Source organism: Blastomyces gilchristii (genome assembly GCF_000003855.2).
Source record: "Blastomyces gilchristii SLH14081 genomic scaffold supercont1.3, whole genome shotgun sequence".
Taxonomy (NCBI): Eukaryota; Fungi; Ascomycota; class Eurotiomycetes; order Onygenales; family Ajellomycetaceae; genus Blastomyces; species Blastomyces gilchristii.
In genome coordinates this window covers 4315073-4378626 of record NW_003101680.1, presented here as the reverse complement: position 1 = coordinate 4378626, position 63554 = coordinate 4315073, and the positions used below count along the sequence as shown (strand labels likewise).

The 63554-nt window shown below is 31.4% G+C and overlaps 6 protein-coding genes across 9 annotated transcripts; 2 read left to right on the top strand and 4 right to left on the bottom strand.

Annotated features, from left to right (window-relative positions):
- Positions 1-16853: 16853 nt before the first annotated feature.
- On the bottom strand, positions 16854-17276 carry BDBG_16573 (uncharacterized protein; the record flags this gene model as incomplete). The annotated part of the gene is made up of 1 exon (XM_031724501.1): positions 16854-17276. One exon carries the CDS (start codon positions 17274-17276, stop codon positions 16854-16856), a length of 423 nt encoding a protein of 140 aa, XP_031577088.1.
- A 16456-nt stretch (positions 17277-33732) lies between these two features.
- On the top strand, positions 33733-36284 carry BDBG_02449. 4 transcript variants are annotated; one of them, XM_031720793.1, is made up of 3 exons: positions 33733-34120; positions 34180-34797; positions 34859-35560. In XM_031720793.1, exons 2-3 carry the CDS (start codon positions 34392-34394, stop codon positions 34960-34962), a joined length of 510 nt encoding a protein of 169 aa, XP_031577085.1. In that variant the 5' UTR covers positions 33733-34120; positions 34180-34391; the 3' UTR covers positions 34963-35560. The 4 variants fall into 4 exon arrangements, with proteins under 4 accessions (XP_031577085.1, XP_002627778.1, XP_031577087.1 ...); XM_002627732.2 differs by having other exon boundaries at positions 34180-34970; positions 35120-35560; XM_031720795.1 differs by having other exon boundaries at positions 34180-35560.
- Positions 35463-36320, bottom strand: BDBG_02448 (uncharacterized protein; the record flags this gene model as incomplete). Its single annotated transcript, XM_031720792.1, has 1 exon — positions 35463-36320. The coding sequence occupies one exon, from the start codon at positions 36318-36320 to the stop codon at positions 35463-35465; it is 858 nt and encodes a 285-aa protein (XP_031577084.1).
- Positions 36321-37017: 697 nt separating this feature from the next.
- BDBG_16572 (uncharacterized protein) lies at positions 37018-37362 on the bottom strand (the record flags this gene model as incomplete). The annotated part of the gene is made up of 1 exon (XM_031724500.1): positions 37018-37362. One exon carries the CDS (start codon positions 37360-37362, stop codon positions 37018-37020), a length of 345 nt encoding a protein of 114 aa, XP_031577083.1.
- A 122-nt stretch (positions 37363-37484) lies between these two features.
- BDBG_16571 (uncharacterized protein) lies at positions 37485-37694 on the bottom strand (the record flags this gene model as incomplete). The annotated part of the gene is made up of 1 exon (XM_031724499.1): positions 37485-37694. The coding sequence occupies one exon, from the start codon at positions 37692-37694 to the stop codon at positions 37485-37487; it is 210 nt and encodes a 69-aa protein (XP_031577082.1).
- A 24507-nt stretch (positions 37695-62201) lies between these two features.
- Positions 62202-62591, top strand: BDBG_16570 (uncharacterized protein; the record flags this gene model as incomplete). The annotated part of the gene is made up of 3 exons (XM_031724498.1): positions 62202-62336; positions 62410-62432; positions 62492-62591. The coding sequence occupies 3 exons, from the start codon at positions 62202-62204 to the stop codon at positions 62589-62591; spliced, it is 258 nt and encodes an 85-aa protein (XP_031577081.1).
- Positions 62592-63554: the final 963 nt, after the last annotated feature.

Sequence of the window (63554 nt, the reverse complement as noted above, 5' to 3'; positions counted from 1 at the left end):
AGCTCAAAGTCAATCTAAAACTGAAGAGAAGAGTCAAGTCAGTAAACTTATAACTATAAACTCAAAAAGAAGAAACTCTCAACTATCTAAATCTTCAAACTTCAATTCTTCAGCTAAATGTAAACAGAATTTGAATTCTCAAACTTCTGTTAAGATTAGAGAATTGAGAAATGACTCTGATAATAAACTAGATATAATGTAAGCAGTTGAGATTTCTACTTTTCAGAATAGATATAATCTTCTATCTGATAATAGTGATTAGATTCTATTCTACTCTCTTTTAGTATAAATATACAATAAAAACAACAAAAAAAGTTTAAAAACTCTTCAAAAATCATATTTATTTAAAATAATGTGAATAGAAACTTAAATTGCATTTATTCTTGTCTTTAAATTGCATTTAAATAAAAAGTTGATTTTATACTTCTTCAGAAGCTGAATTTTGATGCTGAGTAAAAATATATCATTTCTCATTCAAGCTACTACTGCTTTATATCTCAAAAGTCTGAGATAAAGTCAAGAGTAGTAATCTATGAAAGAAAGAGATCAAGATATCAATTTAATCTAAGATTTGATATTATGTCTGACTCTGATATTCTGGTGAGTGATATTATAGATAAAGAGAATAAGTTTGATACTATACAGCTTATAAACATTTATAATGAAAAGTCATTGAAGAAAAATAATAACATCTGAACAATTAATAGAGAGTTTCTAAATATAACTTTATCAAGAAACTCTATAATTATAGAAGATTTCAATACACATTATCTCTGATGAAATTCAGAATGTAAAAGAGCAGTAAGAGCTGATAATCTGATTGAATGAATCTTTAAGCATTCAATAGATTTAGTTAACAAGTCTGATTAATAAACATTCTTTAGAAAAGATATGAAACAGAAATCTATTATAGATCTAATCTTCATATCATAAAATCTAATGAATAACAGACTTGTAAACTGATTTATTGATTCAAATGAGACATCAGAATCAGATCATGAGATTATTCAATTTAATATTGAACTGAGTGAGAAACAAATGAGTGAAAATCCTCTTCTCTCTAATCAGTTTAACTTTGAAAAGGCTGACTGAAAGACAGTTGAAGAAAGCATAAAACTGTTAAAATCTGAAAGACAGAGTGAGCTATATTGAAATCCTGATCAAGATATCTCAAATGAAATGCTTAAGAATAGAGTGAAGCTCATTACATCTATTATTCTAGCAAGTGTTAAAGATAATATTTCAAAGAGAAAGTCTTCTGAGTATTCAAAATCTTAATGAAATGAGAATATTATATCTAAAAGAAAACAATTGACTACTGCTAGAAGAGATTGAAAGAATGATATAATTTCTGATAAAGAGTTCAAAACTGTCAGAAATGAATATTTTTCAGATATTAAAAGAGTTAAAACAGACTGCTGAAATAAGTTTCTTAAAGAAGCATAAGAAAAGGAAGTTTTTAAAGCTTTTAACTATACTAAAATAAGAAGTGTAGCAAAACTTTCAATCTTAGAATATAAGTTTCAGAATGAATCATATACAGTAAACTCTTTTGAGAAAAAATATCAAGCTTTTATAAGAACTCTCTTTCAAAACTTATCAGATTCAGATTCAGAGAAAGAGAATATATCACTTCTTAACTATTTTAATGAAAATAACTGAGAATGGCCTGATCTTACTCAAGATGAATTAGAGTCAGCTATCTTCTCAAGTTCAGTTAAAACTGCTACAGAGCCTGATTTAATTAATCACTTGATCATTCAAAATACATACTTCTACTTAAAGAATGAATATTTTGAGCTCTTTTTCAATCTCTTGAAAAATGAATATCATTCTGAATACTGAAGAGAAGTCACTGAAGTAATTCTTATAAAATCTAATAGAAAAACTTCAATTCTCAAGTTATATAGAGTAATATCTCTATTGAACTGTCTAGAAAAGGTTTTAGAAAAGATAATAGCTATTTAACTATCTTTTATAAGCTCTATCAGTAATTCTCTGTTATTCAGTGAATAAATGAGAGATAGAAAACAGTGTTCTGCAATTGACACTGTTCTCTCAGTTATTCATGATATTCAGATAGTAAAGCATGAAGATCTGGTCTCAACTGCAGTTTTTATTGATATAAAAGAAGCATTTGATTATGTTTCAAAGTCAAAGTTAATTCAGACTTTGAAGATATTAAAACTGTCACTTTTTCTAATAAAATGAGTTAACTGTTTTATATTTAAAAGAATTATATAACTTTTCTTTGATGAAATGAAATAAGACAAGACTGAGATAAAAATAGAAGTACTGTAAGAATCTTCAATCTCACTCATTTTATTTGCAATATACACTGCATATCTATTCAAAAATAGAAATATGAGAATAGTGTGATCTCTGAGTTATGTGAATGATATTAGTCTAGTCTACAGCTTAAAAACTATCAAAGAGAATTTGAAAGTGATTGAAGAAGCTGCAAAGAAAATCTTTGTTAAAGCAGATATCAATTAAATTTAATTTAATATGAATAAAACTGAGTTAATTCATTTCTTTTCTAAATTCAATGAGAAAGAACTATCTCTAACTCTTTTAAATAGAGAGATTAAACTCAGTGTTAATATTAAATGATTAGAAGTATGATTAAACTCTAAGTTGAATTTTAAATATTACATTCAACAAAGAACTGTCAAGGCAGAAAGACTATTGAACAACATAATCAGACTATCAAATACAGAGAGAGGTCTATCCTTCCAGACTATGAGACAGTTATATATAGCCTGTATTACATCAGTAGCTGATTATGAAGTTCAAGTTTGATGAAATAATCAAGAGAATTTCACTGAACTCTTTCAAAGTCTGTAAAACAGAGTCTTGAGAAGAATTCTGAGAGTATTCAAATCATCTTCTATTAAAGCAATGAAAATTGAAGCTTTAATTTCTTCTTCTGCTATTAGATTTGAAAAGACCTGTATAAACTATACTCTGAGAGTTATAAAGATGAGCTTAAATCATATAATCAGAGAAAGAGTCTCTTCTTCATTTTCATCAATTAACTCTGGAAATGAACTAGATTGAAATAGATTTCTTGATTGAAATGAAAATAATTCTTCAAAGAAGATGCCTTCTCAACTGTACAGACTATACTCTCTGATTAAAAATCAATTTTCTTCTTTAAATGTTGAAAGAGTTGATCATGAGAAGTTATCTCTCTGAAGAGAAAAGCTTGAATCTCTTATAGACTTGTAAATAAGTGAACTATCTAAAGAGAAAGAATATGAACAGTATTTGAAGAGAATTTCTACAATCAATATAAAAGACTCTATTCTGATTTATTCAGATGACTTAAAAAATGAGAATTTAAATAGATTAGATGCAGGCATTGCTTATACTGAAGATAATATCAATTTTATCTCAGATTTCTGAAATTTAGGCTGTGAATCTGAAGTCTTTGATGCTGAACTATTTGTAATAGTGAAAGCTTTCAAACTCATTGAAATAAAATCTTATAAAAGAGGAAATAGTTTGAAAGAGATATGAATATTCTCTGATAGTCAAGCTGCTTTAAAAAGACTTAGAAATAGTCAGATTTATAATGATCAAATAAATCTTGAACTGATCTTAAACTCTGTTTTGAAAATTCAAAAGAGAAGAATATCAAAGCTGATAATTCATCTGCACTGAGTTCCTGCTCATATGAATATTCATGACAATGAATTGACTGATTCAGCTGTAAAAAAGAGTGCAGAATTAAGCAGATCTATTCAAAAAATTATGTTCTGATATTTTATAAAGAGAAAAATAAAAGAATCTTATTTAGACAAGTGAAATGAAAGCTGGCAGAAATAAAAGAAGAGTATACATTATTCAAGATTTGAAACAAAACTCAAGTGAAAATCTTGTTCAATTAAATGTAAAAAGAAAATATTCTCATCTATAATACAGCTGAAACTAGAACATGGCTATTTCAAATCTTATATACAAAGATTTGATGATAGATTTAACTCAATAGAATGCTCATTCTGCAATACAAATGAGAATTCTGAGCATATTATAATACACAGTGTATTATACAATAGTCTCAGAGTCAGATTGAAAGAGAAGTATGATTTAAATCAATTAAATATGAGATTCTTATTCTCAACTGAGACAGGAATTAAATACTTAATAGACTTTCTATCAGAAACTCAAGCAGCTATAAGAAAATAGCTAAATTCAGAAATATCTGAATATGAAAAGGAGGAAATCAATCAGATATAGTCTGTTAAAACAGCTATATACTATTTTTTAATAATTTGTTTTGTTACAGTCTCTCTTTACTTTATCTTTTTCTTTCAATTCCTTTCTATCTATCTATTTAATATGTCTATCTTTAAGACTGTGTTCTCTTTTCCTTTGTCATGGAATTGTCAAATGATTTCAAAGTATCAGAAGATGTTAAAACACTGCAATTTGTAAACAGTTTTTGTATTCTGAGCTGGAATTTTCTGATTTTGCATATCTGAAATTGATGAATGTATAATAGTTAACTTTACAGATATAGGAAAAACCCTGAGAACTAAAAGTTCTCAGGTAGATATCATAGTCTCTGACTGCATACATCTATAATTAAAGAATAATAATAGTAATAGTTACTGAGATGTAATGTCTTCTGTCACTGTTCTGTATACTCTTAAGCTTGATAAGACAGTCATTCAATGTCTGAAGCTGTGTGCAGAAGTCTTCATAAGTCTGGTCTTTGTCTGTGCTTATAAGAGTCTGTAAGAGTTTGAAAGTCAATGTCTTCTTAAGCATGCTAATCTTCATTCAATTCTTTCAAGATTGATCACCTGCTTCTAGAATCTTAGTGTTAAAGTCAGAGATGAATGTTGTAAGAGAAGTATTTCTCTGTCAGACACTCTGTAATCAATCTAATACTTTCTGTTGCATGGCAGTATCTCAGAACAGAACATCAAGATGTTTCATAATATTGTTAGATATTTACAATGCTGGTTTACATGCTTTCATTCATGAATGAAACTTCTGTTTCATATGATTCTTCAATCATTCATTGATATATCAATCTTGATTGATTAATGAACTGATGACATCTTCATCTATACTCAGTTTTATGAGTATTTCCATTCTTTATGATGAGTAGAGAGTGAGATTGAAAGTATTGAAATATATGAGAGTATCTAAGTGGTTCTTCAGTGCTTTTATATTCAATTATGTAGATGTTAAAATTGCATGAATTAATCATTGAATCTCTTCATATTGACATTGTTAAGTTGCATATATATCAGCTATTTATTGCTGTTATAATTTTAACATTGCTCAGAGTCACTGTGATATCACTTCTATGCTTGCATTTGAGAGTTCTCTTATATTGTCATTAGACATGTTGTTCATTGAGTGTATAATATCTGTAAAATCTTAAAGAAGTGTAATTGTATGAATATCTCATATATCTAAGTGTCAGAACTCTCAGGTCTTTTACTGATATTCTCTTTGTAATATCTTATTACAGAGCAGAGTGACTGATAAGCACGCTTCTATCTGAGAACTCAGTGTTCACTTAACTGTTTGACTGTTTCTCTATTTCTTACATATTGTTACATGTTCAGATATCTCTCAATGAATAATTATTTCTAATGAGAAGATGATGAACATTTTTCTAGTGTAAGAAGTCTACACTGAATAGATTAATATAATATATAGATCTTATATAACAAAGAGAAAAACATTAAAGAAGGAAAGAAAAGAGAAAGTGTGAGAATCAGAGATCAAAGTGAATATTTATATGTGTATGTAGTGGCTGAGAATCAGCGATCAAGAATGGCTGAGAATCAGAGTGTACGCGTTCGTGGCGGCCGAGGATTGGCAATCAAGAATGGCCGAGAATCGGAGCGTACGCGTTTGAGAATGAAGCAGTTGAAATCTGTGGAGTGTAATGAAATAGTCTATATAATTGATCGGGCGCAGCCCGCCACAAGTTCACTATCATCAGTGAATATGAATCTGTTAATATATAAAGATTCTATACAAATAAAAACAAATATATCAGTATCTGTGTTTATGCAAAATCATGTCAGAAGACATGATTAGAAGTCTGCTGAGAAGAAAAACAGTCAAGAATATATAAGAAGATAAAGAAGATATATTATTCATAATAATACATTCTAATAATTATTAGAAGAAAAACAAGTTCTGATTATATTTTATAGTATATTATACTTACTGCTAACAAACTACTCAGTATGAGTACTATAATAATACTTATTATAAGAACAGAGAGTCACCATCAGAAATGTGTACAATATAATAGATGAATAAATAGAAGATATTGAATAGAAAAAGAAGCAGAAATCTTAAATAAGATAATAGTATTTAACAATGACAATGATGAAGAAGATAATTGAAGAATGAAAAAAGTTAGTAAATAAGTAGTATAATATAGTAAAAGTTTCTTTGTGAGAATATAAAAAGAATACTAGTCAGATTAGAGATAGACTGTATAATTATAAATACTAGCAGTGTACTAATCCGTATAAAGCTAGAGCTTATATTATAATTATATAAATATGACTAAATCTGATGAAGAAGAATGTGATTCAGAAGAATATACAATTACTGAATAATAATACAGCTGCTTTTAAACATGCTTATAAATGTAAAAGAGTTATAGCAGTCACTAATTAATTTAGTATAATATATATAAGAAGTCAGTGTACGTCTGTAATTATACACTAATATAAGAAACCTTTGAATTACAAGTACTTTAAACTCAAGTACTTTTAAAAGTATTATATCTGAAACAGTAAGTTAGAGTTAATAAAATAATTTTCAGATTTATTCAGATATTAATAATTATATAAATTTTTAAATATCTAATATTTAATTACTCTGAAAACTTAACTTTAAAATATTAGATAATTAATAACTATATCTCTCAGATTATGATTAATTTATAAATCTTAATTTATAAATTTAGTAATATAATCAATGAGAGTGATATAACTAGAAATAAAGCTTATAAAAGAAACTTTGTAAGAGGTCTACGCCGAATAGATCAGTATTGTATTGATAGGTCTTATATAACAAAGAGAAAAATGTTAGAGAAGGAAAGAAAGAGAAGGTGTAGAAATCAGCAATTAAGATGAATATTTATACATGTATGTGATAGTGTACACAGTGAAGCTTCAGAGTGGAAGAATCTATATGCATTTATAACAGCTGAGAATTGATGATTGAGAATGACTGAGAATCAGAGCATATATATTCAAGAGTGAAGTGAAAGAATCTATGAAGTGAAGTGAAAGAATCTATGAAGTGTAATAAAATAGTCTATATAATTGATCAGGCGCAGCTCATCACATTAGTCTCTTTCTTTTAGAAGCAGTTCTCATCAGTCAAGAGCCGCTGTTTCAGATAACACAGAACTCAGAGTTCAGATCAGTTGATTATAGCTGACTCATTTCACAAGATATTACTGACTGCAGCTGCAGGGTCTTTTATTGAGAATATTCTCAATCTCTCACTCATAGACTGATTGTGTGACCGTGTCTGGAATCAGAATCATACTTTACAGTTATTATGTTGCTTAAAAGCATTACTTCTGATCATAATTTATATTCATTACATTGATTTCAAATCATGTTATTTCAAATATTAAAGATTTCAGATTCACTTTTCAAATAAAAATCTAGTCTCAGATAAAGAATATGCTTGAATTCTTAGTCACATTTTCATTCTGATCTCATTATTGAAAATGACATCAAATGAAACTATGAAATCATTTCTCACTTACATAATATCATAACATAGTACTCATTCATTGAAAATTCAACAGAGAGTATTATCAAATATCATTACTTTTCTAAACACAGATTATAATTAATATCATTTTAATTAAAAAAAAATATAAAATATAAAAAATAACAAAAAAACAAAAAATAAAATAATAAGAAAAAATCACAATAAAAAAAAAAAAAAAGAGAAAGAAAAAAAGAAGAGAAAGAATAAAAGAGAAAGAAAGAGAAAGAAAAAAAAAAGAAAAGAAAAAGAAAAAAATAAAAAAAATCAAAAATAAAAAAAAATCAAGATCACTGAGTTACAGTATTCTTAAAATACTTACTTTTCAGAGTCTTTATAATATTCATTACTAATTATATATCTCTCACAGTGAGAGTAACACAGCTGTAATGAGTTATTATCTTAATATTATCTAATAAATAATCAGTATATATCTATATAAATGTGAATAATTAGAAAATATACACTTAAAAAGTATGATCAGAGTGAACTCTGCTATCACTTGAATAGCATCAAGAACAGAATGCTGAAATCAATGATTTTTCTCATCAATTTCATAGATAAGACATGTGAAGATGATCTTGAGAAATATAAGATTCTCTGACTTCTGATAAAAACAGATCTCATGAAGAGACTCTATTTTCATCATATCAGAGACTGAGTATTATTAAAAAGTATTACTTCAATACACATGCACTTACTGCAGTAATTCACTCTCTGTACATGTGATTAAGAGTTGCAGCTTTCTCACACTGCACAGCTCTTTCTGAGATACTGTCACTGGTTTGCAACTCACACAGTCTCTCAGTTCAGCATGCACTGCACATATACAGCCCTGTGTACTGAGGCTGTGTTGGCCATTATGACCTGGTGTGATACTTGCTTTTCACAGGCCATGTTTCATTTGATTGAGAGAGGGGGAGATGTGACTGCTGTTTTATTTGAGAGGGAATGAGTAATTAAATCTGTAGAAGATAATTTGATTTCTTCTGTATTTAAAATTGATTAGTCTATACTCTTCAATTTGAGAATTTCTGAGAGTGTTTTAATAGTTTTCATATCAGCTTGAAATTAGTGATTGATTGAAGAAGAGAAAAGAGAGAAGAAAGAAATAAGAATAACTTATCTTTATAATATAAAAACAGAGAATTGCTGCAATCATTTGTTCTAGTAACAAAGATCTGTTTTCTGCATATATCTCTGATACAGATTATATAATAACTGTATACAAAGAATATCAACAGTGCATGCATTGAATGAAGATGATATTACTATACAATACTATAGCTGTTTCTGTACATTACTGAAAGCTGTTAATATTTTCTTTAAGTCTCTTTATATTTGATAAGTCAGTAATATATTTCAATGCACTCTCTCTTTTATTATTATTATTATTATCATTATCATTACTATCATTATTATCATTATTATCATCACTATCATCATTATTATTATTATTATCATTATCATCATCATTATCATCATTATTATTATTATTATCATATCCTCTCTTTAATACTCACTGAAATTAATTATATCATCTCTCTTCAAATATTCTGCAGTTCTGCGAATCATCAAGGTGCGTGAGCAGACCATCAAGGCATGAGAAGAAGAAGATGTTTAAGTGAGAGAAGACAGATTGTAAGACATATTATAATGCCTTGAAGAGGCTCTGTAAGAGAGTAGAATAGTAACAATTTTAAGTAACACTCTTGATAGATTTAGACTGAACTAAGTATAGAAATAATACAGATGACACTATCTGTAAGAGATTAAAGAAGAAGATAGTGAAGAGTCTCATACAGCAGTGATAAGATCAGAAGAAGTCTTAAGAATAATTTAAGATCAAGATGAAGAGAGAGAGAGAGAAGAAGAGTATTACTATAAATAAGCAGTGACAGAAGAAGATTAAGAAGAAATTAAAGTAGAAGACAAAGAAATCAAAACTGATAAGTTTTTTATTTATTAAGAGATAATGATTTTTAATAATACTTCTGTTCTCTAATTGATTAGCAGAAGCTGACAGAGAAGAAGAGAATTAAGACCTTGTTCAGATCTTGAATGTACTTTATAATTCAGAATATTGAGAAGATAGCTCTGCTCTCTGAGCATGTCAATCTGCTTATTACTGAGATGAAACCTGAGACAGCAGATCAGAAAATGTGAGATTTTGAGATGCAGATTGATCTGACTGAGAGAAAGCAGCAGAAACTCTTCTCTGAGAAGACAGCAGAGAGAGATTTTGAGATGATTATTATTTCAGATAAGAAGAAGAAGAAGGAGAAGAAGAATGAGAAGTGAATTATAAAGAATAATAAGAAGAATGAGAAAGAGTAGAAAGATAATGAGTAGAAAAAGTTTTTTTCTTTTTATATTAGTTAATTATAAGTTCATAATTATTAATAATTAAAATTAATTTTAAGTTTTTAAAAATTATTGTACAAGTTGTAATCAAGTCAGGAATAATATATATATATATATATATTTAACTATCATGATTCACAAATCACTATAATGTATAAGTATCAACATTTTTTCAATATTGATATTTATTATATTAATATATTTTTAATGATATTATCTGATAATATAATTTAATCACACTCTCTTTCACAATATTAATATATTTCAAGAAATATGACAGAGATTAATCAAGATTGTTCATTTACTTTTATACATTGATGATATTTAATCTGAGTTAGTACTAAAATTATAACTAAGCTAAGAGACAAGATTATTTTCTCTTATATTAATTCTTCTTATACACATCAGTGATCAGTTATTGAAAATAAATTATTATCTTTCTTAAATTATTATCATGTCTTCTGAATTCACTTCTTTCACTTCTTTTACTTCTATTGAAGATTTATAAACTCTTCAAGAAATCACTGTAAATTACAAAGTCTATATTATTTATAATTCATCACAGAATGCTCTCTATTAATCATGATAAATAATTACTTCATTCTTTACATCTGATTTCAGATCACAAAATTTATAAAAAACTCAACACAAACACTGAGATGAACTATGAAATAATTATCAACAGATTATATTACAGATTACTGAAGAGTTATCACTCTGCTATAATCACTGCAACTTCATTCAGAAATATTCATCATAAACTGATTATAGCTCTAAGGAAATTTTCTGACATCTGAAGTCATCAGAATGCAGATAATAAAAGAAAAATAATCAGAAAATTACTACTGAGCTGATAAGTTACTCTATTAGATAACAATTTTTAATAACACTAACTTTCTAATTTGAAGAAAATCATGTGAAAATAATTATATATCAGTACTCTGATTTCATAACTCTTATCTGATAACTGCTGTGAATAATTACTTTATATATGTATATCTCTGAATCTTTCTCTTCAATCAATTAAAAATCCTGAATTCTGAACACTTCTTTAAATACTTAATTCAAATCTTTATATTCTACATCAATTCTGTCTTCAGTTCAACCTTGAGATATACTACAAAGTTAATATACAACATCTAGAATCAGAGTTAAAGAATCATCAAAGAGTGTCTCTCACAGTGAATGTATGAACTAGTATAAATAATCTTACATTCATAAGAGTTATATGTTATTATATTAATGAGAACTGAACTTATTAAGAGATATTAATTAAATTTGAATCATTGATCAGTAGTCATACTGAGAATTATATAACAGAGATATTAATAACTGTGATTAAAAATAACTATTGAGATATTAGTCTCAGTCTTCTTACAATTATAACTGATAATGCTGTGAATAACTACACTATAATAAAGAGCTTGAAGTAAAAATTGGCTTTGTATTTCTGAAATGATAAACAAGGTCATATTCTCTGCATTACTCATGTGGTTCAACTTGTGATATAAACACTGATAAAGAATCTTAATATCAAGATAAAGAATAATGAGATGACTGATTCTTGAAATAAGAATAAGATGAAAGTAATTACTCAAGTAACTTTTATATTCACTTTATAAAAGATAATGTTTTTTAATAACACTTTTTAATATTGCTTTTTAATAACACTTTTTAATAACACTACTATTAATTTTGAATAGATTGACTAATAATTTAAATATCACAGATTCAAAACATTGCTAATACAATTTGTACCTTCTCTAAATAATAATAATAATTTCATGATATTTAATAAATAAATAAATCAGTCACATCACTGAATATGATACAGAATGTTAAAACACAGTGAAGTTCAACATATGAGATAACTGTTCAGACTCTTTAATTATGTCAGATAATTAATCATTGAGTGCAATACTCTGATTGAGAAAAGATTCAGATATTGAAACTTTCTGATATAAAGTGAACTTAGTTGAAATATATGATTGATTTACTGTTTTAGTTTTATAAAATAATAAAGACAGTCTCAATCACTTGTACATCAATGCTGCAGTCAGTCTGATAAGTATATAACAGTTTATTTACTCATCTTAAGAAGCAGTTAAATCACTTAAAAAGAAATTCAGTCTGAAATAATGCTATAGTGCAGGCTATTATTACTGTAAGAAATAAACTAGCATATTATTACAGCAAAACTGAACAATCTTTTGCAGAGTACTATACTGTAGCAGCTCTACTAGATTTCTCTTATCAAGTTAATATCTACACTTCTCAAGATTGAATAGAGAAGAAATAAGACTTATATATCAAATTAATCTGAGACTACTACAATACTAACTATCAGAGATTTGAACAAGCAGATATTAAAGATGTGAAGATAGTGAAATACAATTCTCTAATAAGTAACAATCTTTGATAACACTTCATATTATATAGAACTATAATACTAACTTTGAAACAGAACTTATATATATTAATTATAATTAAAAATCAGATAAAACTATATGCTTATAAAACTGAATTTAACTGCTATCTTCAAGATAATCTGATGAATTTACACATCAAATCAATTCTAGAGTTATGAAAAATTGTTGAGAGTATATATTCAACTGTTGCACTGATAATATATGATATTCTGACAATTTCATTGACAGAGATAAGAATGAAGTGAAAGTTCAACTCAAGTTGAGATATTTATTACTATCACTGAAGACAATTATAAGAAGAAATAATCAAGAAACTCATGATTATAAAACATAGAATTATTAGACAGTTTAATACCTCTGATCACAGTATATCAGAGAAGTGTAGTTTTCATGAGAAAGTAAAGAATAAACTTGTATAAGAATGTATTTAATTATTTCATGAGTATTATCAATAATCATTACCAAATTCTGATTATATAAGCAATCACTGAATGAACTGAATAAGACTGATTTTGATCTTCAGTCTCAGTCTCATTCTGATTTTGAAAGAATGATCATCTTTCACAGTTTATTCTGAGAAATTACTCTCATTTCACTGTTCTTGAATTAAATCTGGTCATTTTTCACATCATTTCTCTCAGAAATGGTTCATTTTCAGATTTTTTTAAGGCTTGGTCCTGGTGGAACTCACGTCAAGAAATGTATGAGATCAGACCAAATGGGATCAAACATGAAATTCATGGTCCCAGCGGTCAGTCTACTCACTCAAGCTCATTATCTTCTTCTATGATGCCTGATGGCTGCCAGTCAGAAGTCAGTTGAGAAGGGAACGGATCAAGGTGCTTCTTGTCGTACTGCTTCAGTGAGTGCTTGAAGAAGTTCATCGGTTTGAGCTGCTGTATGCCATAGCTCATCTAATGTAGATTCGGGAGAAGTTGAGATATCAGTGACAGTTCTAATTGAAGAAGCACGTATAGTGTCATGAGCTGTTTCATCTTGATCAACTAGTATCTTCAGATTCAAGAGCTGGTGCTCTTGATTCATTCAGTGAGTATCTGTTACATTGAATGATATATCTTACTCTCATTGTAAGAGAGCATCTGCCATCGAGTTCTGGCTGCCAGAATGATAGTGTATTATAAAATGAAAGTGACTTAAGAACTCAGATTATCATATCTGTCATTCAGTGAGTTTACAGATAGTTGTAAAGTATTTGAGATTCTTATGATCTGTGACTATCTCAAATTCAGAGATACTTCAGAGTTCAGAGTCTTATTCTTCTAAACAGTGTACAATTATAAGAAGTTTCTTATCATAGATCTCATAATTGTATTCAGCAGAACTCAGTTTCTTAGATATGAAGATATATGATTGTAGAACATCTTTATTATTATATTACAATATCACTTCTTCTATCACATAGTCAGAGAAATCAGCTTCAATAACTATCTTATAATCAGAATCAAATATTATCAGTAGAGAGATATTAATGAATATCTTCTTCATCTGTGTAAATATAGCTTCAGTATTCACTGATCATTGAAATACTGAGTTCTTCTTAGTAAGTTCTGTAAGTGATCTCACAATATCTGAGAAGTTTCATATAAATTGCTGATAGAAGTTAGTAAATTCAATGTCACTTCATATATCTTTCACAGTACATGAAGCTTCTTATTTGAGAATGACAGAGATCTTCTCAGAATTCATTCAAATCCTCTTATTAACTTCTATAATAAAACCTGAGTATTTAATACTCTTAACTTTGAAATTACACTTGTCAATATCAATTGATAGTTCTGCTTCTTATAGTTGTTGTAATACTCTTTACACATGCTCTTGATACTCTTTTCTGAATTTATCAGTGAAGATGAGAATGTTATCTAGATAAGTAAATACAAACTTATTAAGAAAATCTTGAAGTACTCAGTTGATATACTTCTGAAATATACTGAGAATATTAGTCAGTTCAAAAAGTGTAACTATTTATTTAAAGAGATCATAATATATTTGAAATACTGTAAGTCATTCATCTTCTTCAGTGATATAAATCTTATGAAATGCAGTGATGATATCTAGCTTTATAAATTATTGAGCTTATCTGATACATGCTAGAATTTCATTGATAAGAGATAAAAAATAATGATCTTTCTTTATTAATCTGTTCAGATCACAGTAGTTCACACAGAATCAGAGTTCTTTATCTGACTTCTTTATAAAGAGAATAGAAGCTGCAGTGAAAGAGTTGCTAATATGTATAAATCTCTTATTCAACAGATCATTGAGTGTCTTCTGAAGAAGAAGAAGTTCATCTTGAGACATATTATAAAGAGAGTCTTACAGTGACTCAGAGTTCTTATCATTCTTCTTTTCTAACTTGATACTGTGATTCACTCGTGAGTCTTGTAAAGAAGGTATATTTATAATATTGTCTTATTGAAAGACATCTAGATATTCATGATATTATTGAGAAAGTTTTGTGTGAGAATCTGTTATTGTAGTACAGAATAACTTTTCTAAGGTTTTTTTAATATCAGTCAGACTGATGAAATAAATTGATATATAATTCTGCTATCAGTGAACTTGTCAGTGACTCTGTCAGCAGTTTTGATAATGACTTCTTTTTCAGAGTATTTCATAAGTATTGACAGAGATCTGTGTAAGGTTCATAGTCTTGTAAATATTATCTTCATGAATTCTATTATTATTAGAGAATATCAAGCTTCTGTTTCAAGCATTCAGCAAGATGTCTTGTTCAGATAGTCAGACAAGTTCTAACATAAGATTATAATCAAGATTATTAACTTTATATGTATAGACATCTTCATATTAATATTCTCTCACATCTATGTTTAGTTTTACTATGTAACAGATACAAACATCTTTCAGATTATTAAATTCTGTGAGAAGTCAGGGTTTTGATAAAGAAATATGCTGAAGGTTATAATATCTTACAACTGAAGATTTTATCATTGCATAGTAACATAGACTGCTGTCTATCATAGCTTTCATATTATACATGTTATCAATCACAGTAGATACAAGAATTGCATTCATTGTCATTTTCTCTTCAAATCATTGTCATTTGATCTCTTCAAGCTTCTGTTTGCAAATTTGAACAGAAGCTAATCTTTTCCCTGTTTCACTGAGACATTCTCATAGTTATCTTCTGAATCTTCCTTCACTGCAATATGATTGACACAGACAGGCACTGATTTATTCTTCAAATAAGAAGACACTGATCTTTCTCTCAATTGAGAAGATACTGGTCTTTCTCTTAAGTGTGAAGATACATAGGTCAATCAGCAGTTGAAAGTAATATGTTCTAATCAGTTACAGTTGATGTATACTTCACATTGACATCAATCAGTGACTTTCTTAAGAGTGATTTCAGAGACTCAGAAGCCTGTTCAAATAGTGGAAACTCTTGCTTATATGTAGACATTTGAATCTATTCAGTTCATGACATCTGCATCATTGCTGTTCTTCAGCATAAGTATATAAATGACTGAAGTGTAATGTCTTCTATCACTGTTCTGTATACTCTTGAGCTTGATAAGACAGTCATTCAATGTTCAGAGCTGTGTGCAGAAACCTTCATAAGTCTGATCTTTATCTACACTTATAAGAGCCTGTAAGAGTTTGAAAGTTAATATCTTCTTAAGCATGCTAATCTTCATTTGAATCTCTCAAGATTGATCATCTGCTTCTGAAATCTTGATATTGAAGTCAGGAATAAATGTTGTAAGAGAAGTATTTCTCTGTCAGACACTCTGTAATCAATCTAATACTTTCTATTGCATAGCAGTGTCTCAGAACAGAATATCAAGATGTTTCATAATATTGTCAGATGTTTGCAACACTGATTCACATGCTTTTATTCATGAATGAAACTTCTGTTTCATATAATTCTTCAATCATTCATTGATATATTAATCTTGATTGATTAATAAATCAATAATATCTCTATCTATACTCAGTTTCATGAGCATTTTCATTCTTCATGATGAGTAGAGAGTGAGATTAGAAGTATTAAAATATGCAGAAGTATTTAAGTGTTCTTTCAGTGCTTTTATATTCAATTCTGTAGATATTGAAATCACATGAGTTAATCATTGAATCTCTTTGTATTGAAGTTATTGAGTTGCATGCATATCAGCTATTTATTGTTATTGTAATTTCAATATTGCTCAGAGTCACTGTGACATCACATCTATACTCATATTCAAGAGTTTCATATTATTGTTAGATATGATTATATCAATCATTGAATGTGTAATATTCATCTTACTGTTCTTCAGAGGACCGCTCCACCACGAACTCGCTCGATTTTTCGAATAAGAACCCGCCGATAGATCCATTGAAAAGCCCTCGATCATACGAGCATTCTGACCCCATCGCCGACCGCATACCCTGTGTGATGGTGGAGTTATCCAGCCAAACATGAACCGGACGTTGTTCGAAACTCCTGTGTGGGATTATCCCCCGTTCTCCCCTACCACACCACAACCCCGGGCCAGAGTGCCATACAAATTGTAAGGTGAAGTGACCTAGCCATATGCACCAATCTTCTCGATTTTGGAAGATCCCTGACCTGTAGTTGTGGAGATATCCAAGGAGTGACCTCCGCGAAAACCCTGTCCATCTTTGATGTTCCAAAACACCAACACCAAGTCTCATCCTTGTACTGTCCTTCTCAATCTGGCCCATCCCCAGCAGAAAAATACAAAAAGATATCTCAGTGATAATATCAAGCACATAATCAATGGACTCTTCTGAAGTGCAATCTCCACAGTCTGTCGCCAGTGTATCTAGACTTCAACACCAAGTCTCACCCTTGTACTACCCCTCTCAATCTGGCCCATCCCCGGCAGAACAATACAAAAAGATACCTTGGCAACAGCATTCAATACATAATCAGTGAATAATGAGTCAACAGCACACTAACAGCTATAAAATCAGTATATCTCAAGGTCTGACTGAGCCTTTGATCCCTGCACAGTGAGATATATTAAATCTAGTTTTAATATCTCAATATTCACTAGATTCTGCAAGGGATTGAGAACAGTGACACTAGGTTTTTATTGAATTTGAGAATTAACTCTATATTGATATAATCATTGACAAAGTCTTCTATTTTAAGATATAAATAATCAGTTCCTCTACATCCTGCTGACAATATTTATATTATTATATAGAAACAGACTTATATTCTCTATAATATCAAGACTCTGAAGAGGGAAAGTCTTAATAGAGAGTATATAGTAGTGCATATCTTAGCAGTTTCTATCTCATTCTTCTGCAGCAGTTAATACAAAAAAAAGATCTTAGAAATAGTTTTTTACTTCTCTTGAAAAAGTAAGGTGTTTTTCTCTGGGTTTTACACAATATTCTTACAAAGAATTAAAAATAGAGTTATTTTCTATTATAATTTCATATTCTTTTAAGTAAGAATTACTTTTTCAGTGACTGAAGAGCTTTTATTAATACTTAATTCTTTTTTACACTCTTTATTAACTGATTTGAGTTGCAAACTTGTTGTGTGAGAAGAATTGAATGATTTAAAATAAAATTGAATAGTTTTAATCAATTTCTCTGCAAAAAATTGATTTATTTTTTATCAGTTTTTCTCTCAAAAACTGTCATATTATCTGATTTATTATCAATTGATATCATACTTTTTCTCACTGTATCTCAAGAAAGAGATTGTAAAGATTTTATTGATTTATCTCAAAAATTAATTTTAGTTTATTAGATTCTCTTCAAAAATCTAACCTAGTTACTGAACTAGTGTGAAAAAAATCAGGTGTTTTATACACAAAAGTCTTTTATTCTTCTTTTGAAACAGTCTGATCAACTTTTCAATTGAAAACAGACTTAGAAATATCTCAATTGAAACAGTCTGATTAACTTTTCATTGAGTGAAAACAATGAGTTTAAAAATACACTCAGTTGATGTGAAAAAAGATGCTTTCTCAAATGCTATTCCTGAGATTGAAATTCTGAAGAGAAGAAAGAAAGAAGAAATAGAGAAATAACAAGTTCTTGAAATACAGAAACTTGAAAAAGCAAGCAAGATTCTTGAAAAGCAGTGTCTGAGTGAGATAAATGAAGAAGTTCTGTTAATTCTTCATACTCAGACTAGACAATTACAGGAGATGATCAAGTTCAAACTTAGAATCTCAAACACAGTTTAAAAAATCTTGAAAATTTCTAGTATAATCACTGACTCTTTATCTTACTCTTCTTCTTTCTTTTTTTCTACTTCTTCTTCTTCTTTGAATCAGAAGATAATATATGCTCAAGCAGCTGAATCTGCTGTCTTTAAACCTGCTGTCTCAAAACCTGCTCAAAATCCTGAGAAAACTGAGAAGAATACTGCTCATGTCTCTATTCATAGAAAAGTGAAAAAGAAAATGCAAAAAGAGAAAAACTTTCAAATCTTCAGAAATAGAAGACTTATTCTCAAAGTCTCAAACCAGGACATTCTGCAAAGAAACAGGCTAAACTCAAATCTCATTTTCAGAATCAGAAATGAAATTAATCAGCAGTTCTTTTCTCAGTTGATAACTGATATTAAAGTTTAAAAATCAGTTATAGCTTCAATTAAGTCATCATTCTTTAGAAACTCCATCATTCTGACTACAATATCTGAATTCAGTGCTGAATTCCTTATTCAGAATGAGAATCTCTGAAAGTCAGCAGTAGAATCTTTGCTAAACACAATAATTCTATCTGAAAGAGATGAAAAGTGAGACAAATTCATTCTTCATGATATTTCAGTTGAAATTTTTGACTGTGAAGAAGAAATGCTACTTCTTAAAAATGAATTGAAAGAATACAACTCTATTCAACTGAGAAAGAAGCCTGTATGACTAAATTCAATTAAGTTCAGACAAAGCAGGAGAAATGTCTCTGTTCTAGTATATATAAAAACACTTGAACAGTCAAAGATCTCTGAAGTAAGAGTAGCAGGTTTGAAAATAAGAGTTCATGAATACAAAGACTCAAGAATGAATCTCAAAGCTCAAACACAGTGTTTAAACTGTCAAAGATATGAATACTTTGCAATCTCATATTTTAGAGACTTAAAATGTGTATTCTGTGCCAGAGATTATAAAACTAGTGAGCATAAATATGAAATATGTTTAAAAAGAGATGAAATATGTCAATACACTCTGCTTAAGTACTCTAATTGCAAAGAAAAACATGCATCTAGCTCAAAAGAATGTATATTTGCTTCTAGAACTCAAAAGAACTGAAGAAAAGATAAAGCTCAAAGTCAATCTAGAACTGAAGAGAAGAGTCAAGTCAGTAGACTTATAACTATAAGCTCAAAAAGAAGAAACTTTCAACTATCTAAATCTTCAAACTTTAATACTTCAGCTAAATCTAAACAGAATTTGAATCCTCAAACTTCTGTTAAGATTAGAGAATTGAGAAATGACTCTGATGATAAACTAGATATAATGCAAGCAGTTGAGATCCCTACTTTTCAAAATAGTTATAATCTACTATCTGATGATAGTGACTAGATCCTACTCTATCTCTACTCTCTTTTAGTATGAATATATAACAAAAATAACAAAAAAAGTTTAAAAACTCTTCAAAAATCACATTTATTCAAAATAATGTGAATAGAAACTCAAATTATATTTATTCTTGTCTTCAAATTACATTTGAATAAAAAGTTGATTTTATACTACTTCAGGAACTGAATTTTGATGCTGAGTAAAATTACATTATTTCTCATTCAAGCTATTACTGCTTTCTATCTCAAAAGTCTGAGATAAAGTCAAGAGTAGTGATCTATGAAAGAAAGAGATCAAGATATCAATTTAATCTAAGATTTGATATCATATCTGACCCTGATATTCTGATGAGTGATATTATAGATAAAGAAAATGAGTTTGATACTATACAGCTCATAAATATCTATAATGAAAAGTCATTGAAGAAAAATAACAATATCTGAACAATTGATAGAGGATTTCTGAATATAACTTCATCAAGAAACTCTATAATTACAGAAGATTTCAATGCACATCATTTCTGATAAAATTCAGAATGCAAGAGAGCAGTGAGAGCTGATAATCTGATTAAATGAATCTTTGAGTATTCAATAGATTTGGTTAATAAGTCTGATCAACAAACATTCTTTAGAAAAGGCATGAAATAGAAGTCTATTATAGATCTAATCTTCATATCATAAAATCTAATGAAAAGAAGACTTGTAAACTGGTTTATTGATTCAAATGAGATATCAGAATCAGATCATGAGATTATTCAATTTGATATTAAACTGAGTGAAAAATAAATGAGTGAAAATCCTCTTCTCTCTAATCAGTATAACTTTGAAAAAGCTGATTGAAAAGTAGTTGAAGAAAGCATAAAACTGTTAAAATCTGTAAGACAGAATGAGCTACATTGAAATTCTGATCAAGATATCTCAAATGAAATGCTTGAGAATAGAGTGAAGCTTATTACATCTATTATTCTAATAAGTGTTAGAGATAATATTTCAAAAAGAAAATCTTCTGAGTATTCAAAACCTTGATGAAATGAGAATATCTCATCTAAAAGAAAAGAATTAGCTACTGCTAGAAGAGATTGAAAGAATGATATAATATCTGATAAAGAGTTCAAAGCTGTCAGAAATGAATATTTCTCAGATATTAAAAGAGTTAAAACAGACTGCTGAAATAAATTTCTTGAAGAAGTATAAGAAAAGAAAGTTTTTAAAGCTTTTAACTATACTAAAACAAGAAGTGTAGCAAAACTTTCAGCCTTAGAATATGAGTTTCAGAATGAATCATATACAGCAAACTCTTTTGAGGAAAAATGTCAAGCTTTCATGAGAAATCTCTTTCAGAACTCATCAGATTCAGATTCAGATTCAGAGGAAGAGAATATATCACTTCTCAACTGCATTGATGAAAATGACTGGGAATGATCTGATCTTACACAAGATGAATTAGAGTCAGCTATCTTCTCAAGTTCTGTTAAAACTGCTGCAGGTTCTGATTCAATTAATCACTTGATTATTCAAAATACATATTTCTACTTAAAGAATGAATATTTTGAGCTCTTTTTCAATCTCTTGAAAAATGAATATCATTCTGAATGCTGGAGAGAAGCCACTGAAGTGATTCTTGCAAAACCTAATAGAAAAACTTCAATTCCTAAGTTATATAGAGTAATATCTCTATTGAACTGCCTAGGAAAGGTTTTAGAAAAGATAATAGCTACTCAACTATCTTTTATAAGCTCTATAAATGATTCTCTTTTATTCAGTGAATAAATAAGAGGTAGAAAACAGTGTTCTGCAATTGACACTGTTCTCTCAGTTGTTTATAATATTCAAATAGCAAAGCATGAGAGTCTGATCTTAACTGCAGTTTTTATTGATATAAAAGAAGCATTTGATCATGTTTCAAAGTCAAAGTTAATTCAGACATTGAAGATATTAAAACTGTCACTTTCTCTAATAAAATAAGTTAACTATTTTATATCTAAAAGAATTATACAACTCTTCTTTGATGGAATAAAATAAGATAAGACTGAGATAAAAATAGAAGTATCACAGAGATCTTCAATCTCACTCATTTTATTTGCAATATACACTGTATATCTATTCAAAAATAGAAATATGAGAATAGTGTGATCTCTGAGTTATGTAGATGTTATTGGTCTAGTCTACAGCTCAAAAACTATCAAAGAGAATTTGAAAGTAATTGAAGAAGCTGCAAAGAAAATCTTTGTTAGAGCAGATATTAATCAAATTCAATTTGATATGAATAAAACTGAGTTAATTCATTTCTTTCCTAGATTCAATGAGAAAGAACTATCTCTAACTCTTTTAAATAGAGAGATTAAACCCAGTGTAAATATCAAATGATTAGAAGTATGATTAAACTCTAAGTTGAATTTTAAATATCACATTTAACAAAGAACTGTCAAGGCAGAAAGACTATTGAACAACATAATCAGACTATCAAATACAGAGAGAGGTCTATTCTTCCAGGCTATGAGACAGTTATATATAGCCTGTATTACATCAGTAGCTGATTATGAAGTTCAAGTTTGATGGAATAATCAAGGGAATTTCACTGAACTCTTTCAAAGTCTGCAAAACAGAGTCTTGAGAAGAATTCTGAAAGCATTTAAATCATCTTCTATTAAAGCAATGGAAATTGAAGCTTCAATTCCTTCTTCTACTATTAGATTTGAAAAGGCCTGTATGAACTATGCTCTGAGAGTTGTAAAGATGAGCTTAAATCATATAATCAGAGAAAGAGTCTCTTCTTCATTTTCATCAATTAACTCTGAAAATGAACTGAATTGAAATAGATTTCTTGATTGAAATGAAAATAATTCTTCAAAGAAAATGTCTTCTCAACTGTACAGACTATGCTCTCTGATTAAAAATCAATTTTCTTCTTTAAATATTGAAAAAGTTGATCATGAGAAGTTATCACTCTGAAGAGAAAAGCTTGAATCTCTTATAGACTTACAAATAAGTGAACTATCAAAAGAGAAAGAATATGAACAGCATTTGAAGAGAATTTCTACAATTAATATAAAAGACTCTATTCTGATTTATTCAGATGACTCAAAAAATGAGAACTTGAATAGATTAGGTGCAGGCATTGCTTATACTGAAGATAATATCAATTTTATCTCAGATTTCTGAAATCTAGGCTGTGAATGTGAAGTCTTTGATGCTGAACTATTTGCAATAGTGAAAGCTTTCAAACTCATTGAAATAAAATCTTATAAAAGAGGAAATTGTTTGAAAGAGACATGAATATTCTCTGATAGTCAAGCTGCTTTAAAAAGACTTAGAAATAGTCAGATTCATAATGATCAAATGAATCTTGAACTGATCTTAAACTCTGTTTTGAAAATTCAAAAGAGAAGAATATCAAAGCTAATAATTCATCTGCACTGAGTTTCTGCTCATATGAATATTCATGATAATGAATTGGCTGATTCAGCTGCAAAAAAGAGTGCAGAATTAAGCAGATCTATTTAAAAAATTATGTCCTGATCTTTTATAAAGAGAAAAATAAAAGAATCTTGTTTAGATAAGTGGAATGAAAGCTGACAGAAACAAAAGAAGAGTATACATTATTCAAGATTTGAAACAAAACCCAAGTGGAAATCTTATTCAATTAAATGTATAAAGAAAATATTCTCATCTATAATACAGCTGAAACTAGGACATGGCTATTTCAAATCTTATATACAAAGATTTGATGATAGATTTGACTCAATAGAATGCTCATTCTGCAATACAAATGAGAATCCTGAGTATATTGTAATACACTGTGCATTATACAATAGTCTTAGAGTCAGATTGAAAGAGAAGTATGATCTAAATCAATTAAATATGAGATTCTTATTCTTAACTGAGACAGGAATTAAATACTTAATAGACTTTCTATCAGAAACTCAAGCAGCTACAAGAAAATGGCTAAATTCAGAATTATCTGAATATGAAGAGGAGAAAATCAATCAGATATAGTCTGTTAAAACAGCTATACACTCTCTTTTAATAATTTGTTTTGTTATAGTCTCTCTTTACTTTATCTTTTTCTTTATCTTTTTCTTTCAATTTCTTTCTATACTATCTATTTAATGAGTCTATCTTTGAGACTGTGTTCTTTTTCTCTTTTCCTTTGTCATGATATTGTCAAATGGTTTCAAAGTATTAAAAGATGTTAAAACACTGCAATTTGTAAACAGTTTTTGTATTCTGGGCTGGAATTTTCTGATTTTGCATATCTGAAATTGATGAATGTATAATAGTTAACTTGTCACGCTCCCGGCCGCGCCAAGACCCCGTTGCAGTTCCACACGGCCCATTGCTTTCATGCGGATGATTTCATCCTGTTTGAACTGGTTTTCAACCGCTCTATGACATCATTTGAATATATCATAGAAAGATCTGATTGATGGATATAAGAACCCCACTTCTATATAAGGTCAGCAGATTACTTTTCCTTGACAGTGAGACGCTGCTGAGGTATCACTCTGACTATTCTCACTTATGAAATGAGAGAAGGTATTCACTCATTGTCTATATAGAATAGCTAGATACTGATTTCTCATGAAAGAAGTCAGTGATTTGTTTTTCTTCTACTAGAATATATACAAGAGTTACTGCATATCTCATACAATCTTCTTAGTATACTAAGTATCACATCTATGATATCCTTGCAATAACTCTGTAGTCTATGAGCTCACTATTCAAGCAAGATAGTCAAGCTCACTCATATGACTTTTCAAACAACTACTTCTATGTGACACTGCTGACTAGTCACTGCTTTGATTCTATCATATTACAATTCAAATCACTTGATCTGATTACAGGTTTGAATCAGTTGAGCTCTAACAGACTGATATGACTTTATACACTCACACTGAGACCAACCTGACCTCACTCTCTGAGAGAAATACTACATCATTCTCTAGAGTGCATACATCTCTACTCTGACAGAAATCTGAGATTTCTGAAACTGCTGCACATTTTGACATGAGCTCTTCAACTGCTCTGTCACCGCCGCGGCCTCTACACACCTACATCTATCATGGAGATAGAGAGATTAAGATCAGAGATTCTCTGAGATATAAGAGAAACATCTTATCTGAATTCCACAGCTTTATCTGTACTCTTGAACAGAAATTCCACCTTAATCTGAGCTAGTATAATACTCATGAGATATAAGTAATCTACACTATCAATCTTCTTGAAGACATCTCTGCAACTACTTGAGTCATCAAGAAGAGAAAGCTTGAGCATATTAATACTATCATGACTTGAGAAGAATTCAAGAACTTTCTACTGAATTAAATCAAAGATTACTACAATCACAGCTTCACAGTGATACAGCAGTTCAACTTATTATATTAATAAAATAATGAGAATTCTTCTGATTTCAATATAAGATTTGAAGAATATTGAGAGAAATTGACTGATAATTTGAATCAATTAAAAACACAGCTTTATCTCACAAAGCTGACTCATAAGATGCAGATAATAATATTATAATATCAGAGTTCACTTATCAATTACACTGAGCTTGTTAATCTAGCTTTCTGAATCTATTTAAATAATAAATTCTTTAAGAAAAAGATTAATAAGACTTCTTCTAAGCAATCAATGATAAGATCTAAACAGTGTCATGATAGCTTCAGTATAGAGAAAGTAAAAAAGAATTTCAAGTATTCTAATTCTTCACTCACTGTGAAGAAATATTAAAAAAGATTTGATAAAGATCTCTATTTCAACTGCAGAGCTGATAATTACTATGTCAGTGATTATAAGAAGCTGAAGAAGAGAAGAAACTGAGAAGATATCTTTTCAAAATCAACTTCTCTTCTGATAAATGTATCTGTAGAAGATAAAGAAGAGAAAGAAATGAAGAATTGATAATTCTTATATCTCTGAGTTCATGTTACAATCACAATACATACTCTGAATAAGAAGATATTAGTGAGATATCTACTCAACTCTGAGATAAATACTAACTTCATATTCTATTTCTTTTCTTTAATGAAGAGTTGAAAGAAGATAGATCTGTCAGATCATGTGAAATTTACTAATGAAATAAAATACTATCATTTTAGTATAATTCAAGTGTGATGTGTGATCACAGACTCAGAAGAAATCTTTAAGAAGAGCAGTCTGCTTCTTCATACAGTTAATATCATAAATGAGAATGTTATTCTAGATCTCTTATAATTGAGAGAAAACAATTCTCTCATTGACTGAATTATTCAGATATAACAGTACTGTCTCACTGATGAAGAGACAGTGATAGAGAAATCTAAAGAGTTTTATTAAAAGAATCTTGAGAAAAAGATTGAGTCAATATACTGTATAGCAGATAACTGAGACTTGAGAATAGATAAAGAAGTGATCACTCTCACTACAAGATTAGCAGCAGTATCTGTTATTGAAGATGAATATACATAACATCTCTTTACAGATTTTAAGAATGTCTTTTCAAAAAGAGAAGCAGCAAAGTTTCCTGATATCAAGATATAATATAAGATTTATCTTGAAGACAGTGTAATGACACTGTACAGACTTCTTTATAACTTGTCTATAAAGGAATTGAATATTCTGTATAAATATCTTGAAGAAGTGCAATCAAAGAACTGAATATATTTATCAAAGAGTTCAACAGAGATGTCTATACTCTTTATACTTAAGAAGAATGATAGGCTATGTCTATGTGTAGACTACAGAGATCTCAATAAGATAATAGTTAAGAATTACTATTCATTACTGTTAATTGACAAGATGATTGATTGATTATCTGAAGCAAAGATGTTCTCAAAGATTAATATACAGAATATCTATCATAGAATCAGAGTTAATGAAGATGATATTTAAAAAATGACTTTTCATATCAAGTACAGCAATTTTGAATATCTTGTTTTATCTTTTAATCTTTGTAATGCTCTGACCATCTTTCAGATCTATATAAATGAGGCACTGTGAGACCTTGTCAATGTCTTCTGCATAGTATACTTAGACAACATTCTAATCTTCTCAAAAATAGAGAAAGAACATGATACTCATGTTCAAGAAGTGTTGAGTCACTTGAGACAGTATCAACTCTATACAAACACTGAAAAATGCTCATTCTACATGCAGGAGATTGATTTCTTGAATTATATTATTAAAGTGAATGATATTTCAATGAACAGGAGCTGAGTCTTCATTATTGAGAACTGATCAGTGCTGCAGATGTACTGTGAGATACAGATGTTTCTAGAATTTGTAAATTTCTATAGATAATTTATCTATATATATTTATAAATTACTGCCCTCCTTACAGATCTGTTAAAGAGAAGTGTGAAAGACAGAAAAATAGAACTGTTTATTCTCACTCAAGACACTGTGCAGATGTTTACAGAATTGAAACAAGCTTTCACAGATGTTATAATACTGAATCACTTTGATCTCAACTTATTCAGTCAGTGTGAGACTGATACATCTGAAAATGAGATCTATGAAATCTTTTCACAGTTGATACTGAAGATCTTTTAACATTGAAAGAATCAGAGAATAATCACTTCTGAGAAAACAGACAATGAATTGTCTGTAGAAGAAGGCTTTTTCATGAAGTCTATAAGACACTGTGAATGAAGATTAGTGATCTTCTTCTTCAAGAAGTTATCACTCATGCAGAGAAGATATAATACTTATAATTAGAAGATATTAGTAATTGTCAAATTCTTTAAGATCTGATAACATTATCTTCAGAGTAGTAAGTACTCAGTGTAAGTTCTTACTGATTATACAAATCTATGTTACTTCTTGACAATAAAGAGCTTGATAGAATATTAAGTCAGGTGAGTGAAGCTGCTTTCAGAGTATGATTTCTATATCTGATATTATTCAGATCAGCTTAATCTCACTGACATGCTGTCTAGACAGCCTGATTATAATATTATTGATACAGAGAAGAATTCTATAAAAGAATCTCTGCTATCACTGCAGAAGAAGCTGACTGCAGAGAATTGAAATTCTCTGAAGCTCAGAAACAGTGTCAGTAAGACAGCTGCATGACTCAGTATAGAAGGTGAAAGAAAACTCAGATCTCTGCAGAGAACTGACACTGAAGATTATGAACTTCTTATATTATATCTTACAATCATTGAATTAATAAAGAATAAAATGATCTATAATCTTTCAATCTGACTACTTTTAAAATTTATTAATAAGTTATAGAAGAGAAATGCCTCTACTGCAGCTTGAATTCAGAAGTTAAAGAAGAAAGAATTCAGTTTGAACTTGAAAGAGACAGACTCTGAGCAGAGCAGTGCTGCTAAGAAATCAAGTCACTGATAACTAGAAGAATATGAACTTCTACTGCTGAATGATTCAGTCTTTATTTCTCATAGCAGAGCAGTGTGCTAGAAGTTATTGAGAATTCATTATAATAATTCTCATACAGAATACTTTGAGTTAGAGAAGACTGAGAAGCTTCTAAAATATAAATATATTTAAGACAAGCTTCAGACAGATGTCAAAGAGTATATTAAAACTTATAATATCTGTCAAAAGATAAAGATTTCATGGTATAAGTAATACAGTAAGTTAGTGTCACTGTCTGTTTTAAAAAGCTTATAACAGAATCTATCAATGAATTTCATAGTTGATCTACTGAAGTTAACAAGAGTTAAAGAATATAATTCAATTTTGATCATTATTAACTACTTCATGAAGATAATCAGATATATCTCTACTTATAAAAAGATTAAAGTCTCTGAATTGACTGACCTGTTTTTAGATATCATTATTTATAATCACAGTACTCTGAGATCATTGATAACAGATCAAGAATTCCTCTTCATCAGTAAATACTGATTGACTTTTTGCTATTATCTTATAATAAGATGTCTTCTCAGTATCACATTTCATCTGCAGACAGATGATCAGACTGAACATCAGAATCAGACACTAGAACAGTATCTTTAAGTATTCTATTCATATTATCAGAATAATTAACTCAAATATGTTCTAATCACTGACTTTGTATATAACAATATAAAGAATACAATCTTAAAGATATCTTCTTTCTATACTTATTATGAATATAATTCTTCATTATTCAGTGACATTGCAGACAATGTTTCAAAGAAAGAGATAGACAGTCAGAATGTTAAATAGATACAGAGAACAGAGTATCTCTCAGTGTTAGAAGTAAAAGTGAGATTGAAACTTTTGAATAAAATTGATGAGAAGACAGTGAAAAGTATTCACTGTGCTCAGAAGTGATAGATAAAATACTATAATTAAAAATATCTTTCAATGAAGTTCTTGATAGAGAATCAAGTGCTACTTTCAGCAAAGAATATCAAGATAATAAGACTGTATAAAAAGCTCAGTGAGTGATGACTAGAATCTTTCTCAGTAACAAGAGTGATAAGTAAATAGATATATAAGTTAAAATTACTTACAGAATTGAAATCAATTCATTCTATTTTTCATATTTCTTATTTGAAGCTCTATAAGCAATACTCTGAAGTGAAGTTATCTTGACTGAATAATATTGAGATTAAGAGTGATACTGAATATCTTATGAAGAAAATATTGAATAAGTGAATATATTATAACAAGCTTTAATATCTTGTTAAATAAGAAGATTATTCATTATCAGAGAATTTATAAGAACTGTTTAAGTATTTGAAAAATGCTGAGAAAGAGATTGCAAGCTATGAGACAGCTAGTAGAGATTATCTTATTACATATCAGAGATATTGAGTAAGAAATACTGCTTAGAACTTCTTATTTTTTTCAAAGAGTTTTTTAGAGATAATCTTACAGTAATGAGCTGATGTCTTATCAACTTTATAGTACTCTTCTTCTATTTTCTCTTAAAGAATTTTTAGAAGTTTAATAAGACTATATAAGTATAAAATTCCTGAAGCAGTTAAAAAAAGAGATATTTAAAATTAATAAAGATTAATATTATTAATCTGTGAGCTGCTTCTATTCTAAATAAAGTCACAGTCTGCTGAAAAAGTAAAAAGAGAGAAATCTCAGAATCTATTTATTAATAATTATACTTTTATCAAACTCATTTTTCACTGTTGAAGTCTCTGATACTGATATCTTTATCTGCTGAGAAGTTAGTACTGCAGTATTATAGAGAAGCATACTGTAGAAGAGTATGAGAGATACTTAAAGTATTAATTTATTAATTTATAAAGCATCTCAGTCATCTGCTTTAATTGAAGTGAGATTCTCTTCAATCAGTGATTAATCTTCACAGTATTTTCAACAGCAGTGCTAGTTAATCTCTTCTTAAGATCAGTTATTCTGAGATGTTTTTTTATCTTGAAGATTCATGCTTTTGTCTTCTTTTGCAGATGAGTAAGAAGAATCTTCTCAGTCTTGACAGAATTCATTAATACTTGAAGCTCTGAGACTCTTACTCTGTACTGCTTGAGTATCTGAGCTTCTTGTCAGAGCTGATACAATGCCTTCTTGTAGAGTAGATAATACTTACAGAGAGATAGAAATCATTGTTACAGATGCAACAGAAATAACAGAAGTAAAAGAAGAGACAGATATATAAAATCTCTCTCTTCTTCAGCTGCTTAGTGCAGTGCAGACAGATGACAGTACTGATCAGAAGTCACACTGAAGTCTCTTCATGAGAAGAAGATAAAGAAACTGCAGAATTCTGCAGACTCAACTCAGCAGTATTTCAAGCAGGGCTCAGACATGCCATGAAAGGAGAACTACAGATTAAGCTTCTTGAAGCCACTGTTTTCAGAATCAAGCTCTCTCCAGAGTTCTCTCTGAATGATCACACAGGGTCATACATCACTGTGTTGATTGAGAGAGGGGGTGGCATCACAATAGTGACAGAGACAGTAGAAGAAGAACTAGACATAGATAAACTGACTGGCAGAAGGAACAACATCTCACTGCAAGGTATAATGACTGTCATCACAGCTGCAAGAGAAGTAGGAGAAGAAGGAGAAGAAGATGTGACAATAAAAGCAGTGCTTCTGCAGTCTGTTGACATCATCATCTTCATCTTCAATCAGGCTTTCTTAACAGTTATGAAGACCACAGTCACATTACAAAGACATTTACTCACTAAAGAATGTCAGAATAAGTTCTTTATTATTCTTCAAGAATGATACTCTCATGCACTCACTATTATAATTGAGAGAGAGAGAAAGAAAAATATTTTATAGAGAGAGAGATCTTTTCAAAAAAATTCTATCACTACTATTAGCTTTATCTCTAAAACATATCACTTTTGCAGAGAATTTCATATATAGAATGAAATATAATAAGAGATCTATGAGTCACTTATTAACTATGTTTTCTTCATCTTAAATTAATATATAAGAAACTCACTTATCACATGTTTAATTTAAATGAAGATGAGTAAAGAAAGATCTATATAATCAGCAGAAAAACTCATCTATTTCTTTATATCATACACAGTATATATGCTGTTAATCAGTTGATAACTGTTATTATACAACAAAGATAATTTCTAATCTGATAATCTTGAGAGTATAGAGACTATACTCTTAAAGAAGAGAGTATTATCATACTCTCAGCTGTGTCAAGACTCTGTTACAGTTTCATACAGCTTATCACTTTTATACAGATGATTTCATCTTATCTGAACTGATTTTCAACTGCTCTATAATATTATTCAGATATATTATAGAAAGATCTGATTAATGAATATAAGAATTCTACTTCTATACAAGATTAGCAGATTACTTTTTCTTAACAGTGAGATACTGCTGAGATATCACTCTGACTATTCTCACTTATGAAATAAGAGAAGGTATCTGCTCATTATCTATATAGAATAGCTAGATACTGACTTCTTATAAAAGAAGTCAGTGATTCATTTTTCTTCTACTGAAATATATACAAGAGTTACTGCATATCTCATATAATCTTCTTAGTATACTAAGTATCATATCTGTGATATTCTCACAATAACTCTGTAGTCTACAAGCTCACTATTTAAGCAAGATAGTTAAGCTCACTTATACAGCTTCTTAAACAACTATCTCTATATAATGTCACTGACTAGTCACTGCTTCAGTTCCGCCACGTTACATAACTTTACTGACATAGGAAAAACCCTGAGAACTAAAAGTTCTCAGGTAGATGTCATAGTCTCTGACTGCATACATCTATAATTGAAGAATAATAATAATAATAATGTGTAATATCTGTGAAATCTGAAGAAGTGTAATTATATGAATGTCTCATACATCTGAGTATCAGAACTCTCAGATCTTTCACTGATATTCTTTTATAAGATCTTACTCTCTTTATAAGATCTTATTACAGAGTCAGAGTAACTGATAAGCAAGCTTCTATCTGAGAACTCAGTGTTCATTTCACTGTTTAACTGTTTCTCTATTTCTTACACATTATTACACATTCAGATATCTCTTGATAAATAATTGTTTCTACTGAGAAGACAATATATGAATAATTGTTTCTAATAAGAAGACAATGAATATTTTTCTAGTATAAGAGACTTACACTGAATAGATCAGTATTATATTGATAGATCTTATATAATAAAGAGAAAAACATTAGAGAAGGAAAGAAAGAGAAGATGTAGAAATCAGCAATCAGAGTGAATATTTATACATATATATAATAATGTATGTAATGAAGTTTTAAGACAGAAGAATCTATACATGTTCATAACAGCTAAGAATCAGTGATTAAGAATGACTGAGAATCAGAGTATATATATTCAAGAGTGAAGTAAAAGAATCTATGAAGTGAAGTGAAAGAATCTATAAAGTGTAATAAAATAGTCTATATAATTAATCAGGCGCAGCCTGTCACAAACTTAATTTAATTAATTTAAAAGAATTTAGATAAAAGTATCTGTAATTTTCAATAAAGAATAATATTAGTAAATAAAATAGTTTTTAGAATTAGTAATTATATAAATTAAATTCAGTTATTAATATGATAATTGATTTTTTCAGTTTATAACTTATTTACAGTGATTTGATCATTTATTCACTATTATACTATAATTTACAGCTCTGGTGACTAAATGGTTAATGCAGCCATCTGATAGTGCCTTAGCATGGGAAATCAAGGCATGTGGGTTTGAAACCCGCAGGGGTACATTAAATCCAGAACTCAAGCACCTCAGGTTTCTAATAAATACAGAGGTGTACAAATCACTTCAACAAAATTGCTCTATGTTTCTGGGATGAGAAGTTATTATTACATGTATTTAATTGTCACTTCTTTGTATTTCCTATGTTCTTGTTATCTTGGCATGGTCTCAACACCTGTATTTCCTTCTGTATAACTAACACTTGACCTGTATTTAACATCACACAAGGACTCATCATAAGCTCTGCTTGCATATGAGTATAATGGAAGAATAATAATAATAATAATAACTATGATTTACAGCTCGGTGACCATGTCGCTGATTGAAATGGTGGAACAACCATAATCCGGTCGTGTAATAACCCTACGTTCTTCCGGTATGGATTACATATGAGATCACGTGTAGGCGGAGCGATCGCTATGGCAACGCCACTGGGGCGGACGCTGCTCCACAACCTTACAGGTTCATTACTTCCTGTTACTTCCAGGTTCGGATAAGCAGCCAGCCTCTTTATCCTTTGGCTGAGTCATGTAGCTGACCGAATACACTTGCATCACCCGAAGGCAGCAGGTATCCGGGCAATTGTCAGAGTTGGAATCCTAACTTAAGGTTGAGGTTCCATACCGCCGATTGCCCCGCATTTCTGTAATCATTCCCGTTGTCTTCATTTGGAAAATGGACAAGTTGAAATCGCAGATGTATTCGCCTGAACTTCAAAGAAGTGTTTAACTGAGCGATCGATTCGCGAGTCAGGCCGAAAGCCATCCCGCAGGAAGCAGCAAGCTCACCCACCTGATAGGTTTGGGGCCGAAGTCGATTGATACGAAAATTAGAGCACAAAATCTTGCCCTAAAAGTTGGTCGTGTTAAGCGATCAAACATTGCAGCCCCCAAAGCACGCCCCCCCAAACAACTATAAGACACCTATCGAATCCTCACGCTAACATAGTCCAGAATTGTTGCAGAAATGGTCTCCCAATCAGTCCTAACGGCCGCTTGCATTGCTGTTGGTGACTTTCTCCTGCCTTCTCCCGCTTCATCGGATAAAGAAAACGCAAAGGAATGCACTGATCGGCAATAGGCGACCGAAACAAGTGTGGTTTTACCCGTCAGCCACCCCTGTCAGACATTAGCACAAGAAAATCACAGCTTAGGTTCTGTTACGCATGGTCATGAACAAAAAGAGGGGTAAGGGCAAAAGGGAGGAGAGGGGAAGCTTGCCTTGTACTGTATGTGTGTCGCGCCACTGGCTATTAGGATATGAACTGGTGCCCCTGCATCTCAGAGTCCTTCTTTTTAGGTCACAAAAGAATTCGAAAAAACCCACAGGGGGAAAAAAAAAGCAAGAACGGGTCATTCAAGGAATATTGCAACTGGGTCAACATTGGACAGGTGGCAACGGCTGTTGGCAGCAACAAGATCCTGGGGGCCAAAAGCCAACTTCTTTGGTCTACCATGGCGTTGGAGACCCAGTCGAAAGGTACCTTCGCAAAGTAGCCTGGGAGGAACAAAGGTTCACGACGAATCGTTTACCATCCGAAAAAATAATGCTGGCTAGATCGGGAGGAGGGAGTAAGTGATAGCTTTAAGTGTGGGTTCCATTAGCTTCGACGGTTGATTGAAACGCGTGTAGCCGGTGAAGAAACGTTAGACAGTAGTGCTACGCTGCTGTGCCGCAATGGGCTGCCATTTGACATGATATTTAACAACAATTCTATCACCATGGTGATCCAATGAATATGAAGGTTAGTGATAATGTTGAGCCCGAGTCAAAAGTTTATCATACATAATGAATCCGTTAGTCATAACACTGAAAACATACAGCGCTCAAATATGCTGGATTGGGTTATCCAATAAAATACCCAAAAATAATAGAACTAACTCCGTACACCAGGGTATACAATGTTTCCTCCCGTTGGAAATTGACCACCTTAAAGCAAGTAACAAAAGAAATCGAACTGGATGTTTTGCCCTGGGTATAAACGAAAAAAAAGTGAAATGCAAAAATCTAAAGTTACAATAGGTCTAGAGACCGTAGTAAAATAAAATCTATATCCAACCCAACAGCGCCACAAGTAGGTCAAAGGTTCGCGGTTAATTGACGGAAAATCATATTGAATCTGCTGTCCCGATGACTCAAATGGCCGCGGTAAAGTACGGTCTCATGACGAACAATGTCCAAAATATCAACAGTCTGAGCCAGCCAGATATAACCAGGAAGACAAGTAAAAATGCGATTATCCAAATAGATCCTCATCCGAAGGAACAAGTTCTTCTGTAACTGCTCTCTGCTTCTTGCGACTCTTCTTCGACTTAGTCGTCACTGTTGGTTGGACGGGGACCGGGGTATGATGTCGCTCGTTGACCGGCTCGAGTGGTGTCTTCTCCGGGTCTAAATAGATGCTGCCAGCAGAGCTCTGCTTCGCTGTGCTTGGCGTGTTTAAAAATGAAAGTGCTGGACTGGTTTGGAAGGGCTGCCTGTCGCCGGAGGAAACGAATGTGCTGCATGGGCTTCTGGACCAAACAGGTGTGTTTGATGATGATGCTGTGCGAGGTCGGCTATGATATGAAGGGTGACGTGGGATATCCGACATAACGGGGTCCACGAAACTGGCATCAGAGCTTATGGTTGAGATTTTGCTTCTGTGCTTTTCGCTGTCGTTCGAACTGGGTCCTGTAGGTGACAATTTTGATTTGCCTATCCCGGCCATTTCTTTGAAAAATTCCTCGCTGGCAGGCTTGTAAACGAAGCTAGGACCACCAGAGTTCCGCGCTGAGGGATTTGGCGTACTGCACTCCCTCTCGGTGCGAGTCAATGAAGGCTGGGGATTGGAACTCGGGGTATCCTTTTCGTCTTCGCGGTCACAAAGGCAGCATTTCACCCAGATATTGGATCCCTTTCCGTTGCTATCTTGTTCAGCACCCAGCAAGACTTGTTCCCCAGAAGCTGTCGAATTTACTGGCAGTTGGTTCCAGCCCCCCGCCATCGGTGCGGTAATATTAGGATCCCCAAATCGCTCATCAAGGACTCTTCGATTTCCATTCCGTCGGATTCTGCGCCTTTCCAGGTAGTCTTGGAGCCAGTTCAGAGGCATATTTAAAGAGACGTTCTGATTCTAAACCGTTAGAGCTAGGAAATAATCAAGCTGTTTGCCAAGCTAGGGGATGAGGAGAGTGTCCTGGATCCCAAAAATGCTGTGAGATGATGTTGATGATTGGTGGGGGAGAGGAAGCACTGATGATTATTATATCCTCCCCAAAATGCCGCGGTGTTCCGTTCTTCACAAGCCGAGCCCACGCCGTTCAAGTGGCAGAGCTGGAGGTATTAAAATACTGCATGGAGCGGTGAATCCACTGGTTGCCTTCGTATCTCCAAGAAGCACGATCTGCCTGGGAAAATATGGTACGCCAGGGCCACCACAAGGGTAAACTCCCGGGTCCTGATCTTGTGAGGAATTGCAAACAAAGGATATTCAAGCCACAAGGACCATAGAACGATTTGAACAAAGACGAACGAGAAAAAGGAGAAAGTCGAGTCGAGCAGGTCGAGGTTTCACAACAGTTGAAAAGAAGATCATACAGGATTCCGATAAATCTGAACCCTCAACTCGTTTGTTGGCCATGGGGGGGCTTGCCCATATACATATCAAGTGCGGATGTCGAAAAAGAAAGGAAGTTAAGTCTCTTAGCCTCGATCTAATAAAAGTAAATATTACTAAAAAGAGGCGAGTCGAGCAAGAATACAGGTTAATTTACCAAATATAGAAAAAGTAGCCTGAAAATGCAAAAAGTCTATAACCACATCCTGGCAATGTTTAGAGGAATAGCCAAGGCACCTAGCCCGGGTGAGCGAGTTGTAATGTCTGGGGGCGGGGTCCGCGGACGAGACAACGGCACAGGAAATTGAGCAGCCGTCATGAGTCCTTTGACCGCGCGGGAACTTTGGACTGAATGCCATTCAATTCGTTTCTCAAATTCCCTCCAGTTGGTGACTGACCGCTGAGCTATCCAAACCCGAGCGGGATAACGCACAATATTCTGTTCGTAATCTTGTAATGGTATGATACTGAGGAGCAAATTACCTTTTTGGCGGTAGCCCGAATACATTCGGTAATTCAAATAGGCATCTGCACGCATTTTGTCCAAACACTTGATGTTGGAGGGCCAACAGATCCTTCAGTCGACAGGGAAGTCGGAAAGGTAGAACGGGCGATCTCGACAGGGAGGCAGACACACAGACAAGCATCCGGTAGCTGAGACTAGACGCGAGCGAGGCGTAACCGCATGTAGGGTGCATATGACAAGGGGCATATGATTTCTTCGTCAAGAGTGATCCCATCAGAATGGTTCATCACCACACTATTAATTGTCGTTAAAAGTCGAGGTCCATTCTTGCGCGGAGGCTGCTCTCTAACAAGGTATACGCGGGGGGCCAAAGTCAGGCTGGCCTCAACGCATGCAGCAGCCATTATGTACACCTCGCGGACGATGATTGGAAGAACACCAAAACCCAAGAATTGTTGGCAGCGAGAGCAGGCAGATGAGGATCAAGCCTGCGGCTGAAGAGGAGAGAGGCTGCAGGCAAGTTATTCAACATATGTACGCCGAGGCCATTTAGGGTTTAGCGCATGAAATGAATCCAATAACAATTACATACCCCCGGCCCGGCCGCTTCTATTTGTTGGCCCTTACGGCCGTTGCGGTTAGCGTTCCCACTAGATCACGTGATCCACCACTATATTATGTTCTTGTAGATAGATTTATCAATACACAATGTTCAACTATTCTACAGGTTATAGCCTGAATGGCATGTTTTTCTTTTTAGAACATTGCATTAACATTTTTGACATGAATAGTTCATCTTTTTTGAAAAGACTCTCACTCTTTATTAGAGATATTTCATTTTCTCTGAATCTGCTGATCAGCAGATTCATATACTTTATTTTTTTAAGAAAGTGTGTTCTTCATTGTGAAGAATATTACTTTTTTATTTTTTTTTTACATATCTAGAAGAAGCAGAGTCATCTTGATATGAGTGATACATCTGTTACTTCAGAGTTCAGCTCAAGGTTCAGAATCACACACTTTACTAGATAACTTATTAATAGAATGATCACTTATTATAAGAAGGCTTCTGACTTGCAAGATGAGACTGAGATCAGTTTTCACCAGAGTATGAAATTTGATGATAAGATAATGAAGAAACTTCAGAATAAAGAAAAGCAGAGTCAATATTTATCTGCAGAATCTGTTCATTTCAACTTATTAAATTCTTCATCATTTCTCACTTCTGAAATACTAACTTTTAATGATGATCTGAATCAATCTATCTATTACACTGCAGACAATCTTATGAATCTTATATAGATAATGCTATGAAATCAGATAACTGCAGCTGAAATCACTTAATATCTTACTATATCTGTCTCTGTATAAAGAGACACTATAAGAAATGAGTTGCAGGAATATCAGAAGAAGGTCAAATATACACTAGATATTAAATCAGTAATTACATTTAATAACTCTAATTATGAAGCCTGACATGTTGATATGTTAACTGATGTGAAAGTTATTAATGAAACTGACATTCTATTGAGAACTCAATGAGAATCTTCTTTTATATATTATATTGATTCTGAGAAGTGAAGGATTCATTCCAAGTCTCTATATAGATATATACTATTGAGTCTTGTTGAAAATGTTTAAATTACTATTGAAATCTTGAAAGCTGACAATACTGCAGCTCTGTGAGACAAGATCAATATTGAATATATAATATCACTGACAGAAGAACAAGTTAATATCTTCAAGAAATTGACAAAATTATAAGTCAAGAAGAATGATTATCTTACTTTTCAGAGATATTTCTACTATCTTATTATCTGTCACAAAGAGCTCTGTCAGAGTACTGAGAATGTATATTATAATCTTTTTCTCAACAATCTATAAGATTACTAAAGACTGTTTATTAAGACATATTTGAATAAGTTTTTCTCCACTGATCAGAGACTCATTGTCAACATTAATATTAATAATTTGATGAAGCAACTGATCAATCATACATTCAAGAAGATCATCACTAAACAGAAAAAGCAGTCTCAGACTGATTCTATAACTGTGAAAAAGAATAAGAATAAAGATGAGGATAAAAGTATATCTGTATAAAAGTGCACTCACTGCAGAAGACATGAACATACTATTAACAGATATTTCATCCTACACTCTGATAAAAAGAAAAAGAAGAATGACAAGAAGAATGACAAGAAGAAAGAGAAGAAGAATGACTTGATAAGTTCTCAATCAGCAGTAAATGCAGTAATTACAAAGATTGAGTTCTATTTCTCTTTCACAGTCACTGAAAAACCATTCTCTAGATCTTGATATTTGAACACATGTGTAAGTCTGAATATGATGAGTGAGCTTCATTCTTTCTCAAATATCAAACCTTTCAATGATAATATCTCTGTCAATTCTGCAACTGAGAGAACTGGGTTTATCAAGAAGATTGAAACTGTCATCTTGAAGATTGAGAGTGATGATGTTAACTTACAGAATGTTCACTATATTTCTAATATTATAGTTAACCTGCTCTTATTTGCAAAGCTTGAAGATCAGGAATTTCAATTTACATTATCTTTCACTATTCTCTCATTTTTCATTTGCAGAGTCTTAAACAGCATTATTTTTCATGCAGTTCAGACTGCCTAGAACAACATATATAAGATTAATGAATGAAAGTTCAATGAGAATCCCAATCATCTGAACAAGGCAGTCAAGTATATTACAATGCTACATGAGTATGATTTTAACTGAAAAGTTGATCTTTCTGTGACTGCTGCTACTACTGTTAATAACATTGATTCTACAGTCTCAAATACAGGCCTCAAGAATACAAGAATATCAAAGACTCTTTTGAACTGACACTGTGACCTCAGTTACATTCACACTGATGCTATAATTGCTATGACCAAGAATTCTCATACTGAAGTCACAATTAAAGATTCTAAGACTAAGTTCTTTTACAAGAAATGTGTCAAGACAGATATGATATGAGATTATTTGAAAACACTAATACCTAGATCTATTCAACTTATTGAGAAGGTTTATATTAATCTTGCAGATGATGAATGTACATTGAAAGACCTCTCTGATCACTTCTTAGAGTCTCATCAGAGAACTAAATACTGAATACTTATCACCTGTGATGTGACTTGCTATCACTGAGTATATTTTTTAAAGTTCAAGAATGAGGCTGTTCAATACTTTGAGTTGTGGCTCAGATTCATGAGTAATCTCAGGTATACAGTTCCTGCTTTTCTACAGACTGATATTGATGAAGTTTTCCAATCCATGTGTATACACACAGTTATGAATTTATATGATATTAAATGAGAATCAACAGCATCACATTCATCACACCAGAATGGTGTTTTCAAACATGGAATTCACACTATCATGAGACAGGTTAGAGCTGCTCTTTTGAAAGATAATCTCTCTAAGAAGTTCTGAACAGATGTTCTAGAGACAGTGATTATAATAATCAATAATACTCTCACATCTACAGTTCTTTACAACTCAAAATTTTGGTCCTCTACTGCAGAGACTTCTGTAATTCCAAGTTCATATAAGATTTCTTGATGTGCACTTACAAATACCCCGCCAAATGTGAGGCATTTTCACTGATTGAATGCAGAGGTTTTTGTTCACTTGCATGAATCTCAGTGGCCTGCAGATAAGCTTTCTTCACATGCTGATTCCTATTGTATCATTGAATTCAGTGACACATCAATATATCACCTATGGCATCTCAAATCTGACAAGATTATTGTCAGTAGTGATGTGAGACTTTCAATCACTGAAAAACCGGTTGTCACATCTGTGACACTCACTAATAATGCCAGTATACCAGAACCTGATATTCATCTGGTTGATGGTGAAGACACTCTTAATATTGATGATCCGAATTCCACATAATTGCAGCCCGCGAAATCGCTGACTACTTACACTTCAAGTCTCATTACAGGCAACCTCCCGAAGTTCTACAAGAATGCCACATCTCAGTCAGAGGAAGTAGAAGATTATTGAAAGAAGTTCATGCAATGCAAGATTATCAATCTGAAGAGATGCAATACATGGAGTTTGATCTCTAGATCTGATGTTCTGAGAGATGAATCAATTACTTCAGACTGTTAAGTGTTTCTTGAGAAAGATAGGCCTGTGGACCTGAATACTGATTCTGATGATATTCTTAAGAAATCATATTGAGTGATTTATGATAACTGACTTAAGAAGAATTCTAGAGAAGAGATCTACACTTCTGTCATCACTGATACTGTTAATCATATTCTTTTTACAATAGCAGTACTACACAGTTGAATACTCTGTCAAGTGAATATAGTGATGATATATCTTCATAAGCATCTCACTAAGAAGGTCTATATAAGACAACTCACTGAATTTAAGACAGGCTCACTGAAAACACTTGTCTGTGTGATTGAGAGTAGTCTATATAACCTGAACCCTGTGACAAAGATCTGATATGATTACTTAACAGCTCTGTTAAGTGATCTTGAATTTACAGTCAGCACTCATAATTCAGCACTCTGATATCATACATTCAGATATCATCTCTATATGATAATCTACATTGATAATCTCAACATCATATCTGAAGCTTCTGAGAATGCTGATTGACTAGTGAGTATACTCAGTGAGAAATTAGCAGTTAAGAATCTATACCAGTTAATCAAGTATTTGAGTATAAAGATCAATTGTTCAGACAAGAGAATTGATTTGACACATTGTTAATATATCAAATGCCTTGTTGAAGATTTCTATCTTGATAATGCAGCTGTCACTAGAATATCAATGAAGAATGAATTCTGCATTAATGATTTCCCTATATCTGAGAAAGAGACTGATTTCACAATTCAGTAATATCAACATAATGTGAGTTACTTGCAATATCTTACAGTTAAAACATGTCCTGATATTACTTACACTACCTTACTACTCACTCAATGAAACATTGATTTAACACTTCAATGTTGAAAGGCCCTATTATACATTATACATTATTTGAAAGGAATCATGAATCTGAGCATTTTCTACAGACACAGTCTGTATGAGGGGTCTGTTTCTTCTGCTTCTATCAATCTTTTCATTCCTACTGATCTTTTCATTATCTCTGATTTGTCTGATGATTCCTACCTACTCTTCAGCTACTCGGATTCTGATTGAGCCGGCCTCTTGAATGATGATAGAAAATCAACATCCGGCTATGTTTTTAAGCTTGCAGACAGCCTGATTTCATGGTGTTCAGTGAAGCAACCTTGTATATCTCTAAGTTTCAATGAGGCTGAATATGTGACTCTTAGTGAGGCAGTCTGTGAGGCAACATGAATTCAGAACCTCATGATTGAGCTTGACTTCATCACTACATCTCTGATACAGATTCTCACTGATAATAAGAGTGCTATAGATCTCACAAAGATGGCAGTCATTACAGTCTGAAGCAAGCACATTGACATGTGTTTTCATTTTTAACATTGGCAGTTGAATCAGGGGGTCATTGATTTAGAATACATTCTCATCACTCAGATAGCAGTGGATGAACTCATTAAATCTCTAGACACTGTGACATTTGCGCGATTCATGATTTTGCTAGGTCTTACAGACATAAAAGTTGAGAATGTTTAATTTTACATTTGTATTTGATTTTGACAGACTATCTTGGTGGTTTGAGTGTTTTTGTATGTGATTCTTGTTATCTCAAGAGGGGGTGTTGACTCTTACAGCTGTTGTGGTTAGCATTCTCACTAGATCATGTGACTCACCACTGTATTATATTCTTGTAGATAGATCTATCAATACACAACATTTAACTATTCTACACTATTATGGCAATCTTCTCTCGGAGGATAACGGACCTCTTACTAATCATTACTACTGAGATAACGTGACTCATCATCAAATAAACTCATTCAACTCAACAAACTTCAAAAAGCACTCTATAGAGCTGTTAATTTTCAATTATAGCATAACAATGTAATAAGATATTAATATTATTTATTAAAGATTAAAACTATATGCAGAATACATTATATAAACATATATGATTAATTCAGAGAATGATTACTTAGCTTAATAATTTACTCAGAATATAAAACTTTTGATTTTAAAATAATTAAATTAAGTGTAGAAGATATCAGAGAAAAAATATTATTTAATTTTGTGACGGGCTACGCCTGATCAATCATATAGACTATTTCATTACACTTCACAGATTTCAATCACTTCATTCTCAAACATGTATGCTCTGATTCTCAGTCATTCTTGATCACTGATTCTCAGTCACTACAAACACGTGTATATTCTTCTGCCCTGAAGCTTCACTGCATACACCACCACATACATGTATAAATATTCATCTCAATCACTGATTCTTACACTTTCTCTTTCTTTTCTTCTCTAACATTTTTATCTTTGTTATATAAGATCTATCAATATTATACTGATCTATTCAGCATAGGCCTCTTACACTATAAAAATGTTGATTATCTTCTCATTAGAAATGATTATTTATTGAGAGATATCTGAATGTGTAATAATATGTAAGAAAGAGAAAACATAGTTAAGTGAACACTGAGTTCTCAGATAGAAGCTTGCTCATCAGTTATTCTAGTCTTATAATAAAGATCTTATAAGAGAATGTCAGTGAAAGACCTGAGAGTTCTGACACTTAGATATATAAGAATATAATTACATTTCTTCAGATTTCACAGATATTATATATCAGATGATCAATATAATCATGTCTAATAATAATATGAAACTCTTGAATGTAAGTATAGATGTAATGTCACAGTGACTCTGAGTAATGTTGAAATTATAACAGTAACAGATAGCAGACATGCGTGCAACTCAATAACTTCAATATGAAGAGATTCAATGATTAACTTATATGATTTCAATATTTACAGAACTGAATACAAAAGTGCTGAAAGAATGCTTAAGTGCTTCTATATATTTTAATACTTCTAATCTCACTCTCTACTTATCATGAAGAATGAAAATGCTTATAAAACTGAGTATAGATGAAGATGTCATTGATTCATTAATCAATCAAGATTGATATATCAATGAATGATTGAAAGATTGTGCGAAACAGAAGTTTTATTCATAAATGAAAGTATATGAATCAGTGTTATGAATATCTGATAATATTATGAAATATCTTAATATTCTGGTCTGAGACACTGTTATATAATAGAAAGTATTAGATTGATTACACAGTATCTGACAGAGAAATACTTCTCTTACAATATTCATTCCTGACTTCAACATCAAGATTCTAGAAGTAGATAATCAATCTTAAGAGAATTAAATGAAGATTAGCATGCTTAAGAAGACATTAACTTTTGAACTCTTACAGACTTTTATAAGTGTAGATAAAGATCAGACTTATGAAGACTTCTGCACACAGCTTCAGACAATGAATGATTATCTTATCAAGCTCAAGAATATACAGAATAGTAACAGAAGATATTACATCTCAGTAACTCATACACTCATGTCAAGGAATAATAATGATACAGATGTCATGAATTGAGTAGATTTAAATGTCTACATATAAGCAAGAGTCTCTGTCATCTGAACAGACTTCTGAGTCTCTGAGATCACTTCTGAAGAAGTCACTGATTAATATCAATGTGAAGTGTGTATTAACTGTAACTGATCAGAATATATTGCTTTCAACTGCTGATTAATCTATGTATCTTCATACTCAAGAGAAAGATCAGTGTTTTCTCATTTAAAGAATGAATCAGCATCTGTCTGTGTCAATCACATTATATTAGAGAAAGATTCAGAAGATAACTATAAGAATATTCTGATGAAACAGAGAAAAGATTAGCTTCTGTTCAAATTTATAAAGAGAAGCTTGAAGAGATTGAATGATAATAATTTGAAGAGAAGATAATAATGAATATGATTCTTATATCTACTGTGATTGATAATATGTATAATATGAAAGCTATGATAGACAGTGATCTATATTACTATGCAATGATAAAATCTTCAGTCATAAGATATTATAATCTTCAGTGTATCTCTTTATCAAAATCATGACTCCTTGCAGGATTTGATGATTCAAAAGACATTTGTACTCATTACATGATTGTGGCGGGCTGCGCTCGATCAATCATATAGACTATTCTGTTACACTTCACAGATTCCAACCACTTCATTCTCGAATGTGTACACTCCGATTCTCAGCCATTCTTGATCACTGATTCTCGGCCGCTATGAACGGGTGTATATTCTCCCGCCTCAAAGCTCCACCGCGTACACCATCACATACGCGTATAAATATCCACCTTGATTACTGATTCTCACACTTTCTCTTTTTTTTCTTCTCTAATGTTTTTATCTTTGTTATATAAGATCTATCAATATTATACTGATCTATTCAGTGTAGACCTCTTACACTATAAAAACATTCATCATCTTCTTATTAGAAAATGATTATTCACACATTATCTTCTCATTAGAAATAATTATTCATCAAGAGATATCTGAACATGTAACAATGTGTAAGAAATAGAGAAACAGTTAAGTGAACACTGAGTTCTTAAATAGAAGCTGCTTATCAGTCATTCTGACCCTGTAATAAGATTCTACAAAGAGAATATTAGTGAAAGATCTGAGAGTTCTGACACTCAGATGTATAAGATATTCATATAATTACACTTCTTCAAATTTCACAGATATCACACATCTGATAAACAATATAATTATGTCTAATAATAATATGAAAGAATCTCTGAATATAAGTATAGACACAGTGTCACAGTGACTCTGAGTAATGTTGAAACTACAATAATAATAAATAGCTAATATACATACAACTCAACAATACTAATACAAAGAGATTTAATAACTAACTCACACAATTTTAACACCTACAGAATCAAATATAAAAGTACTAAAAGAATACTTAGATACTTCTACATATTTCAATACTTCTGATCTCACTCTCTACTCATCATAAAGAATGAAAATACTTATAAAACTGAGTGTAGATGAAGATGTCATCAGTTCATTAATCAATCAAGATTAATATATCAATGAATGATTGAAAGATCATATAAAATAGAAGTTTCATTCATGAATGAAAGCATGTGAATCAGTGTTGTGAATATCTGATAATATTATGAAACATCTTGATATTCTGTTCTGAGACACTGTTATATAACAGAAAGTATTAGATTAACTACAGAGTATCTGACAGAGAAATATTTCTCTTATAACATTCATCTCTGACTTCAATATCAAGATTCTAGAAGCAGATAATCAATCTTAAGAGAATCAAATAAAGATTAGCATACTTAAGAAGACATTAACTTTTGAACTCTTACAAGTTCTTATAAGTGCAGATGAAGATCAGACTTATAAAGACTTCTACATACAGCTCTGAATAATGAATGACTGTCTTACTAAGCTCAAGAATATACAGAACAGTGACAGAAGATATTACATCTCAGTGATTTATACACTCATACTGAGGAATAACAATGATGCAGATGTCATGAATTGAGTAGACTTGAATATCTATACATAAGCAAGAGTCTCTGCTGTCTGAACAGACTTTCAAGTCCCTGAGATCACTTCTGAAGAAGTTGCTGATTGACATCAACATAGAGTGTATATTAACTGTAATTAATCAGAACACATTGCTTTCAACTGTTAATCAATCTATATATCTTCATACTCAAGAGAAAGATCAGTATCTTCTTGTTTAAAGAATGAATCAATGTCTGTTCATATCAATCATGTTACATTAGAGAAAGATTCAGAAGATAACTATGAGAATGTCTCAGTAAAACAGAGAAAAGATTAGCTTCTATTCAAATTTATAAACAGAAGCTTGAAGAGGTTGAATAACAATGATTTGAAGAGAAGATGACAATAAATGTGATACTTATATCTACTATAATTGATAAGATGTATAATATAAAAGTCATGATAGACAGCAGTCTATGTTACTATGCAATGATAAAATCTTCAGTTATAAGATATTATAATCTTCAGTGTATTTCTTTATCAAAACCTCAACTTCTTGCAGAATTTGATGATTCAAAAGACATTTGTATCTGTTACATGATGAAGCTGATTATAGATGTGAAAGAACATCAACATGAAGATGTCTATGCATATGAAGTTAATAATGTTGATTATAATCTTATATTAGAACTTATCTGACTATCTGAACAAGGCATCTTATTAAATACTTAAAACAGAAGCTTGATATTCTCTAACAATGATAGAATTCACAAAGATGATATTTATAAGACTATTGATCTGACACAGATCTCTGTCAATATCTATAAAATACTCAGAAAAAGAAGTCACTGAAAGAATTACTGATAGTAGAATTATATATCAATCTATTTTATCAGTCTGACTGATATTAAAAAGACTCTAGAAAAATTATCTCATATTATAATAACAGATTCTCATATGAAACTCTCTTAATAATATCATGAATATCTAGATATCTTCTGATAAGACAATATTATGAACATATCTCTCTTACAAGATCTCAGAGTGAATCACAGTATTAAGTTAGAGAAAAAGAATAATAAGAATTCTGAACTGTTATGAGACTCTCTTTATAACATATTCTGAGATGAACTTCTTCTTCTTTAAAAGACACTCAATGATCTGTTGAATAAAGAATTTATATATATTAGCAACTCTTTCACTGCAGCCTCTATTCTCTTTACAAAGAAATCAGGTGAAGAACTCTGATTCTGTGTGAACTACTGAGATCTGAACAGATTGATAAAGAAAGATTGATACTTCTTATCTCTCATCAATGAAATTCTAGCATGAATCAGATAAGCTCAATAATTTATAAAACTAGATATTATCACTGCATTTCATAAGATTCATATCACTGAAGAAGATGAATGACTTACAGCATTTCAAACATGTTATAATCTCTTTGAATGAATAGTCACACTTTTTGAACTGACTATCATTCTCAGTACATTTCAGAAGTATATTAACTAAGCACTCTGAGATTTTCTTGATGAGTTTGTATCTGCTTATCTAGATAACATTCTCATCTTTATCAATGAATTCAGAAAAGAATATCAAGAGTATGTGCAAAAGATATTACAATGACTATGAGAAGCAGAACTACTGATAGATATTGATAAGTATGATTTTAAAGTCAAGAGTATCAAGTATCTGAGTTTTATTATAGAAGCTGATAAGAGAATTTGAATGAATTCTGAGAAAGTCTCTATCATTCTTGAATGAGAAGCTCTATATACTGTGAAAGATATACAAAGCTTCATCAGATTTGCTAACTTCTATCAGTGATTTATATGAAACTTCTCAGATATTACAAGACCACTTACAGATCTCACTAAGAAAGACTCAGTATTTCAATAATCAGTGAATACTGAAGCTGCATTTACACAGATGAAGAAGATATTCATTAATACTTCTTTACTGATAATATTTAATTCTGATTGTAAGACAGTTGTTAAAGCTGATTTCTCTGACTATATGATAGAAGAAGTAATATTATAATATGATAATGAAGATGTTCTGCAATTATATGTCTTTATATCTAAGAAACTGAGTCCTGCTGAATGCAATTATGAGATCTATGATAAGAAACTTCTCACAATTATACACTGTTTAGAAGAATGAGACTCTGAACTTCAAAGTGTCTCTGAATTTGAGATAGTCACAGATCATAAGAACCTTAAATACTTCACAACTACTTATAAACTCACTGAATGACAGATATGATGATCTGAGTTCTTAAGCTGCTTTCATTTTACAATACACTACCATTCTAGTAGTCAAAACTCAATGATAGATACTCTCTTATAACAAGAGTAAGATATGTCATCTAATGTAATAGATACTCACTGAATGAACTAAGAGCACTGGCTCTTGAACCTGAAGATACTAGTTGATCAAGATGAAACAGTTCATGACACTATATATACTTCTTCAGTTAGAACTGTCATTGATATCTTCACTTTCTCTACACTGAATAAACTGTGGTATACAGCAGCTCAGATGAATAAACTTCTTCAGACTCTCACTAAAGCAGTATATCAAGAAGCACTCTGATTTTCTTCAGAACTATGTATAAGAATCAATATCTCTGAATATTCAATTGATGATAATAACACTCTATAATTCTGTGAATGACACTGAGTCTCTCACTCTGAACTCTTACACACTCAGATAATGCAAGAGATGCATGATTTACATATGATCAGTTATTCAGGCTGTGAACAACTGTATAGAATAATCTTCTCAGAGTTCTACTGATCTGAGATATTAAACAGTATCAGATGCTTTGTCTGAAACTATAAGAACTATTCTTCTGTTATCTCATGAAAGAACTGTAGAAAAGATCTATTAAAAGCACTCAATATCTCTGATAGAATCTGATGAGATGTAGCAATTGACTTCACTATCAATCTATCTGAGAGTAAGAGTTGTAGAAATATTCTGATCATCATGAATCAACTGAGCAAAGATATAATATTGAAACCTTGTAATAAGATAAATACTGAATAAGTCACTGAAGCTTTTCTACAGAGCTCATTCTATCAGATACATGAATTGCTGAGATCTATAGTATCAGATCAGAGCTGTCAATTTGTGAGTACTCTCTGAATAAGAATCTGTCAAGTTCTCAAGATTATACACTGTCTATCAACTGTCTATCACTCTGAGACTGATAATGCATCAGAATGAATAATTCAGACTGTGAAGAATTATCTCTGTAAGTTCTGTAATCACTTATAAGACAATTGACATGATCTTCTTCTACATGCAGAGGTTGCTATCAACAGTCAAGATGTTATTTTAATAGATATAAGTCTGTTCTTTCTTACACACAAATATCACATAAAAGTGTTGAATCTTCTAGAGACTACACAGTTCATATCAGACCTCTGCAGTCTGATTCAGATCACTGACAATATAGTAATAAAACTCTGAGATGCTCATGATTGAGCAGAGGCCTTCATAACAACTGTGAAACAAGATCAAGAGAATCAAATCAATGTTCACTGAGATTCTGCTGAACAATATAAGATAGAAGATCTGATATGATTGAATCTTAAGAATATATGAATCACATGTTTATCTTGTACACTAGATTACTATCATATCAAGTATAAAGTGATAGAAGTTCTAGATAGTTATAACTACTGTCTTGACACATTATCAGAGATTCATGATATATTTCACACAAGCTTGCTTTATCACACTGTTACTGATTCATTCTCTTCTCAACTGACTTCTGACTGACAGTCACCAGACATCATAGAAGAAGATAATGAGCTTGAGTGAGAGATTGAGAATATTCTTGATAAGAGATCTCATGACTGCAGCTGACAATATCTTGTAAAATGAATTGACTATAATCAACTGATCTGAACTCTGAGTTCTGTGTTATCTGAAACAGCAGCTCTTGATCAATGAGAACTGCTTCTGAAAGAAGGGGCTAATGTGACAGGCTGCGCCTGATCAATTATATAGACTATTCTGTTACACTTCACAGATTTCAACTACTTCATTCTTGAATGCATACACTCTGATTCTCAGTCATTCTCAATTGCTGATTCTCAGCTGCTACAAACGCGCGTATATTCTCCCACCCCGAAGCTCCACTGTGTACACCATCACATACACATATAAATATTCATCTTGATCACTGATTCTTGCACTTTCTCTTTCTTTCCTTCTCTAATGTTTTTATCTTTGTTATATAAGACCTATCAATATTATACTGATCTATTCGGCGTAGACTTCTTACAATGATGAAGCTGATCATAGATGTGAGAGAATATCAATGTGAAGATGTCTATATATATGAAGTTAATAATCTTGATTATAATCTTATATTAGAACTTATCTGACTATCTGAATAAGACATCTTATTGAACACTTGAAACAGAAGCTTGATATTCTCTAATAATAATAGAATTCATGAAGATAATATTCACAAGACTATTAATCTGACACAGATCTCTGTTAATATCTATGAAATACTCAGAAAAAGAAGTCACTGAAAGAATTACTGATAATAGAATTATGTATTAATCTATTCTATCAGTCTGATTAATATTAAAAAGACTCTAGAAAAATTATTCTGTGTTACAATAACAGATTTTATATAAAACTTTTTCAATAATATTATGAATATCTAGATGTCTTCTGATAAGATAATATTATAAATATATCTCTCTTACAAGATTCTGAAGTGAATCACAGTATCAAGTTAGAGAAAAAGAATGATAAGAACTCTGAACTGTTATAAGACTCTCTTTATAACATGTTCTGAGATAAACTTCTTCTTCTTTAAAAGACACTCAATAATCTGTTGAATAAAGAATTTATATACATTAGTAACTCTTTCACTGCAGCCTCTATTCTCTTTGTAAAGAAATCAGATGAAGAACTCTGATTCTGTGTGAATTACTGAGATCTGAACAGATTGATAAAGAAAGATTAATATCTCTTATCTCTCATCAATAAAATCCTAGCACAGATCAGATAAGCTTAATGATTTATAAAACTAGATATTGTCACTGTGTTTCATAAGATTTGTATGACTGAAGAAGATGAATGGCTTATAGCATTTTAAACATATTATGACCTCTTTGAATGAATAGTCACACTCTTTGAACTAGCTAATATTCTCAGTATATTTCAGAAGTATATCAACTGAGCACTCTGAGATTTTCTTGATAAGTTTGTATCTGCTTATTTAAATGACATTCTCATCTTCACTGATGAATTCAGAAAAGAATATCAAGAGTATATATAAAAGATATTACAACAGCTACAAGAAGCAGAACTACTGATAGATATTGATAAGTGTAATTTTAAAGTCAAGAGTATTAAGTATCTGAGTTTTATTATAGAAGTGGATAAGAGAATTTGAATGAATTCTGAGAAAGTCTCTGTCATTCTTGAATGAGAAGCTTCATGTACTGTGAAAGATGTATAAAGCTTCATTGAATTTGCTAACTTCTATCAGTGATTTATATGAAACTTCTCAGATATTATGAGATCACTTATAGATCTCACTAAGAAAGACTCAGTATTTCAATGATCAGTGAATACTGAAGCTGCATTTATACAGATAAAGAAGATATTCATTAATATCTCTCTGCTGATAATATTTAATTCTGATTGTAAGACAGTTATTGAAGCTGATTTCTCTAACTATGTAATAGAAGAAGTAATATTATAATATGATGATGAAGATATTCTATAATTATGTGTCTTTATATCTAAGAAACTGAGTTCTGCTGAATGTAATTATAAGATCTATGATAAGAAACTTCTTATAATTATATACTGTTTAGAAGAATGAGACTCTGAACTCTGAAGTATCTCTGAATTTAAGATAGTCACAGATTATAAGAATCTCAAATACTTTATAACTACTTATAAACTCACTGAATGATAGATGCAATAATCTGAGTTCTTAAGCTGCTTTCATTTTATAATACACTACTATTCTGATAGTCCGAACTCAATGACAGATGCTCTCTTATGATGAGAGTAAGATATATTATCTAATGTAACAGATACTTACTGAATGAACTGAGAGCATCAGCTCTTGAACCTGAAGATACTAGTTGATCAAGATGAAACAGTTCATGACACTATACATACTTCTTCAGTTAGAACTGTCATTGATATCTTCACTTTCTCTATACTAGATAAACTGTGATATACAGCAGCTCAGATGAATGAACTTCTTCAGATTCTTACTAAAGCAGTATATCAAGAAGTATTCTGATTTTTCTCAGAACTATGTATAAGAACTGATATCTCAGAATGTTCAATTGATGATAATAACACTCTATAATTCTGTGAATAATGCTGAGTCTCTCACTCTGAATTCTTACACACTCAGATAATACAAGAGATGCATGATTTGTATATAACTGATTATTCAGACTGTGAATAACTGTATAGAATGATCTTCTGAGAGTTCTACTAACTTAAGATATTAAACAGTATCAGATGCTTTATCTGAAACTGCAATCACTGTTCTTCTATCATCTCATGAAAGAACTGTAGAAAAGATTTATTGAAATCACTCAATATCTCTGATAGAATCTGATGAGATGTAGCAATTGACTTCACTGTTAATCTATCTGAGAGCAAGAATTGTAGAAATATTCTGATTATTATGAATTGACTGAGCAAAGATGTAATATTGAAATCTTGTAATAAGATGAATACTGAACAAGTTACTGAAGCTTTTCTACAGAGCCTGTTCTATTGAATGTATGAATTACTGAGATCTATAGTATTGAATTGAGACTGTTAATTCATGAGCACTCTCTGAACAAGAATCTGTTAAGTTCTTAAGATTATATATTATCTATCAACTGTCTATCACTCTGAGATCAATAATGTATGAGAATGAACAATTCAGACTGTGAAGAATTATCTCTATAAGTTCTATAATTGTAAGAAATCCCGCTCCTCGCGGATTCTTTACCTCTATTCCTATCTCTCGCGTAATCAATAGGGCTAGCGGCTCTTGGCTACACATAACTATATAGACTGGAGTTCATGAATACTATTCATAACTCAGCTTGAATGCTATTATACATTTGATCTCTACATTTTATCTTTCTATCACAAGTACTACTAGTAGTTAACAGTACATATCATATCAAGCTGCAAACACCTGAATAATCATCTACAAGCACTTATTCTTACATTTCAAGCTCAGTCAGTCAGCAATCACCTGTTATGACTGAAAGAACTAGAAACTTGCATGCTTCAATCCCTGCAAACTCTACTGCAGGCACTCAGAAGCAGTCACCTGAACTATGAATAGCTCTCATAAAAGAAGTCTCAGAGAACTTATTAATCACTTATGAAATATCACTCTCTGCATCTGTGACAGAGAAACTCTTCAAACTTACAAATGAATCAATCTCAGTGAAGAACATTCTTGAGTATCTTCTGCAGAATCAAGTTATTTTTCTATAAGAAATGCTTACTGCTTACAAACATTCTCAAACTGAGTCTCTAGACATAATCTTCAGAGACACTTATGAACTGAAAAGAAACTTTCTTAAGCTGTAATCACTTAAGATCACTTATCAAATCACAATCTATAAAAGCTTTTGTGAGTTTGTATTTGAAATTGACTTGCAAGCTCAGCTGTGTGATATAAAAGATGAAGAAGCTATCATCTATGCAATGACAGATCTCTATTACACTGAAGTCAAGAACTGGCTGAATCATCTAGAGAATGATTATAAGAGATTCTGCTGATCTGTTCTCAAGATCTATCTAGAGAATAAGTTGAGAGACTTTATAAGCTGAACAGAGAATATCTGAACTGTGATCATCAATATTAGAAAAAGAGATGAGAAATCTGATGAAGACTACTCACAGCACTTCATGAAATTGTGATGTAAACTGAGATCTGTGAAAACAGAGCTCTGAAACAAGACCTGAATAATGATATTTATAAAGAGACTGAATAAAGATATGCAGAATAAGCTCATTGAGTAAGACTCTAAGTTCTTAACTCTGAAGAAACTAATAACTCTTATTCACTACTTACAGATCACTGTGAGAGTCACAGACTTATAAAGAGCAGATCACTGATCAGCTCTGTGAGAGCCAGAATAACAGAGAACAGATTTATCAGAAAAAGATGACAAGATACAGAGAGATTTGTATCTGACTACTGAGCAGAGAGAGAGAGCTTCACAAGCTTCTATAAATAGAGTATATAATAGAAAGATCAAGGAAAAGAGACTCTGCTTCATCTGTTCTAAATCAGAATATCTTTATACAAACTGTCTGAACAAATCAAAATAGAAATTTGAGAAGTCACAGACAGAGTCAGCAACAGTCTTCTTAAGAGTCTTAAAGCTGATACCTGAATCTGTTACTTCTCTGATGAAAATGCTTACTCATGAGAAGAGACTGTATCACAGTACTACTGCTCTGCAAGCATGAGAAGTATTGATAAACTCAGAATCTCAGATCACTGTAGTGTTTCTAAAGCTTGCAGAGTAAATAAGCTGAAAGATGAAAACTGAGAATCTGTTCTTATAATAAGCAGAGTGTGAGAACTCAGATCTGAGAACTGAGAGACTTATAAGAGTCATCTTTAAATTGCAAGATCTCTCTGAAATCTGGAGAAGATTTGTAGAAACTGTGATTATCACAGATATCACAGATGACATGTACTTGAGACTTATATAACTTTAAAGACACAATCTGTACATAGCTGTCTGTGAGTCAGATTTATACTTCTGATTAGTGTTGATAGACTCACTTACAGAGATAGAATCAGTTGATGCTGTAAAGTTAATTAGAGAAGACAAGCTCATCTATATAATAACTTTGTAAGTGTCTGAGAATCTCACAGTCATGAAAACTGAGCTTCAGATATCAGAGAAATACTGAGATCTTGCAGAGATGTTCAGCTCAGTAAAGACAGCTGAGCTTTCTTCTCATTATAAGAAGAATCTAATAATAGATTTGATAGAAGAGCAGAAATCCTTCTGAAGATCAATCTATAAGCTCTCTTATTATAAGACAGAGATCTTGTGAATCTATATGAAGAAGAATCTGAAGAATAACTTTATTCAATCTTCACAGATCTTTATGAGAGTCTCTGTGATATTCATAAAGAAGAAGAATGAAGATCTCAGATTATATATAGACTACTGTGATCTGAACTCTAAGATAATAAAGAGCTGCTATTCTCTGTCTCTGATTAAAAATGTGATCAACTGTCTCACAGAAGCTGTTATATTCACACAACTGAATATAATCAATGTATATACATGACTGTGAATATAGTCTAAGAATGAATGAAAGACTGTCTTTAGAACTGCACTGAGGTTGTTTAAATATCTAGTAATGTCTTTTGATCTGACTAATATCTCTATGATATTTCAGTCTTTCATCAATAAAACACTTCATGCATATCTGAATGTCTTCATGATAATATATCTGAATGATGTGATGATGTACTCTGTGAAGAAGAAAGAACACACTGAGTATGTGCAAAGTATGTTGAAGGCCTTAGATAAGGCAGAACTGTATATTAAGCTTATGAAGTACAACTTCAGTATCTGTCAGATTAATTTCCTAGAATATGTAATCACTGCAGATGATATTCAGATGAAATCTTCACAGATTGAGACTATTCTATTATAACTGAAGTCAACTAGTATTTATAAGATTCAGATTTTTCTGAGCTTTGTGAATTTCTATAGATAGTTTATCTTTATATTCATGAGAATCTTCTTGACTCTTACAGACATGCTGAAGAGTGAAAATAAGAAGAAGTCATTCTATGAATAGAGAATGAAAAGATTGTTAAGAAGAGAGAACTGTGAGAACTTTCTTACTTCAGAAGCTTATGAGATCTTTACAAGATTGAAATAGATATTTATAAATATAGTGATACTGTTTCACTTTAATTCTGTACTCTTAATCAGATTAAAGACAGATGTCTTCTTCTTTACAATTTCAGAAATAGTCTTATAACTACAGTTAAATAAGAACTGAGTTTCAGTGATCTTTTTCTCATGAAAGATGCAACCTGTAGAGATCAACTATAACATTTATAATCAGAAGCTTCTCATAATAGTGAAATTCTTTCATTACTGATGTCACTACTTTAAGAGTCTTATAACAGTGATTACTGTTAGAACTGATCATGACAGCTTATAATAGTTTACTTTAATTAAGAAACTCTCACAGTAGCAGATTCACTGAGCTCAGAGACTAAGTAAGTTCTGATTCAAGATAGAATATATTAAGAGAACTAAGAACTCAGCAGACAGACTCTCTCACAGATCAGACTATATTAAGAAGACTAGAATAACAGACACAGAGAGACTAGAGAAGATAGAAAAGCTTTATAGAATACTCAGACTGAGTGTTACAAAGAGATTGACTGAAGAGTCTCTCAATCTCTTATAAGAGAAGAGAAAGAAGAGAGAGAAGAAGCCTATACAACTACTCTCTATAACACTGAGAGTTAACACTCTGAGAATCTCTGTGAGAATTCTTGAAGAGAGTATCTATAATCTAAAGAGTTTGCAGACTTTGAGAAGCACTGTGAAAGACCTAATGTAAGAGAAAACAGAGTATAAGTCTTCATAAGATCTTCTATTCAGATTGTCTGAACTGCAACTGAAGAATGAATATACTCAGTATATTCAGAAACTGCTTACAGCAGAGATCAATTATGCAGAAATAAAGAATTAAAGAGACTTAAATAATCTCTTATAAAGAGAGAGCTGAATTTATATGCCTGTAAATGAGTTTCTATATATAGAACTTATTAAAAGGCATTATAACTCTTCTCTAGCAGATCATTTTACAGATACTAGAACTCATGAGTTACTTATAAGAAAATACTTCTGACTGAAGATGTGAGAACTTATAAAGAAGATAGTGAATTCTTATACTATTTATCAGAATTCGCGGGTAGTGCAGTTCAGATTATATAAAGAACTTACTTCTCTACTCATTTCATGAGAATCTTGGAAACAGTTAGAAATGAATACTCTTATAAGTCTCTCTGAAAGCAAGAATATATATAATACCTGCTTTGACAGTGTGCTGATGATAGTGAATTACTTTATCAAGATAACACACTTTATACTCATCTGTAAGAACTTGAAGTCAAAGAATTTAACTCATATCTTTGTCTGTGATGTGATTCAGTTGCATGAATTATCTATGAATATTATCTCAGACAGAGAATCAATCTTCATAGAAGAGTTCTGATCTGACCTGATAATTATACTGAAGATCTCATGAGATCTAAGCAGGACTTTTCATCAATAGACAGATGATCAGATAGAATATCTGATAAGTATATTAAAACAGTATCTGCAGTGCTTTGTTAATTATAATCAGAATAACTGAGTGTATTGATTATCACTTACAGAGTTTATATATAATAACTCAAAGTATGTAGCATAGATAAAACTCTCTTTGAGATACTCACTGAGACTCATTCATAAATAATCTTGATGAATCTGTAAGAGTATACTATAGAGTGTGATAATGTCTGTGAACAGGCTGAGAGAATTCAGAAGATTCAGGAGAAAGCTTATAAATTCTTGAGAAAGACTCAAGAGTATCAGAAGAGATACTATGACTTTAAGCATATTATAAAGAGTTTTAAGAAAGATAATAGAGTCTGACTGAGTCTAGAAAATATTATCATATAAAGATCTAGTAAGAAGCTGAATCTCTTGTGAATAAAGTCTTATAAGATTATGAAGAAAGTTAGCTTACAGTTCTATAGATTAGAACTGTTATCTGAGTTATAGATATATAATATTTTTCATGTCTCTTTACTCTGTGAATATAAGAAATTCTTAGAAGAGAACTCTGTAACTCATCACTCTATCTACAAAGCACTAGAGAGTGAAAGAGAATATCAGATTAAAGAGATTATTAACTCAGAGAAGTGAGATTATGAGCTCTGATGCAAGATTCAGTGATAAAAGTATTCTGATAAGATGAATAAGTTCACTTGAGAATTATCTGAGCAGATAAGACATCTGCAGAAGCTGAGACATGACTTTTATACTGTGAATTCTGATAAGTCAGAATGACACAGTCTTCACTAAGAATCTGATTATAATAAAGATATTAATACTGTTATTTATAAGTTCTAGTCTATAAGATAATGAATTTCTACTAAGATGAACAGTCTGTGATATATACAAGAAAAGAAGAAATTATGCTCTTATTAAAGCTAAGAAATAAGAAAATATAAATAGAATTATGAACACAATTTGAAGATTAATAAAGAAAAAATAAAGAAAATTCAAACTCATATTCTTATTATCTATGACACTTAATCTCTTCATAACTATCAATTTCTCTTTTTAAAGAAGCAGAGAGTATTATATCTGTGATACAGATAATTGTTGCATTTAATACAAAGACTGTCAGAAATGCACAGACTTCAGAGAAGTCAGATATCAGAGTGTATACAGTTGTAACAGAGCCTTAAGAGCTGACTGTCTGTATATATAATCAGATATCTCTTACAAAGCTGTGTCTGCTCTCTCAGTTATGCTGAAGTATTCAGCCTGAAAATAATTGAGATATAAAGAGAGAGCTCATCTGTTCAGATCAACTTCTGTCACAAATTCATGACATTGATATTGTCTTAATTACCTGGATTTTGCAGGTATCTGAAGACTCATCTTTCATTGATAATAGAATTGCAGAAATGCACTGCAGCATGAGAATCATTGATGAGAAACCTAGGCATATTCACATATGTCTGATCAGAGATTGTGTAAGCAGAAGAGAGATGATTGTAGGCCTGTGAGACTGCAGAAGACACTGATAACACTGAGAGCTTTATAAGAACTGTCAGCTAGAGTCTGTAAGAAATTACTTATAAGAAGACTTACAGTAAAGAGAGAAACTGCACTGCTTAAAGTCAGGAACTGGTCTGAGAAAGGCATGGAATTGACTGCTGACCTGAAGATCAGGTGCAGTGATGAGACTGAGAGAGATGAAGATACAGTTATAAGTGACAGCATCCCTGCTTCATCAGCTGATAAAAAGTAATTAAAGAAGTTATAGAAATGCTTACAAGAAGCTCAGCAGTAATCAGACATTATTTATAAAGATATTAAAATTGAAAAAATTTTTATTCTTAGAAAGTTCTTGAATTAATATATAGATATTATTAGAAATACTCTCTCTCTATTATCTGAGTGAAAACACTTCATGAATAAATAAGAATACTCACAGTTTATGAAAATGAAAGCTGTTATAGAAAAAGAAAAAAGAAGATAAGATTTCATAGATAGATCTGAAATATTTATACTACTTTAGAGAGATTTGCTTACACTGTGAGTGATTTTATAAAACAGTCAGATCACTCTAGTAAATAAGAGTGATTATGAATCACAGATCTGAATCTTTCTATATAACTACAAAGAGTAATTACAGACTGCAGATATCTTAATTCTACAATTCTATAAAGTTAATGAAAGAATGAAAAATTCCTCATAATTCTACAGTGTCAAAGAACAATGATTCATAAGAATGAGTGAAAGATCAACTTATAAATACTTCTCTTTGATAAGAATGATCTCACAGAGAGTGATTCATCTATGAGATGAATCTGTGTGATAATCATATAAAAATCTTGTGAAAATAATTGAGAGTTAACTGAAACTCTTCTATATAAAAGATGCAAGATAAATCTGTGTAATAGTCAGAGAAGAATCTATAGATTATAAAGAATCTCATAAAATAAGAAACTAAGTGACAGACTCTTTTCTCTTCACAGTAACAAGGAATTTTTCCTCACTGAGATTTTTTATAGATGTGAAGGATTTTTAGTGAGTATCACTGCAGTGCTGAGCTGATTCTATGAAGTCACTCAGTGAAAGACTTCACAGATGAAGCCTTAGAGAGAGAGAAATATGTAAGAAATCTCACTTCTTATAAATTCTTTATCTCTATTTCTATCTCTTGTGTAATTAATAGAGCTAGCAGCTCTTGACTACACACAACTATATAGACTGGAGTTTGTGAATACTATTCATAACTCAGCTTGAATACTATTATACATTTAATCTCTACATTTTATCTTTCTACTGTGAGTACTACTAGTAGTTAACAGTACATATCACGCCAAGCTGCAAACACCCGAATAATCGCCTGCGAGTACTTATTCTTACAATAATCACTTATAAGATGATTGATATAATCTTCTTCTACACACAGAGATTGCTATCAACAGTTGAGATGCTGTTTCAACAGATATAAGCTCATTCTTTCTTATATATGAATATCATATAAAAGTATTGAATCTTCTAGAGATTACACAGTTCATATCAGATCTCTGCAGTTCAATTCAGATCACTGATAATATAGTAATAAAGCTCTGAGATGCCTGTGATTGAGCAGAGATCTTCATAGCAACTGTGAAACAAGATTAAGAGAATTAAATCAATGTTCACTGAGACTCTGCTGAATAATATAAGATAGAAGATCTGATATAATTGAATCTTAAGAATATATGAATCACATGTTCATCTCATACACTAGATTACTGTCATATTAAGTATAAAGTGATAGAAGTTCTAGATAGTCATAACTATTATCTTGACACATTATCAGAGATTTATGATGTATTTTATACAAGCTTGCTTTATCATACTATCACTGATTCATTTTCTTCTCAACTGACTTTTGACTGACAGTCATCAGATATTATAGAAGAAGATAATGAGCTTGAGTGAGAGATTGAGAATATTCTTGATAAGAGACTCTGTGATCACAGCTGATAATATCTTATGAAATGAGTCAGCTATGATTAACTGATCTGAACTCTGAGTTTCATATTATCTGAAACAGCAGTTCTTGACTGATGAAAACTGCTTCTGAAAGAGAGGACTAATGTGACAGGCTGTGTTGATGATTACTACACCTATTCTAGTCACGTGCCACCTCAACCTATTCATTTAGTGTAACTCGCGTAGTTAGATTACAACACAACACAACAATGTTATTCTTCAAGAGGTTATAAAGTTCTTCACAAGTAATAAATAACTGCAACAACATGCTAAATTGACATCTCCACACATCATTACAAGCATGCCTAGATGATTTATTGATTAATTGAACTCATGATGAACCTGAGATCAGGTGAAAAGCCTGACTTAACAAAGAATTATATGCTAACACATAGAAGAAGAAATTCACAAATATCTGAAGTATAAGAAGGATTGAACATGAGCTTATCAACATCTGCAACAAACTGAAAAGTAACTGCCTCTGAGGTATTTGAGCTGAATGAAACCATTGCAGAGAAACAGTCTGACAAGTTCAATGTATACAAAGACTCAGTTGAAGGCATCATTAGTGAGATGTCAGACAATGCAGAGAGCTCAAGTGACTGGAACAACAATGGCTCTGTGAGTGAGAAGACTTACATGAGACTTGAAATTGCAAGACTTCAGCATGAGATTAAGTGTATGAAGATCAGTAGAGATGAGACTCTTGTAAGTGATGAGATAAGAGTGAATCTGACAGAATATCTTCAATGAAAAGAGAAGACATCTGTTATAATGAAAGTTCTTGAAGAATTCAGAAGTCAAGTAAGACTTATCAAAAGATCAATAGTTCTCACTGAATTCATTAACTACTCAATATGAAGAGAGGAAATTCTTTTAACTACAGAACAGTCTGAAACTGATGATATTCTTAAAGATAATGATCTTGGTGAGAATGTCATCATGAACATGCAACATTTCTGAAAAGAATGCAATCTTTGATTATACAATTACATGTGGTCTGCAATTGTCCTGCAGGCCAAGGCTCATTTCACTATACTCAAGAAATTCAAGTTGTCTGCTTATGCTCTATGAACTATCATAGAGAATAACTTTTCTGAGAGGCCTGCTGTCTGCAGAACCTGTCTGTTTGAGGAACTGATTAGCATGACTACTAAGTTAAAAGGCTCAGATCATGCTTTCATTGAATATCTGATTATCATAAGAACTGATTATATCTGTCTAGAATATGAGATCTCAGATGTCATGTTTTTTAACAGACTGCTTACAGGAGTTAACAGAGATTGAGCCTCATTCATAAGGAATTGAATGAATCAAATTGACAAAGATAATACTCAACTCTTAGAGGATAATTTTATGAGCCTGTGCTGTGATATTCTTTTACAGCTCTCTGCTGTGAATGAAACAAATACTGATATGTCTAGAAATTCTATCAACAATGTGTAAGATAAGGATAAGAAAGGCAAGAACAAAGAGAAAGACAATGACAAGAACAAGAACACTGAATTCAAACCTGAATGTAGGGATAATGACGCGAGGACCTGCTATCATTGTCAAAAGATTGATCATATTCAGACTGACTGTTGAAAGAAATACTCTGAGAGACATTCTTTGAACTTCAATACAAATAGGAACAAGAATAAAGACAAGGATGTGAAGAATACAGGTGCTGCTCCTGTTCACAATATTATGAAGTAAGTATTTTGCATCAAAGAAAAGGCCTATGCAAGTGACCAGACAGGAAAAGATACCTGGATCCTAGACTCTGAATCGGGCGCCCACGCCACACCCCACAGGGATCTTGTCGTGGCAAAGCCTCAGAAGGTGAAAGTGATGTTGGAAATGACAGACAGAATGGTAGTCTCTGCTGCAGCTATAGAAGATACAAAGAGTTCAGTGAAAGAAGTGAATATGCTGTTAAATGAA

Excerpts from the sequence above, each read along its gene's own strand:
- BDBG_02449 (XM_031720793.1), top strand. The coding sequence starts at position 34,392 with ATGGTCATGAACAAAAAGAGGGGTAAGGGCAAAAGGGAGGAGAGGGGA. Across the intron at positions 34,798-34,858 it reads GGCTAGATCGGGAGGAGGGA|CCGGTGAAGAAACGTTAGAC; the intron begins GTAAGTGATAGC and ends AAACGCGTGTAG.